This window comes from Chiloscyllium punctatum, chromosome 45, assembly GCF_047496795.1.
Source record: "Chiloscyllium punctatum isolate Juve2018m chromosome 45, sChiPun1.3, whole genome shotgun sequence".
Taxonomy (NCBI): domain Eukaryota; kingdom Metazoa; phylum Chordata; class Chondrichthyes; order Orectolobiformes; family Hemiscylliidae; genus Chiloscyllium; species Chiloscyllium punctatum.
The window spans coordinates 49,164,193-49,236,281 of record NC_092783.1 but is presented as its reverse complement, the minus strand read 5'-3'; the positions used below and the strand labels follow the sequence as shown (position 1 = coordinate 49,236,281).

Below are 72,089 nucleotides of genomic sequence, written 5' to 3'. Positions count from 1 at the left end.
TCCACGCATTTTCTCCTGACCACTGGAAATGGGATTATTTTTATCCTCGTTCAGGGAGCATGCTGTTTCCACTCACACAGACAGCAGAAAATCCGCTCTGATGTAATTAATAGTCAAAGTTTGGGGGAAATTAACCTTTTTTTCCGAAGATGTTTGATGGCTATTAGCTGAATCTGGAGAGGCTCCAAGCAGCTTGGTATCGTTTAGCTTATATAAAACTTGCTGCATTCACAGAACTGAAAGGGAACACATTAAACAGTGGAAGCAGCTGGATTGAATTCAGCACTCAGAAATAGTTAAGAGTAGGAGTGGGATGAAAAATAAATGTTGTCTTTTAAAAGGCCATCTGTCATTGTCTGTTGGACATTACTTTTGAGAATCAAATGTCATCCAAACCATATGACAGCCTAATCATTAACATCATAAAATACATATGGGGGAATATTGATGCCATTGCAAAACGGCAATTCAGAGTAAAATCATCCTCTGCCAGGAAAGCTGAGTCTCAGATTCTTAGGATGAGGCATTAACACCTAAAATCAGGCCCTACCATGGAACACAAATTATAGTCAGGAACCACATGGTTAAGATTTTGAAATAGAACTTGATTTACTCTCTCCCCATGATAACCCAACATCATAATTTATCTTTTTCCATATCATTTCATTACAGCAAACTGGTGTTTAACTTAATTGGCAAAAGAAGGGAGTGATGAAGGGAACCTTTTTGAAACACGGGTGAATTATTATATTCTGGAATGTGCTCTCTGACAAAGGCAGTGGAGGCAGATTCCACAGTAACTTTCAAGGGGAATTGATTATATATTTGAAAAGGAAAATAATTGCAGGGGTCTTGGCAAAGAGTATGGGAGTGGGACTGAATGAATAGTTTTTTCAAAGGGCTGGCACAGTGTGATGGACTCAACGTCCTCGTTCTGAGCTGTGAAGTGTAATGGTTGTGTAAGTACTGCAAGCAGAAAGAACAAGGGATGGATGGCTGAAACACTGGTTTATGAGGAAAGTAGCATTGTAGACGCGTTCTAATGCGGAGAGATCTCATAGAAGCCTATAAAATTCTATCAGCACCAGACAGGGCAAACGCAGGAAGCATGTTCCTGTTGATCAGGGAGTCAAAAAAAGGGTCACCACCTAAGGATATGGGATAGGATTCAAATGAGAAATTTTTGAAACCAGAGAAAGGTGAGCCTGTGGAATTCTCTATCACTGAAAGCAGTTGAGGACAAAACATTGAATGTTTTCGAGAAGGAGGTAAATATAGTTCTTAGGGCTAAAGAATCAAAGATTACAGTATGAAATGGGAACAGGGTCTTACTGGAATGATCAGCCATGATCACAATGAATGGCAGAACAGGCTTGAAGGGTTGAATGGCCTGTTCCTATTTTCTATGTTGCTATATGTGAAAGCGTCTGTGTGGTAATTACCAACATGTGGTACTGGGTTAGGAGTCATTGAGGTACACTCCTGTTACCAAACCTCCTTCATCTACACTGGGTCTTGGGTTTGTCTAATTTTGAGTGGAAGGACGGATCGCTGGTGAGTCTAAGTGGAAGTGCTGCTTGTTACACTTGGCAAGATGGTTTACTGCATGATATCCATATGAACAGTTTACATTGTGGGAGAGATAAAATGACAAAGGGCTCTTATGTGGCAGAACTCAAACATCTCCAGGTAAAGACAATGTGATATTGTCAGATTGGGTGGAGCTAAATGTAACATGAACATTAATTCCTTCAGAATCATTATAGGGTATGGCAATGTACTTATGCTTTCCATAGATATTGTGCTCCTATCTCAGTCATGGGAATGTATGGAAAATACATGGGGGAAGCTGCAAATGCTCAGATCAGAGGAGAAACAGAAGTCAAATCGGTTATTTATGGTCCAGAGACCACCCCCTTTAATAAATTTCTGAAATGCCATAAGAATTTGGTAGTGGATGATTCAGAAGCAATTGAAAGGATATGTTTCCGAGTATTTGAATGTGACAAATACATGTACTTGTAAGGTATTTCACAGAGAAGTTCATTTTTGTGGAAAGAACACAAATGGGAAACAAAGCTAATCCTGTGCAGAATCTCTGAGACCATGGCATAGAAATGATCTGGTTTTAAATGCTAATGTGATTATCTGAAGTTCTTCTCTTCTGCTATTTTTTCAGAATTTAACCTCAATGAGTTATCGTCTCCTCTAAAATAACACGCAAGTACATCATCATGCACGTTGATAACTGAGGTTTAATTTCAGGGTTCATGCAAATATAAACCATCAGCATTTGGAAAAGCATGTTGAATTCTAAACTCTGTCACAGTGTCAGCTTATTTTAGAGCATAAGGATGCGTCCTTTGTGTGTATTGCATTGTGATACAACCTGGACAGGATCCAATAGATCCACTGACGTGAAATGTATTGTGAATTTTACTGCGGGTTTTGAGACTCTGATGTGGGGTGAAAGGTGAGATCTGAGCCCATGCTTGTTGCCTCTGCTGTTTTGCTGCAAGCAACCTCCGAACTGGCCAATTCTGGGCCTGTTGTTCAGTTAAGACCATTGGGTCACCACCTACTCAGTCAGACGACTGGCAACTGCGACATCTCAGCAGTGTCACCAGGAGAGGTGGTCACTCCTGAGGCTGAAAAGTGACCTCACTGTTCAAAAAAGAAAATTCAATGGGCCAAAGGTCAGAGGCTAACCATCCTGAGAAGCTCCTAGGGTTGACTTCACTGCCTGTGGTCCTCCTGTTTAAGCCATCCAAGCTCATACTGAGGCATGCCATGATGAAACAGTGTGGAGACTGATTTATGTACTGTATGTGCACGTCACTATCTGGAAAACTATATTTTATTGCCTTTGGGGATCAAGATGATTCAAAAGCACTTCAATAGCCTACCAGCCATCGTGGAATATTTACACTCAATTTATCTTCTTGATATATAATTATAACTTGTAATTTAGATTGTCACTTATTGTAGTCCCCTGATGTATATTCTAGTTGGCTTTGAATCCAGAAATATATGGGTACATAGGATCATTACACGCAGAGTAATCTATGGAGGAAAAACAAAATTCAAAAGCAAGTCTTGGAAATAGTAATGTTTTGAGAATTAATAGAATAACCACAGAGCTGTTAAAGTTAACAGTTCATTTAACATTAAGAACATCGTCTAAAGCTGCCAAGAAAATAGAATCCTGTGCTTGCTCCATCATTCCTAGGTTGTGCTCATCATTAATAAAGCCAAATAAAAATTGAAACAACTGTGGATGCTGGAAATCGGTAAGACCAACATTTTGTTGCCCCATCTTGTGGTTCCCTTGACACTGAATGGTTTGGTCAGCCATTTTAGAGGGATGTTATGAGTTAACCATATTGCTATAGGCCTGGAGTCACATGTCCAGGCCTATAGCATCACAAGGTGATAGCAGATTTCTTTTTTGAAAGGACGTAAGTGAACTAGGTGGATTTTATAATAATTGATTATGTTGACCAGGACTGAAATTAGCTCTGTACTTCAGGATCATTAACTGACCTAAATTCCATCAGCTGCCATTGTGAATAAAAAGACAAAAGAACTGTGAATGCAGGAAATCAGAAACAAAAACAGGAAATCTCAGCAGATAAGTTCTGAAGAAGGGTCACTTGGCCCAAAACACTGATTTCTCTCCACAGTTATAATGATGAGATTGGAACTCATTACCAAAACAACACTATGTGCTATTGACACTTCAACTCCTTTATCCATCTCATATCAACTGCGTTATTAGTCAACAGAAATGTTATACTATAATAGTAACTTTGCTGCAGTGTTGATCATTATTTACATAAAAATTGGAGATTATCAACATGTGTCATGAGCTTTGATCCCTGACCTCCATATTCAAAATAATTCACTATTTCAATAAATAATTCTCACTCTAAATTATCAAAACATTCTGCTGGCTAAAGCACAATTTGAAACTTAAAATCAGCACAACAATGTGAATATGTTTCTTCATTTAGTATTAGGTACTTGGATAGTATCCTGCAGAAATAGTCCTATTTTAACCAGTGATCAAAATTGTGTTGATTTATGACAGATATTCAACACTATCAGTGGTGTTTGTGGTTAGCATAAAACTGTTTCTATTGACAAAAGGTTCACTAACTGAAGACAGGTTTATGTTAATTGGCAAGAAAGAAAAACAAAGGGGAACTGGGTGACATGTGTATTACTTAGCAGATTTTTATAATCTAGAATGCACTCCCTGAAGGTGGGGGTAGATTCTACAGTAACTTTCAAAAGGGAATTGGATATACTTAAAAAGGGAAAACATTTGCAGAGTTGTAGGAAAAGGACAAGAGATATTACTACTTGCTTCTGCGGTAATACAATTCAGGGGGTGTTCTGGTACATGCGCATGCCTTTATTGCGTCCCCACCAAGTGACTGTCATTCTGGGGAGAGGGGTATGTATATGTGTGGAGTAGAGAATCTGCAAGGCTGGATTCAGATCAGGAGCATCCACAAAGGACGACTGAGAGCCAAAATGGACTACTTAAAGGACCATTTCATTCTCTACTTTGTTTGAGAGTCATACAGCATGGAAACTGATGCTTCATCCAGCTAGTCCACGCCAACCATGTTCCCAAACTAAACTGGCCCTACTTGCCTGCATTTGACTCATATCCATCCAAACCTTTCCTATTCATCTACTTAGCCAAATATCCTTTAAATGTTGTAATTGTAACTGTGCATCCACCACTTCTTCTAGCAGTTCATTCTACATTCGAACCACCCTCTGTGTAAAAAAGTTGCCACTCATATCCTTTTTAAACCTTTTTCCTCTCACATTAAAATTATGCCCCTTAGTTTTGAATTTTCCCATCCTAGGGGAAAGACCCTTGCTATTCACTTTATCTCTTCCCCTCATGATTTTATGCACCTCTATAAGGTCATGCCTCAACCGACTGTGCTCCAGTGAAAAAAGTCCCTGCCTATCCAGCTTATTCTTATAAGTCAAACTCTCCATTCCTGGCATCATCCTTGTAAATCCTTTCTGAACTCTCTCAAACTTAATAATATCCTTCCTATAGCAGAGTGACCAGAACTGCACATATTACTCCAGAAGAGTCCTCACCAATGTCTTGTAGAATCTCAACGTGATGTCCCGCCTCCTATTCTCAAAGATCTGAGCAATGAAGGCAAACATGCTAAACACCCTCTTATCCACCCTGTCTACCTGAGACATAGATTTCAAAAAATTATGTACCTCTAAGTCTGTCTGTTTTACATCACAACCCAGGGTCCTACCATTAATTGTATAAGTCCTGCCCTTGTTTGTTTTACCAAAATGATATACCTTGCATTTATCCAAATTAAACTCCAACTGCCACTCATCAGCCTATTGACCCAATTGATCAAGATCTCTTTGTAATCTTAGATAACCTTATTCACTGTCCAGTATGCCACCAATTTTGGTGTCATCCGCAAGTTTACTAACCATGCCTCCTATATTCGCATCATTTATATTATGATGAGAAAAATTTAAGAATGAGACCTTCCAGCCATCACCCATAAACCCCATCATCCCATGACCCACTCCCATGGCTATTTAATCCAACCCACCCAACACTATTAACAACCTCCGTGCCAACTTATGTGGTTTTTGCCTACGCAGACCTTAGAAAAATCTTTAGATGAAACAAAATAAAGGTCTAAATAGTTGTTATTGCCTTGACTATAGTGAAGTATAATTCCTATTTATGGAAGCCCACTTCAAACTTATAAATCTTCAAGTTTTTAAACACATAAATTCAAACAGTCCATTCTCATAACCATATAATATTACATCATGCAATAAGTCTTGAGCTGTCAAGTAAACTTTAAATGTTGAATGCCTAGGTGACCTAATTATAAATTTTGGAAAGCGATCAAGCATTAATAATGACATAATGGAGAAATGTCAACAAGCAGCTATTGAAATAGCTTTTTTTTAAACCCTCGCTGATACAGGCAGTCTTTTCTAAATTTTTAGGCGTTGGTGATCTTAATAATTCCACAGGCTGAGCTTGATTACCTCTCACTGACATAGATAAGTGGTTTCTTCTTTCCTTTTAATGAGCAGGGTATTTAATTAGCTTCACAACTTGACAGCTTTACAGACATTATCAAGCCTTTACAAGAATGTAAGACTATTCCACAAAATCTCAATGTCATTGCTGCAGGTGAAAGCCCTTGAAACAACCAAACTATACTCAGCTTTGAGTTCACATTGGGTTCGGGTTTCCTTCTTGTGTGACTGAGGCATCACTCTTTCCTCTACTGGGGAGAATGGGACCTGTCAGAAATGGGATAGGAGTCCTGAGTCCAAAACCCACCTGCCATTTTAAAAGTTTAGTGATATCTTGCTGACTCCAAATATGAGCTATGGAGTCATTAAATAGCTCTTTCAGAAAGTTGATATAGACACATGGAGCTGATGGACTTGTTTTAAGGTGTATCATTGAAAGTAGATGGAACCAATTTTAGAAACACTCCATTACATCTTGAAATAGCTGTTTTTATTTATATTTTGTGAGAGCACTTAACTGTTGTTTTTGATTCATTGAGGCATCTTTCAGCAAGTAGCAAAACTTATGACATTCTCTTGAAAATCAGTGATCTATGTACTTCAAATATTTTCAATCAATTAAGTGACTGATGCGGCAGAAATACTACTTTAGAGAATGGTGGGTTGAAGCAATGTATAAACAGCAACAAAACTAGGTATAGTCAAGGAGAACTATTTTCAGAAATGTGCAAATTCTCACAAATGGAAGAGGAATCTGTGGCATGTTGATTATGCAGTCATTATGGGCAGACAACTGTCCTGTAAGTTTACTGAACTAATTCAACTTGGCAATCCACTCTCGCGTTTTGATTCATGTCTTGAAAATATTTTTTAAAAAGCATCAACATACCAGATACACAAAATCATTTACAGTATTGTTTCACTACAGTATTTCTTTTTTGTAATGGTGGCAAGAAGGACTTGCTGCAAAGTGGAAATCTTACAAACCAGATCCCAAAACACAGGAAAAAAACATCATCTCAAGCTGTTTAAATGGCAGAGCAGGCCTCACTCTTGTGTTTACACTGGCACAGCAAACAGTTTACTCGGCATTCAGAGCTACTGAATTGGTAAATGTTGAAAATGTCACTGAACTGTTTGCCCAGTTACCACGGTTACTCCAGAGGGCCAGATGCACAGCACATTTCATTTCTCATCTTTAATCTTCTTCCGCTTTGACTTCTGTAGTGAACCAAATCCCTATTCCTTCCACTGGCTTCTCTAAGCCTCTCTGATCGATATTTATCCAACGATTTAATGTTCATGTTTTAAATGGTAATTTAGAGATTTAGAGACCTGTCTGGAAAATCTATTTTAAATAAGAGGTGTGACTGGAATTAAAAATTACAGCTCTTGCAAAGCTGAAATGAAACAAAAACTGTTTTTAAATCTAAGGGAAACTTCACTGGGAGAAAATTGAAGTGCAAAACAAGAACATGAATTAGTGATGGGAGTAGATAATTTGGCCCTTGAATCTTCTCTGTCATTTCATAGGGTTGTGGCTGATCTGATTTTGACCTTAATGCCCCCTGTTGCCTTTGACTTAGTTTTTGATCAAAAATCTATCCAACCTATCCCTGAATACATTCACTGATTTAGCTTCCACTGTCCTCTAGGGAGGAGAATCTCAGAGACAAAGGATTTCTGGGAGACAATAAGAAAAGTTCCCATCTCAGTCTTAAAAGAGAATTTTTTTAAAACTATATTTTCTGGTTCCAGACTCCCACGCAAGATAAAACAACCACTCAACGTCCCCACAGCAAAGTCCGCTTGGAATATTGTACATTTCAGTGAGATCATCGCTCAAGTCCAAATGGGCATGTGGATCCAAATTCTTTAACTATTCCTCATAAATTAACCCCATTCATCCCCTCATTAAAAAGGAGAGCATGCTTTGCTGCAATTATGCAGCTTTAGAGGTAGTTCAGAGAGGTTTCACTCAACTGGAGTTAAGAGGTTTTCTTATGAGGAAACGTTTGGGCCTGTAGCCAATGAGAGTTGTTTAGAATGAGAGATGATCATATTGAAACACAAAAGATCCTGAGGGGAGTTGACAGGATGGATGTTAATTGGACTGAATAGAACTCAGTGATACAATTTAAAATACGGGGCCTTGTATTTAAGACAGAGATGAGGAGACATTTTTTTCTCTCAGAGGTTGTTACTCTGTGAAATTTTCTTTTCAAAGAACAGAGAGGGCAAATTAATTGAATACTTAAAAGGTGGAGTTAATTGGATTTTTGATTGCAAAGGGGAGTCAAACAGCTTGTTTTATTCATTCATTCATGGGATATGGGTTTCGCTTGCTGGCAAGCAGTTATTGATTGATCCTAATTGTCCTTGAGAAGGTGGTAGTGAGCTGCTTTCTTGAAATGCTGCAGTCCATGTGCTGTAGGTAGACTGATAATTCCATTTGGAGGGAATTCCAGATTTTGACCCAGCGACAATGAAGGGACGGTGACATATTTCCAAGTCAGGATGGTGGTGGTGGTGTTCCCATGTATCTGCTGTCATTGTCTTTCTAGGTGGAAGTGATTTGTGGATTGGAAAGGACTACGTAAGATGTTTTGATGAATTTGTGCAGTGAATCTTATGCACGATGGTGAAGGGAGCGATGTTTTTTAGATGTGGTGCCAATCAAATGGCCTGCTTTGTTCTGGATAGTGTCAAGCTTCTTGAGTGTTTTGGAGCTGCACCCATCCAGGCAAGTGGGGAGTATACCATCACACTCTTGACCTGTGCCTTCATGGACAGGCTTTGGGAAGTCAGGAGGTGAATTACCTCACTGAAGTATTCCTAGCCCCCGACCTGCTCTTGTAGCCACCGTATTTATGTGGTGAGTCACATTGAGTTCTGGTTCATAGTAATCCCCAGGATGTTGATAATGGGAGATTCAGTAATGGTAATGCAATTGAATGTCAAGGGCAATGTTAGATCGTCTTTTACTGGAGATGGTCATTGTCTGTTATTTGTGTAGCATGAGTGCTACTTACAGTGTTTCAAACCAAGTCTGGATATTATCTGGTTTTTGTTGCAGTTGGGAATGGACTGCTTCACTCTATGAGAAGTTGTGAATGGTGCTGAACATCTGCAATCATCAGTGAACATCCCCAATTCTGACATTATGGTGGATGAAAGGTCATTGACGAAGCAGCTGAATAAGATTGGGTGAAGGACACTGCCCTGAAGACCTCTTGGAGCTAAGATGACTGACTGACCTCCAACATACACAAGCATCTTCTGATGTGCCAGGTATGACTGTAACCTGTGGAGAGTTTGCCCCTGATTCCCATTGATTCCAATTTTGTTAGAGCTCCTTAATACAACACTTGGTCAAGTAAGGAGTAGATATGGAAGTATCAAGCTGGGCATGCTATATCAGCTGACCAATATTGTAAAATTGTGGATGCTGGAAAACTGAAATAAAAACAGAAATTTCTGGAGAAACTCAACAATTCTGGCCACATCGAAGGAGAGAAGTTCTGAAGAAGAGTTGCTGGACTTGAAATGTTAACTCTGCATTCTCTCCATAGAGGCCACAAGACCTGCTGGGTTTCTCCAACAGTTTCTGTTTTGGTTTCACTGGACAGATGGTTGGGTCCCTTTGACGGGTCACTGTCAGTAAAGAAATTATAAAAATAAAACATTAACAAACAATCTGAGGTTCAATCAAACAGAAAATGTTAATATTTTATTTTTATAATTTCTTTACTGACAGTGACCCGTCAAAGGGACCCAACCATCTGTCCAGTGAAACCAAAACAGAAACTGTTGGAGAAACCCAGCAGGTCTTGTGGCCTCTATGGAGAGAATGCAGAGTTAACATTTCAAGTCCAGCAACTCTTCTTCAGAACTTCTCTCCTTCGATGTGGCCAGAATTGTTGAGTTTCTCCAGAAATTTCTGTTTTTATTTCAGTTTTCCAGCATCCACAATTTTACAATATTGGTCAGCTGATATAGCATGCCCAGCTTGATACTTCCATATCTACTCCTTACTTGACCAAGTGTTGTATTAAGGAGCTCTAACAAAATTGGAATCAATGGGAATCAGGGGCAAACTCTCCACAGGTTACAGTCATACCTGGCACATCTTGTGTATGTTGGAGGTCAGTCAGTCATCTTAGCTCCAGGAGGTCTTCAGGGCAGTATCCTTCACCCAATCTTATTCAGCTGCTTCATCAATGACCTTTCATACACCATAATGTCAGAATTAGGGATGTTCACTGATGATTGCAGATGTTCAGCACCATTCACAACTTCTCATAGAGTGAAGCAGTCCATTCCCAACTGCAACAAAAAACAGATAATATCCAGACTTGGTTTGAAACACTAAGTAATATTTGTGCCACACAAATGAAAGATAATGATCATCTCCAGTAAAAGACAATCTAACATTGCCCTTGACATTCAATTGCATTACCATCACTGAATCTCCCATTATCAACATCCTGGGGATTACTATTAACCAGAACTCAATTTGACTTGCCACATAAACACAGTGGTTACAAGAGCAGGTCAGGGGCTAGGAATACTTCAGTGAGGTAATTTTATTTTTATGGTCAATTGTATGTATAATAACTCACCATCCTGACTTGGAAATATATAACCATTCCTCCTCTGTCACTGGGTCAAAATACTGGAGCTCCCTCCCTAAGGGTTTGTCAGTCTACCTACAGTAAATGGACAGCACCAGTTCAGGAGGGCAGCTAATTGCCACCTTCCCAAAAGGATGGAAAGGAATAAATGCTAGTTCAGCCAGTGAAGCCCAAATCCTCTGAATAAATAAATCAAAAGCAGTTCAACCGAAATTTATCATTAGTCTAGCAGCTCCCAGCTTTTCCTTCATTGGAAAAGTTGTTATATTTTCGACTTGTAATTTATTTTTTTAGAAGAGACATATATTAATTAATGTTAAAGAGAAAACAATTGTGTCAGTATTGAAATGTTAAGAATTCCCCAAGCAGTGAAGAATGCATTCAATTGGTCTTCTAGAATGGTGCCAGACATGATTTAAATTTCCAATATTTGCAAGCCAATTGGAACCAATCGTTCTTTGTGTTGCATTTATTTTTTCGACAGCTAAGTACACGTCCACATTGCAGGAACCTCAATCACTGGCAAGATGACAAAGCTGTAACTCTTCCACCTCAAACAGAACACAGCTGATCTGACTTGGTCATGTAGTATGACAAAGCAGTATTAAAATAATGGTATGGTGTACATTTCAATCATTTAAGATTCAATACCAGCATATCTTGTTCTGACATTTTGACATCATTTTTGCATTTGAACGCATAGGGTTTGTTGCTTCACTTATAACCTGCAAATTGTACATGCCTTAGAGATTATCCCAGAATTGTTATGACGCAGAAGGAGACCATTCAATCCACCATGCCTGCACCAGTTATATTAGCAGGTGACGTGGTGGCCCAGTGGTTAGCACTGCTGCCTTGCAATGCCAGGGACCTGGATTCAATTCCTGTATGACTCTGTGTGGAGTTTGCACATATCCCCTGTGTCTGTATGGGTTTCCTTGGGTGCTCCAGTTCTCTTCCATGATCCAAAGATGTGTAGGTTAGATGAATTGGCCATGCAAAATTGCCCATAGTGTTCAAGGATGTGTAGGTTAGTTACATTGTTCAAGGGGAAACACAGGGTCTGGGTGGTTTACTCCTCAGAAGGGTCAGTGGACTTGTTGGGCTGAAGAGCCTGTTTCCACAAAGCAGGGATTCTACTCTATTGCCTTTCTCCTGCTTTTTCCCAACATCCCTGCATAACATTTCAATCTAAATCATTGCCTGATGCTCCCTTAAATGGTTATGATATTGATCTTTCCAAAAATCTCTTTTTTTAAAAAAAAATCCCTATGCATTTAGTAACATGTTAATGTATGAAATCCAGTTACAAGAAAAACTGTGGAGTCAACTTTAGCAAGTCCACCTCCACATTAATTATTTCATGAAATTAAAACCTGCCATAATTAATTAGGGGATTTTCAGTTGGAGTTTTTCAGTCCAGACATTGCATCTCCCTGTAATCATTCATGCTGTTTGTTACGATATGATTTAAAGTCTCGTGTATACTTAAAGCACAGTAAGTATAAACCAGAATTATCAATCATCTTGGTTAAATACACACTTCTTGTCTTCTCAACACCTTTACAATATAGCAGTTTTGTTTGATCTAATGTTTATACACTTTTCGGGTCTTAATTTATATTCTCATGCAGTACTATTAATGATTATTAACTTCAAATGAAAATTCCTGGAAGCAGTGTGGGATTTTTACTATTCTTACAGGAAATGTTATCAAAAACTGTGTTCAATTTTTGAAGGATTTTGATGGATAAAGTAGAAACTAGCGACCAAAGGACACATTTAAAGGACCCAAGGGAGCTTAGGAGAACATTTGGTTTATATCATGATCTCAAATGCACTAGTGGAAAGCATAGTGGAAGCAGATTTAATAGTAATCTTTGAAACAGTTGAGATGAATACTTGAAATTCTTTTAGAAGAAGCAAGGAAATGGGACTAATAAGGAGGAGGAAAGGGCGTTCCTTCTGTGCTGTATCTTTTTACTGGTATATCGGTTTTACAAAACACACAGAGTCATAGGAGTGTACAGCATGGAAACAGACCCTTCAGTCCAACTCATCCATTCTGACCAAATATCCCAAGCTAATTGAGTCCCACTTGCCAGCACCTGGCCCATATCCCTCCAAATCTTCCTACTCATATACCCATCCAGATGTCTCTTAAATGTTGCAATTGTACCAGCCTCCACCACTTCCTCTGGCAGCTCATTCCATACACACACGACCCTCTATGTGAAAAATTTGCCCCTTAGGTCTCTTTTATAACTTTCCCCTCTCACTCTAAACCTATGCCCTCTAGTTTTGGACTCCCCCGTCCCAGGGAAAAGACCTTGTCTATTTACTCTATCCATGCCCTTCATGGTTTTATAAACCTCTGTAAGGTCACCCCTCAGCCTCCGACGCTCCAGGGAAAACAGCCCCAGCCTGTTCAGCCTCTCCCTATAGCTCAAGTCCTCCAACTCTGGCAACATCCTTGTAAGTCTTTTCTGAACCCTTTCAAGTTTCACAACACCCTTCTGATTGGAAGGAGACCAGAATTGCATGCAATATTCCAAAAGTGGCCTAACCAAGGTCCTGTACAGCTGCAACATGACCTCCCAACTCCTATACTCAATACTCTGACCAATAAAGGAAAGCATACCAAATGCCTTCCTTGCTATCCTATCTACCTGTGACTCTACATTCAAGGAGCTATGAACCTGCACTCCAAGGTCTCTTTGTTCAGCAACACTCACTAGGACCTTACCATTAAGTGTATAAGCCCTGCTAAGATTTTCTTTTCCAAAATGCAACACCTCGTATTTATCTGAATTAAACTCCATCTACCATTCCTCAGCCCATTGGCCCATCTGATCAAGATCCCGATGTAATCTGGGGTGACCTTCTTCGCTGTCCACTATGAATTTAGCAGTGTGAGTGATAGGTGTAAAGAGTCTGTAAATAGTTTAATGAAAAAGCAACCATTCTAGTTGTGTGCATTCAACTCAACTCATCTATTTGTGTTAATATTGTACAATGACATTAGTAATGTCATAGGCAAAAGTGAGGATTGCAGTTGTTGGAGGTTAGAGTCGAGAGTCTGGTGCTAGAAAAGCACTGCAGGTCAGGCAACATCTGAGGAGTTTTTTTAGCTCGTTGTAAAAAAGTACAAGCTCTTTTTTACTACAGAGCTAGTAAAAAATTAGCTTTTTTACTAATACAAAAAGCCATTAGTAATGAAATGCAAGACGATAATCTTATTGCAAGCTCAGAGTTTCCAAATCTAGTTTTAAACTGTTTTCACATCATTCAGATAGAATTTTTTATTTTGTAACGGTACCCACATTTTTCATACATATGTGGACTGGGGTTTTTTTAACTTTCCTTCAAAGAGTGGGGTGCGGGTGCTATGATGCCCAGGACCAGTCGGACATTGAAGTGGTCACCTAGCAGGCATTTTGTTGCATTACGTCTGACTATGATGCCTCACCCCTCCTCAAGCTGCTGGCCAATAACAGACTGGAAACCAATTGGCATCAGGGGGTCAAGACTGTTGGCTTCACTGTGATACCAAAGACCTGGGACAGCAGATGAGGGTTCAGCGATTTCTTAGCGTGTTGGTTGGCATCATGGGCTGGGCAATATGGTGAGATTAATGTTGGACAGTCGGAGGCAAAAACAAGGGGAGTTGGTTTCAGCAACCCCTTACCCGCCTCGATCTGAGCTCACAATCATCCCCAGATTGGGGCAGATCGAGGACGCTGCCAACCTGGGAGCCAGGACACCATTTTCCATTTACTGAAAATCAGCAGAGGTTCAAATAAAATACAAGCAACACCCAGACCTGGTGCGCAAGAGCATAAGAAATAGGATCAGGAGTTGACCAACTGGCCACTTCAGTATCCTCCATCTTTCTTTTTTTTAAAATTCACTCATAGGAGACGGGCATCACTGGCTGGTTAGAACATAGAACATAGAACATAGAACAATACAGCACAGAACAGGCCCTTCGGCCCACGATGTTGTGCCGAACTTCTATCCTAGATTAAGCACCCATCCATGTACCTATCCAAATGCCGCTTAAAGGTCGCCAATGATTCTGACTCTACCACTCCCACAGGCAGCGCATTCCATGCCCCCACCACTCTCTGGGTAAAGAACCCACCCCTGACATCTCCCCTATACCTTCCACCCTTCACCTTAAATTTATGTCCCCTTGTAACACTCTGGTTAGCATTTGTTGCCTATCCCTAGTTGCCCTTGAGAAGGTGGTGGTAATAGCTCTTCCAACCACTGCAGTCCACATGCTGCAGATACACCCACAATGCCATTGGGAGGGAATTCCAGGGTTTTGACCCCATGATAATGAAGAAACAGCAATATATTTTCAAGTCAGGGTGGTGAGTGGCTTGAGGGGAACTTGCAGGTGGTGGTGTTCCCATGTATCTGCTGCCCTTGTCCTTCTAGGTGGAAGTGATCAAGAGCTGAAAAACACTGTCTCCAGATCTCTGATGAAATAGATCGTACATATTGCTACTGTTGAATATCAGTGGAGCAGGGAGTGTATGCTTGTGGATGTGGTGCTAATCAAGCGGCTTGCTTGTTCTGGATGGTATCAAGCTTCTTGAGTGTTGTTTGATCTGCTCACATCCAGGTAAGTGGGGAGTATTCCATCACACTCCAGATTTATAGATGGTGGATAGGCTATAAGGGGCTCAGAGCTGAGTTGCTCAGTGCGGTATTCCTAGCCTCTGGGAATGCTGCACTGAGTACCTCAATACATAATTGGATCTTAGCTGATCTTCTGCCTCAACTCCACTTTCTCCAGATCAACTCTCTCTTTCTTGTCCTTCCAATTGAGGAAAGATGAAAGGCTCCATTCTTTTTAACCTACTTAACCAGGCATAACAAAGATTTTTAATTCTGTTAAGCATACAGCTATATTGCATTTCACTTAAACTGCAGAACTAGAGTAAGTGAAAGAATCCAGCTATAAGGTTTTCTTGAGAGGAAGAAAAATGAATTTTATTACTTATTAACACTGAGTGAAATAATAAAGCAATATATTAAACACACATATACAAACACTGGTATAAAGTTTAAAAGGAAAAGGCATCTGAATAAAAAAAAATGTCAAGAATAGTTTTGGAGAGTCCTGGGCTAAAATAAGATGCCGAAAGTTGAATATTGATCATCCATGTTTCCCTCCATCACACTTTTACAGAATTGCTTTACTTTGAAATTTAGATTCAAATAATTTATGACCTTATGGAAATTGTTCATGAGCTTACCCATGTTCTTGGACTCACAAATAATCTCACTGTTTACACATTATAAAATAATGGAGAATCCTCAACTCTGCTCTCCTTTGGGATTTATATTGATTAAGAACAGAATTAGATCAAAACATAATGAGAAGGTTTATATTCCTTTCAAACAAAAGCAAAAGCAAAGTTTGCTTTGTTAGCTCATATTCTACAAACCAGTATTTTTTCATTGTATTCTAATTCTAGAGATATGTGGACTTTGTGCTCACAAATGAACTAGATTCAGAGAGATGGAGGCTAAGCATGTTGTTAGGTGAGAAATAAAAATACAAACAACATGAATTTGATGTTGAAAAATGTTCTACTCAGATTCAAATAATTGATGGCTTTATAGAAAGTGTTCATGAGTTTACCCACAATAATCTTGCTGTTTGTATATTATAAAATAATGGAGAATTCTCAAATTTACTCTCCTTTAGGAATTTATATTGATTAACTAAGAGATAAATGGAATACCTAGTTATCTTACTGTCACGTTTCCCTGATGAAATCCTATAGAATAATAGAACATTAGGAAGACTCAGCTAAAAATATCTTAGTGGCACAGTGGTTAGCACTACTGCCTCACGGTGCCAGGGGCCCAGGTCTGATTCCCACCCCAGGCGACTGTGTGTGGAGTTTGCATATTCTCCCTGTGTCTGCATGAGTTTCCTCCAGGTGCTCCAGTTTCCTCCCACAATCACAAAGATGTGCAGGTTAGGTGAATTGGCCATACTAAATTGCCCATAGTGTTTGGTGCATTAGTCAGGGGTAAATATAGGGTAGGGAAATGGGTCTGGGTGAGTTACTCTTCAGAGGGTCGGTGTGGATTTGTTGGGCCAAATGGCCTGTTCCCATACTGTAGGGAATCTAATCTAATCTGATAACATTCATAATCCATTAGTGAACTATTCAGTGGCCCTTGGAACTTCACCCTATCCCCATTTCTCCTATTCCAAAGTCGCTCTTTCCTTGTGCCTATCGACAGATCAAATTGCAAGACAAATCTCAAACAGTGCGATTAAATAACAATTACCGATTTATAAGAAAGAATACTTTGAGGCAAAGAGGGATCGCAGCTGGCCCTAAGGAGTGGTTACTATCTCCTTAGCCCTAATCACATTCTGTTTGTTTTTTCAACTGTGCTATTTACAGAAATATTCATTTGTCTTGTGATGTCTCTATATCCTGAACAGAAATCTTTTTTCAGCAAAAAAGACTATCAGTTGCTTCTGAATTTATTTATTTTCTGTCAATTAAAGAGATTTGAATTACAAAATGATTGAAATAAATATCCTTAAATTGTTCCACGATTGAACTATGTGCAATCCAAGTAATACTCAGAATAAATTGGCTGAGTTAAAAGGAATCCTGAATGAACAAAGAACAGAACTGAGCAGCCTTCCTACACGTTGGCAATGCATTTGAAATATAACACTAGAGGACTGGGGCTACCTTATCCACTAATGGAGCAGGTGAAAGATCCTGATCCTAGAAGCAATAAGCTTATAAAATAGCCACAGTCAGTGAAACTTCAGAAAAAAGGTATAGAGGAAAACTATTTAGACTGTCCTTTTCTCATCCATCCAGATCGCTCCATGATATTTGAATTCTTCCCAAGTTTGCCTCTGCAATCCCAAGTCAAATGCACACGTCAACCAATTTTTGTACTGAGAAAAACTTGACATCAATTGCAAACTGATCTTCTGTCAATTTGAACTTCTGGTCCCTATCACCACGCTTTAGCTTGAAGTACTCTTTCAGATTTTGTTCTGCATCATGTACTAACTTATATGCATCCTTGTGTTCTTTACAAGTCATCATGATGCATCAAATCAAAAGATAATCTTGAGTTGCTTACATTATGAAAATTTTGTGATCTCTGTAAATGTTAAAACATAAATGATAAAAAAAACACAAGTGGGATCTGTAAAATACTACTGAGAGGATTAATGATTTAATGATTCTCTCTAGAGATAATAGGAATGGTTTACTCTGCGTGGGTAAGATAAACAGTATTTGGAAGTTTAATTCTGAATGTACAGCCCTGTCATAAAGAAGCCTCAAAGTGGATGAGATAAATGCTGCAACTAGCTGTTATATTCATGCATGAGTGAATTTAGGAGATTTTCGACTTTTAAGGCAACCATGGTAATAAAAGTTCAAAAGGGATGTAAAAAGAGAATTTAGGATAAGGAATTGCAAATCTGTCCATGCTATAAACACCTTAATTATAACACAAATGTTGAAACAAAGGTTCTTTGACTCTGCTGTTGGTTTGCTTTGCTTTGGAAACCAGGGATTGATTTTAATGACGACTCTGAGAGTGGGAGAAATGGTAGGCGGAGTGAGTGACAGATTTCTGAACTGGTCTGCTCTCACAATCTGTCATAGACGCAGTGATTTCTTTTTATATTCAGCAGGGCATTTGTACCCAATGAGATAATAATTACATTAGCTCCTGTAACATAAGAATGAGATACTGGGTAACATTGTACTAAGAGTTTTAAGAGGTTTATTATAGTTCATAGTATCTACATATATTACACTCACAGGCACTGACATGTCTGTGCTAGTATTGAGAAAATGAGTTATGAACTATTGCATGCTCCATGATGTTATCTCCCCTTTGTTCTCCCTTCCTGGTCTCCAAACTCCCTATCCCCAGCCATCCTCTTCCCCCAGGTGCCTCATCCCTCCTCACACAAAAGGTTCTGTTTTGCTTTTCTCTGTAAGATCCATACTTTCTTTCTCATGGGCATTTGTTGCAGATCAAGCAATGGCCACTATTCTTTCCTGGGGCTGCTAGGAAAGCAATTAGCCAATCACAGGCCAGGACAACTTTCCAATGGTGCTAGAAGAGGAGGTTCACTCGTCAGTGTGTTAAGGCCACCCACAGCATGATGTGGAGCACCCTTGACCCTAAAGTCAGTTCAATCATGACTGACTTCTCTTCAGGATGTTTTGAGAGCAGGGAGGTGAGCAATATTCACGCCAACTCCTTCAGTGAAATTCATGCTTTGGAATTTGTATGGGCCATTGGCAAATAAGAGGAAGTAAATGTGTTTTGCTTCACAGGTGTTGAGTGGAAGAACTGGAACCTTTCTTGCTGTATTCAGATATGCATTCACTGTTGGAGGCTTATGTTCTGCAGAAACAGTAGGCAGACAATGCGACTTCTTTGCAAGGAATGAATAAAACATTAACTGGAATCTGGTGCACAGGGTTCCCTGTATTATGTTTAGTTTAGAATGGTATTAGGATGTTTAAGCACATTTTAAAAATGCTCTTATTCCTATATAATGCATATTTCTGTCCTGAGAGCATAGAAAATATTTGATTCCTTATCAATTCAGTTTTGATTCAGTTGCCTGGATGTTAGTTATATACAAAAACAGATATGCAGGGAGTGGGTCTTACACAGAATACATCTATTAGTGATGTTCTAAGCTATATACAATATTCAGATGCCTAGAATCATATAAATTTGCACTGTGACACGAGTGTTACTGACTGGCCAGCATTTATTGCCCATCGCTAGTTGACCTTGAGAAAGTGGTGGTGAGCTGCCTTCTTGAACCACTGCTGTAGATTGACTCACAATGCTCACTAGGAGTTCCTAGATTTTGATTCAAGTGGAGGAATGGTGATATATTTCCAAGTCAGGATGATGAGTGGCTTGGAGGGGAACTTGCCCAACCTCATCTGATTGGAGGAGCCAATAAGGCTCAGGCCTGGTTTGTATTTGGATGGGAGACCACATGAGAAAATCAAGTGAAGTAGGCTTAACAGTCATGTGACAGAATGGTTGTGCTCTTGTTTCTGGGCTAATAGGCTTGGGTCTGATTCCCACCTACTCCAGAGATGTGTCATAACATTGCTAAGCAGTTTGACGATAAATATCTACAGGTTGTCCTGTGGTACAAAATCCTTAGGGTTCTTGTGGTGTCGTGGTAGTCTCTATACTCCTGACCCAGATGTCTGGGTTCAAGTCTAACTTTCCCAGAGATGTCTAAATAAGTTGATTAACAATATTTACAACATTCCAATAGCCTGCTTGTTATCATAAATAAAATGTTTCTCCAGCACCCTACACAATACTGATTGACTTCATACTTGTTTGTAATAGTTTAGAACAGTTAAGAAATAGGGGTAAGATCTTAGTGTTAAAGTTACATCCCAGATGTGTTTAGTTAGACACCCTGAAGCTAAGAAAGTCTAAGCTCAGTTGGTTGACTATTCAGGGAAGAGGCTACCAAACTTTCAAAACAGGGAATTGAATGAAACATTAAACTTGTAGGTGTGATTGAGAAACAAACTCTCTGTCCTGTTTGTTTATTGCGTGACTATGTTCAGATAGACAGGATTGTATCTTACTGTCTGTTTTGAGCTCTTCTAACTTGCATTATATGTAAAGGGCATATATTCCATTTTATCTTTTGCATAACAAACTTCAGTGTTATTTTTAAAATCAAATCTGCAGTATTGTGTGCTTGTGTTTCAGTGAAAGACCCCTTTGTTAATCTTTAAAAAAATCTTCTAGCTAAATTTCAGTCAGGGATTTAACTGTTCCAGTCATAATATTAGCTAGGATCAGAACAAAATAAAGAAAAATTATGTTAGATTCTAAGAGTTCATTGCAGTAAGTTTAGAGCTGTGTAGAAACTGCAGGAGTGAAGTTTAAAAAGCAAAGATGAAAAAAGATTGATTGGCAAAATTAAGAAAGATTAAAATAAGTTTTGTAAATAGATAGAGGGAGGAAAACTAAGGAGGAAGGAGAGTCAGTTAAAGACCAAAAAGATCACTTATGGTAGAGACGGTAGATATGACATTTTTCTTAATGAATAATTCATAGTTGTTTTCACAAAAATGAGGGGTGAAGCAGATGCTATGGTAAGAAGAAGGATTGTGAAGTATTGGGAAGGATAAACAAATTGAATGATGAATTGTTAAAACTCACCTGATGCAGATGAAATGTATCCCAGCCTGATAAGAGAAGCAAAGGGAGAAAAATCATAAGCTCGGAAAATCATTTTCGAATTATCTCTGGTTAAAATGGTGTGTGATGATGAGAGGGATACTAATGTTGTTCTATTGTTCAAAAAAATAGGAAGAAATAGTCCAAATAGTTGCAGACTGGTCAGCCTCAGTGGTGACGAAATTATTGGAAAAAATTGGAGAGTCAGTCTAAACTGTGTTAAAGAGGCAAGGATTGACCAAGGACAGTCAGCATGGCTACGAATGTGTTCGAATGTTTTTGAGAAAGTAGGAGGAAGTTTTGATGAGTGAATTGTGTTTCATATGGATGTCGATGAGGATGTTGGCAAGGATGTTGGCATAAAACTTTCTCTGTGTCAGTTGGTAAGTTGGTAAGTGTTTTCTTTTGTGTTTCATTTTTTCAGTGGTCTATCTGGGAATTTAGAATAGTGGGAATGGAGGTTAGGACAGTTGAATGTTCGTCCTGCAGTATGTGGGAGGTAAGGGTCACCTTTCGTGTCCCTCCTGACTTCATTTGTGGGAAGTGCACACAACTCCAGTTTATCGAGAACTGTGTTAGGGAACTGGAGCTGGGGCTAGATGTACTTCGGATCATTCGAGAGGTGGAGCGGGTTATTGAGAAGAGTTACAGGGAGGTAGCTACTCCACAGCCATGTGAAGAAGGTAGGTGGGTTACTGTCAGTGTTGGGAAAGAGAACCAGCAGGCAGGGCAGAGATCCTGTGTGGTGGTTCCCCTCAACAACAAGCATACCACCTCGGATACTGTTAGCGGGAAGGTGGTGGGGTTGACCTACCAGGGGGAAGCAATGGGGCACAGGTCTCTGGTGCAGAGTCTGTCCCTGCTGTTCAGAAAGGAAGGGAGAAGGGGAGCAGAGCTTTAGTCATTGGGGACTCCATAGATAGGGGGACAGATAGGAGGTTTTATGGGAACGAGAGAGACCCACGATTGGTGTGTTGCCTCCCAGGTGCCAGGGTTCGTAATGTCTCGGATTGTGTTTTGGGATCCTTGTGGGGGAGGGAGAGCAGCACCAAGCTGTGGTCCACATAGGCACCAATGACATAGGTAGGAAGAAAGGTGGGGAACTAAGGCAGAAATTCAGGGAGCTAGGGTGGAAGCTTAGAGCTAGAACAAACAGAATTGTTATCTCTGGTTTGTTGCCCGTGCCATGTGCTAGTGAAGCGAGGAACAGGGAGACTGCGGAGCTGAGCATGTGGCTGCAGGAATGGTGCAGGAGGGAGGGTTTTGGATTCTTGGATAAATGGAACTCTTTCTGGGGAAGACTGGACCTCCAAAACAGGATGGTCTTCACCTGAGCCAGAGGGGTACCAATATCCTGGGGGGGGGGAATTTGCTAATGCTCTTCGGGGGAGTTTAAACTAATGCAGCAGGGGGATGGGAACCTGAATTGTAGTTCCAGTGAACAGGAGGTTGAGGGTAGTGAGGTCAGGGATAGGTTTACAAGGTCGCGAGGGGGCACTGGCAACCAGAATGTTGGTTTGAAATGTGTTCACTCCAATGCCAGCAGCATCTGGAATAAGGTGGGTGAACTTGCAGCATGGGTTGGTATCTGGGATTTCAATGTTGTGGCCATTTCAGAGATATGACTTGAGGAGGGACAGGAATGGTTGTTGCAGATTGCAGGATTTAGATGTTTCAGCAAGAACAGAGTTGATGGTAAAAGTTGGTGGGGGGGGCGAGGATGGCATTGTTCATCAAGGGTAGTATTACAGCAGCTGAGAGAAGGGTTGAGGACTCATCCACTGAGATAGTTTGGGCTGAGGTTACAAAGAGGAAAGGAGAGGTCAACCTGTTGGGAGTTTTCTATCGGCCTCTAAATTGATATTGGGATATAGAGGAAAAGATAGCAAAGATGATTTTTGTTAAGAGCGAGAGTAACAGTGTAGTTGTTATGGGGAACTTTAACTTCCCCAATATTGACTGGGAATACTATAGTTCAAGTAGTTTAGATGGGTCAGTTTTTATTCAACGTGTACAGGAGGGTTTTCTGACACAGCATGTAGACATGCCAACAAGGGGCGATGCCATATTGGATTTGGTACTGGGAAATAAACCCGGCCAAATGTTAGATTTGGAGGTAAGTGAGCACTTTGTCAATAGTGACCATAATTTGGTTAAGTTTACAACAGCAATGAGCAGAGATAGGCATATACCACAGGGAAAGAGGTATAACTGGGGGAAAGGCATTTATGATGTGATTAGGCAAGATTTAGGATGCTTAGGATAGGGAAGGAAACTGCAGGGCTGGACACTCTTGAAATGTCCCTTCAAGGCTCATTCAAGGAACAGATACTGCGGGTCCTTGATAAGTATATACCTATCAGGCAGGAAGGTAATTGTTGAGAGAAGGAGCCAAGCTCTTGTCAAGAAGAAGGAGGAGGCTTATGTGAGGATGAGGTGTGAAGGGTCAGTTAGGGGGCTTGAGTGTTATAAGTTAGCCAGAAAAGATCTAAAGAGAGAGCTAAGAAGAGCCAGGAGGGGACATGAGAAGTTGTTGGTGGATAGGATCAAGGAAAACTCTTCGGCCTTCTAAGCCAGTGTTATTGTCTGGTTCTGTAGATTGTGAAGGAGCAAAAATGGCCATTAGTACAGTGATATGTACTTCTTGTCAGATGTGGTAGTTTAAAGAGAGTTTAAGGGTTACTGCAGATTATATCTGCCATAATTGTTGTTGGATGCGAATTTTATTAGATCGAATGAATCAGTTGGAGAGACAGTTAGAAGCGATGAGGAATTTGCAACAGCTACAGTTTGTGATGTATGGCAGTTATAGGAAGGGGGAAGTCTCAGATACAGTCACATAGACGGGTTAACTCTAGGAAAGGTAAGAGAGGTAGGCACCTAGGGCAGGAGTCTTTTGTGGATATACCCATTTCAAACAGGTAACTGGTTTGGAAAATCTAGGGGGTGATGGATTCTCAGGAAAACGTAGCACGAACAGCCAAGTTTCTGGTATTGAGACTGGCTCGAATGCAACAAGGGGTATGTCGGCTTCCAAGAGATCAGTTGTGTTAGGGGATTTTGTAGTCTGAGGTACAGATAGACGTTTCTGTGGCCAGCAGTAAAAAAGCAGAATGGTGTGTTGTTTCCCTGGTGCCAGGACCAAAGATGTCTCAGAGAGGTGCAAAATGTTCTCACGGGGAGAGGGGCCAGCAAGAGATCATTGTCCACATTGGAACCACAGGAAGGGAAAAAGTTGAGATTCTGAAGGGAGATTACAGAGAGTTAGGCAGAAATTTAAAAAGGAGATCCTCAAAGGTAGTAATACCTGGATTACTCCCGGTGCTATGAGCTAGTGAGGGCAGGAATAGGAGGATAGAGCAGATGAATGCATGGCTGAGGAGCTGGTGCATGTGAGAAGGATTCACATTTTTGGATCATTGGAATCTCTTTTGGGGTAGAAGTGACCTGTACAAGAAGGACGGATTGCACTTAAATTGGAAGAGGAGTAATATACTGGCAGGGAAATTTGCTAGAACTGCTCGGGAGGATTTAAACTAGTAAGGTGGGGGGGGTGGGACCCAGGGAGATAGTGAGGAAAGAGATCAATCTGAGACTGGTACAGTTGAGAACAGAAGTGAGTCAAACAGTTAGGGCAGGCAGGGACAAGGTAGGACTAATAAATTAAACTACATTTATTTCAATGCAAGGGGCATGGGACTGGGACTGGGACATCATAGCAATTACAGAAACATGGCTCAGGGATGGGCAGGACTGGCAGCTTAATGTTCCAGGATACAAATGCTACAGGAAGGAGAGAAAGGGAGGCAAGAGAGGAGGGGGAGTAGCATTTTTGATAAGGGATAGCATTACAGCTGTGCTGAGGGAGGATATTCCCGGAAATACATCCAGGGAAGTTATTTGGGCGGAAGTGAGAAATAAGAAGGGGATGATCGCCTTATTGAGATTGTATTATAGACCTCCTAATAGTCAGAGGGAAATTGAGAAACAAACTTGTAAGGAAATCTCAGCTTTCTGTAAGAATAATAGGATGGTTCTGGTAGGGGATTTTAACTTTCCAAACATAGACTGGGACTGCCATAGTGTTAAAGGTTTAGATGGAGAGGAATTTATTAAGTGTTTACAAGACAATTTTCTGATTCAGCATATGGATGTACTTACTAGAGAAGGTGCAAAACTTGACCTACTCTTGGGAAATAAGGCAGGGCAGGTGACTGAGGTATCAGTGGGGGAGCACTTTGGGGCCAGCGACCATAATTCTATTCGTTTTAAAATAGTGATGGAAAAGGATAGACCAGATCTAAAAGTTGAAGTTCTAAATTGGAGAATGGCCAATTTGACGGTATTAGGCAAGAACTTTCGAAAGCTGATTGGAGGCAGATGTTTGCAGGTAAAGGATGGCTGGAAAATGGGAAGCCTTCAGAAATGAGATAACAAGAATCCAGAGAAAGTATATTCCTGTCAGGGTGAAAGGAAAGGCTGGTAGGTATAGGGAATGCTGGATGACTAAAGAAATTGAGAGTTTGGATAAGAAAAAAAGAGGGAAGCGTATGTCAGGTATAGACAGGATAGATCGAGTGAATCCTTAGAAGAGTATAAAGGAAGTAGGAGTATACTTAAGAGAGAAATCAGGAGGGCAAAAAGGGGACATGAGATAGTTTTGGCAAATAGAGTTAAGGAGAATCCAAAGGGTTTTTACAAATACATTAAGGACAAAAGGGTAACTAGGGAGAGAATAGGTCCCCTCAAAGATCAGTAAGGCAGCCTTTGGGTGGAGCCACAGAAAATGGGGGAGATACTAAATGAGTATTTTGCATCAGTATTTACTTTGGAAAAGGATATGGAAGATATAGACTGTCAGGGAAATAGATGGTGACAGCTTGCAAAATGTCCAGATTATAGAGGAGGAAGTGCTGGATGTCTTGAAACGGGTAAAGGTGGATAAATGCCCAGGATCCGCCTGATCAGGTATACCCGAGAACTCTGTGGGAAGCTAGAGAAGTGATTGCTGAGCCTCTTGCTGAGATACTTGTATCATCAATAATCACAGGTGAGGTGCCAGAAGACCGGAGGTTGGCAAACGTGGTGCCACTGTTTAAGAAGGGTGGTAAGGACAAGCCGGGGAACTATAGATCGGTGAGTCTGACCTCGGTGGTGGGCAAGTTGTTGGAGGGAATCCTGAGGGACAGGATGTACATGTATTTGGAAAGGCAAGGACTGATTAGGGATAGTCAACATGGCTTTGTGCATGGAAAATTGTGTCTCACAAACTTGATTGAGTTTTTTGAAGAAGTAACAAAGAGGATTGATGAGGGCAGAGCAGTAGATATGACCTATATGGACTTCAGTAAGGCGTTCGACAAGGTTCCCCAGGGGAGACTGATTAGCATGGTTAGATCTCATGGAATACAGGGAGAACTAACCATTTGGATACAGGACTGGCTCAAAGGTAAAAGACAGAGAGGGTGGTAGTGGAGTGTTGTTTTTCAGACTGGAGGCCTGTGACCAGTGGAATGCCATAAGGATCGGTGCTGGGTCCTCTACTTTTTGTCATTTACATAAATGATTTGGATGCAAACATAAGAGTTACAATTAGTAAGTTTGCAGATGACACCAAAATTGGAGGTGTATTGGACAGCGAAGAGGGTTACCTCAGATTACAACAGAATCTTGACCAGATGGGCCAATGGGCAGAGAAGTGGCAGATGGAGTTTAATTCAGATAAATGCGAGGTGCTGCATTTTGTGAAAGCAAATCTTAGCAGGACTTATACACTTAATGGTAAGGTCCTAGGGAGTGTTGCTGAACAAAGAGATCTTGGAGTACAGGTCCATAGCTCCTTGAAAGTGGAGTCGCAGGTAGATAGGATAGTGAAGAAGGCGTTTGGTATGCTTTCCTTTGTTGGTCAGAGTATTGAGTACAGGAGTTGGGAGGTCATGTTGCAGCTGTACAGGACATTGGTTAGACCACTGTTAGAATATTGTATGCAATTCTGGTCTCCTTCCTATCAGAAAGATGTTGTGAAACTTGAAAGGGTTCAGAAAAGATTTACAAGGATGTTGTCAGGGTTGGAGGATTTGAGCTATAGGGAGAGGCTGAATAGGCTGGGGCTGTTTTCCCTGGAGCGTCGGAGGTTGAGTGGTGACCTTATATAGGTTTACAAAATTATGAGGGGCATGGATAGGGTAAATAGACAAGGTCTTTTCCCTGGGGGTGAAAGGGGAAAGATATAAAAGAGATCTAAGGGGCAACATTTTCACAGAGAGTGGTACGTGTATAGAATGAGCTGCCAGAGGATGTGGTGGAGGCTGGTACAATTGCAACATTTAAGAGGCATTTGGATGGGTATATGAATAGGAAGGGTTTGGAGGGATATGGGCTGGGTGCTGGCAGGTGGGACTAGATTGGGTTGGGATATCTGGTCGGCGTGGTTGGGTTGGACTGAAGGGTCTGTTTCCGTGTTGTGCACCTCCATGACTCTATGATTTATATCAGGAATAAAAGAACGACTAGAGTAACATTAGGGCCAATCAAAGGTAGTAGTGGAAAGTTGTGTGGAATCTAACGACATAGGGGAAGTGCTTATTGAAATCTTTTTGTCAGTATTCACATTGGAAAAGGGCAATGTTGCTGAGAATACAGAGATACAGGCTACAAGATTAGATGAGATTGAGCTTAACAAAGAGGGGGTTTTAGCAATTTTGGAAGATCTGAAAATAGATAAGACCCTGGGCCGGATGGGATTTATCCTCAGATTCTCTGGGAAGCCAGGGAGGAGATTGCAGAGCATTTGGCTTTGATCTTTATGTCATTATTGTCGATAGGTGTAGTGCTAGAAGACTGGAGGATAGCAAATGTTGTTCCCTTGTTTAAGAAGGGGAGCTGGGACAACCCAGGTAATTATAGGCCAGTGAGCCTTACTTCAGTTGTGGGTAAGGTGTTGAAAAATGTAATAAGAGATAGGACTTATATCCTCTGGAAAGGAGTAATTTGATTAGGGATAGTCAACACAGTTTTGTGAAGGGTAGGTTACCTTATTGAGTTCTTCGAGAAGGTGACAAAACATGTGGATGAAGGTAAAGCGGTTGTATATGGACTTCAGTAAGGCATTTGATAAGGTTCCACATGGTAGGCTGTTGCACAAAGTACGGAGTTTCAGGACTGAAGGTGATTTAGCAGTTTGGATCAGAAATTGGCTATCTGAAAGAAGACAGAGGATGGTGGTTGATGGAAAATGCTCATCCTGAAGCTCAGTTACCAGTGGTGTGCCACAAGGATCTGTTTTGGGGCCACTGCTGTTTGGCATGTTTCCAAATGATCGGGATGTGGGCGTAGAAGGATGGGTCAGTAAGTTTGCAGATGACACTAATGTAGGTAGAGTTGTGGGTAGTGCTGAAGGATGTTGTGGGTTACAAAGGAACATAGATAAGATGCAGAGCTGGGCTGAGAAGTAGAAAATGGGGTTTAATGTGGAAAAGTGTGAGGTAGTTCACTTCAGAAGAAATAACAGGAATACAGAGTACTAAGCTAATGATAAAATTTTCGGCAGTGTAGATGAAATTTGCCACCCAGGTTGATAGAATTGTTAAGAAGGCATATGGTGTGTTGTTGTTTCTTGGTAGGGGGATTGAGCTTCGGAGCCATGAGGTCATGCTACAGCTGTATACGATACTAGTAAGGGCACACCTGGAGTATTGTGTGCAGTTCTGGTCACCGCATTATGTGGAAGCTTTGAAAAGGGTTCAGAGGAGATTAACTAGGATGTTGCCTGGTACGCAAGGGACGTTTTACAAGGAAAAGCTGAGGGAACTGAGGCTGATTTTGTTGGAGACAAGAAGCTTGAGAGGTGACTTAATCGAGACGTGTAAGATAATCAAATGGTTAGACAGGGTGGACAGTGAGAGCCTTTTTCCTCAGACGGTGAAGGGTAACACAAGGGGACATTGTTTTAAATTGAGGGGTGATAGATTTAGGACAGATATCGGGGGTGGTTTCTTCACTCAGAGTAGTGGGGGTTGGAAATACCTGCCTGCACCAGTAGTAGACCTGCCGACGTTAAGGGCATTTAAGTGGGCATTGGGCGTACACATGGATAATAATGGAACGGTGTAGGTTAGATGGACATCAGATTATTTTCACAAGTTGGTGCAACATCGAGGGCCAAAAGGCCTGTACTGCGCTGTAAAGTTCTAAGTTCTATGTTCTGTGAGTTTGACAAGGTCCCAATATGGCAGGCTGGTTAGAAAATGCACAATCCACAGAATCCAAGAGCAAATGGCAAGTCAAAATGGATTTAGTGGCAAGAAGGAAAGTGTCAGAATTGACTAAAGTTTATAATTTAATCCTAAATTTATGATCAAGATGTCTTGTATGACATGGACATTGACTAATTGGTAGATCGTGAGAAGGAAGCTATAGACAGCAAAAAAGATATTTAATATTGCCTAGAAAGTAATAAATCCAGAGAAGTGTGATGTAAGGGTGAGGAGACAAACCAGGGGAGGAAAAGCATAAGAACTGGCAGGATTGCGAGATGCTTAGAGAGGGACCCTCTGTTGTTGCATAATCACAGATTCCTGAATTGCAGCAGCTCAGAATCAGTGTTAGGAAATGGAAAATTTTAGATGTTAGGAAAAGGTTGGATCAGCCTGATTTCTTCTCTTTGCAAATGAGGACACTGAGGAGGTTTGGCTGAAGTGTATAAGGTTGTAAGCTGCTTTTATAATTTGGTGAGGAAAGGAGTGTTTCTATTAAGAGAGAGTTAAAAAAATCTGAAACATTGATTAAAAGTAATCGATGGAAGGAGTAAGGGGGAGGGAAGTTATTTTGTTGAGAGGATGAAGAATTCTGGAACTCATTGTCTGAAGGATGATACAGGTAGAAACCCTCCTTCCATCGGAAAAAGAACTTAGACATGCACTTGAGATGCCAACTACAGAGCTACAGATCAAAGACTGGTAAATGGTTTAAGATTGAAAACTTTTTCTCATGATTTAGAGTAGATGGGCCAAAATTACTGTATGTGTGTACAATATGAGACATTTATCCATCAACATGTACAGTGAAGAACAACAACCTGTAACAAATGCTAAAAAAATTTCAAGCATCTGTCATTAATTCAGCATTTCTGTAAGCACTGAGTTCCTGCACCAAGACTTGCTTCAGGATACTTTTGCAAACACAGATTGCACTACATAACTACTACAATTAAATACCTTGTGAGAGCCTAAAGCTGTCTCCTGTAAAACAGAAAGTCTTTCAAAGTCAAACATGCTGATATTAGCCCATTAACTATTATCCATTACTCGATGGGGAAATGTTATTGCTGATGTAGTAACTTATAAAACGTGGAGACAATCAAAAACATACAGACTAGTGTGGCTGTCATAAGACTAACAAGTAACAAAATGAGACTGGAGTAAAGACATTTTTTGTCAATATTTAGAAAACATAATTAGACAAATAAATCCAAATCTGCTGAATATTTTGAACAGTTTTGATTATGCTTAGCTAACAATACTCCCTCCAACTAAAGAAGTTTAATGTATTCTTCAGGATTCCTAACTCCCAAATACACAAACTGTTAAGTAGACTAACTAGATGAATGACAAATTGTGTGCTCTAACTCTTTATTATGAACAGATGCTGTTAGTGAGAAGGTGGGAAGACAAGGTCCCTGCTACTCAGCCAAGTAGCACCACTAATTAACAGGGAGTCATTTTTGCATTCCCCTTTTTGAGTCGCCCACCTGAAGGTCGACACAATGAACTTATTATCCATAACAAACTTACTCTCGGCCAAAAGAGAGCTAACACTAACCAAATAGAAAAAACTGTTACAAGATCAGGTTTGCATTCAGGTGAGTGAGCATTACTTGGCTTCACAGAACAAGAGGTGGTATGCCAAGACATCTGTAGAAGCCCACAGACTTAGGCACTAGCTGCAAACAATCTGGCATCACAATGACATAGCTCCGGACACACATGATCAGAAATTTATGGTGGATCTTCTTCGCCACAGAAACCTATGCTGTTATTGAAGGATAGAGTCAAAACTCTCACATAAAATTTGTTGCTATTGAAATCATCTCAGTGGGATTGAAAGAAACAGATTGGTCCATTAGAAATCTCTCCTTTCAAATCTTCACAATAACCCAAAGTAAAAGTACTTTCTAAATGTATTTACTGTTGTATAAATAAAAAAAAAGGACCCACCAATTTGCATCCCAAGAGTAATACAATAAGCCAAATAAATAGGATGAATAATAACACTATTGAAATGGCAAAAGAAAACAATTCAGATTTCTTTGGGGTAGACCAATGACTGGAAAGGTAGCAAAAGAGAAAATGCTGGAAAATCTCAGCAGGTCTGCTCTTATCGGCTAGAAAGATAGACCTAACATAAATTTTAAATGGTATTTTTCACTTCTTTCTTTTCATTTCCTCGATTTTCACCACTCATCTATACTGCAATTTCCTCTTTCAAACGCCCTGTCTCCTGTGAAAGACCTACTGGATAGACACTTACATTAATTTGATAATGACAATATGGAACTCAGCCAGACAAAACCCTAAAGCCGCCAGGGTAATAGTCCCTGGAAGGTTGATGTTAAATCTTTGAACCTAATAGTGTTGAATGCATGGATGACTTGCATGAAACGTTCGTTGTCTGAACTTTATGAAGAATATAAAGAACTACATACTCACATTGGAGTAGCATTCAAACTCTCACTGCTTCATCCAGATCTAAAACATCTCAATCACATTTTTTGTTGTGCCTTTTAAAGAGCCCAGAATAAGCTTCCCACAGCTTATTTGCACTATCATGAATACAATCACTTTCCCCTCTGCAAAATCGCTTGATTCAGCTACCTCAGTTCATGTGTTGCTGAAATTTTCATCCGTGCCTGTAGATTCCACTAGTTAATGTACTCCTGGCTTGTACCTCACATCCTACCTTCTGTAAACTTCAAGTCATCCCCAACTCTGCTGAACATAGAACATTACAGCAAAGTACAGGCTATTGGACCCTCAATGTGTGCCAGCCTGTTATCCTACTCAAAGCTCAGACTAACCTACATACCAGGTAAAAGCCCTGATGAAGGGCTTTTGCCCAAAACGTTGATTTTACTGATCCTCGGATGCTGCCTGAACTGCTGTGCTCTTCCAGCACTACTAATCCATGAACTACATACCCTCCATTGTAGTATCTTCCATGTGCCTTTCCAAGAGTTGCTTAAATGTCCCTAATGTAGCTCATCTTTATTCACAGCAAGTCCCATTCCTCTGTCATCCTTGTGTTTGCTGACCTATATTCATTCCTATTCAAGCAAAATTTTGATTTTAAAATTCTCATCCACGTTTGCAAAACCCTCCATGGCCTCACCTCTCTATAATCTCCTCAAAACCCTCCTGGATATCTGCGCTCCTCCATTTCTGGCCCCTTATTATCTCCAGTTTAATCACTCCAATTTTGTTGGCCATACCTTCAGTTGTCTTGGCTCTAAGCTTTAGAAATACCAAAGTTTGGAAGAAGATTTGTAGCTCGGGTGCTCATTGTTGTGGTTCTGTTCGCCGAGCTGGGAATTTGTGTTGCAGATGTTTCGTCCCCTGTCTGGGTGACATCCTCAGTGCTTGGGAGCCTCCTGTGAAGCTCTTCCGTGATGTTTCCTCCAGCATTTATAGTGATTTGTATCTTCCGATTGTCAGTCCCAGTTGTCCGCTGTAGTGGCCGGTATATTGGGTCCAGGTCGATGTGCTTATTGATTGAATCTGTGGATGAATGCCATGCCTCTAGGAATTCCCTGGCTGTTCTCTGTTTGGCTTGTCCTATAATAGTAGTGTTGTCTCAGTCGAACTCATGTTGCTTGTCATCTGAGTGTGTGTAGTGTACAAAATCCCATGCAAGGACTGCACAAAACACTACATAGGACAAACAGGAAGCCAGCTAACGATCTGCATCCATGAACACCAACTAGCCACGAAACGACATGACCAGCTATCTTTAGTAGTCACACACTCAGATGACAAGCAACATGAGTTCAACTGGGACAACACTACTATTATAGGACAAGCCAAACAGAGAACAGCCAGGGAATTTCTAGAGGCATGGCACTCATCCACAGATTCAATCAATAAGCACATCGACCTGGACCCAATATACCGGCCACTGCAGCGGACAACTGGGACTGACAATCGGAAGATACAAATCACTATAAATGCTGGAGGAAACATCACAGAAGCACTTAATAGGAGGCACCCAAGCACTGAGGATGTCACTTAGACAGGGGATGAAACGTCTGCAACACAAATTCCCAGCTAGGCGAACAGAACCACAACATCTAGAAATACCTTCTCACCACTCTCCACCTCATTATCCTCCTTTAGTTCTTTCTGTTTTGACCAAGGTGTTGATGATCAGATCTAAAATCTCATTATGAGAGTTTGGGTCATACTAAGTGTAGGTTAATGGATACATTCATTAGGCTAATGAAACTTATATATCATTTGCAATGCCTGTAGATGTGAGGGACACACATGGAACTAGGACAGTGTTCTCGTGCTTCTCTCCCTTATCCACATGTGTATATGGTGGAAATAGTTCATGCAGTTTCCTGTTCACCACAATATGGATAGATACACTTGTCTCTACACCTTCTTTGTTATTTACAACATGGTGGCAATGGACTCCTTGTTTGATAAAACTTCCCAGCCATGATTGATGGTGGGAATATTTGAAACAGTCAACAGCACAAGATGATCCCTCAGGGAAGGCCTGAGTCAGAGGCTGTGAAACAATCTCGGCCTTCGTCTAAGCTTGGGTAGAGACATGCTCGAAAGTTAATCAGCCAGACAATCTGCACCCTTAGAATTCCTACAGTGCAGAAGAAGGCCTTTCAGCCCAAAGGGTCCACTCTGACCCTCTGAAGGAAATCCCACTCAGACCCACCCTATTCTCCTAACCCTGCATTTCCCACGGCTAATCCATCTAAACTGCATTCCTTTGGACTGTGGGAGAAAACCCACACAAAGCATGTGCAAATTCCACACAGACATTCACCTGAGGGTGGAATTGAACTCAAGTCCCGGGCGCTGTGAGGCAGTGGTGCTAACCACTGAGCCACTACCCTGGCCCAGGCCAGGCCTTTCAGTGGATAAACTTCTGCTAATTGTTTACCATATGCCACATTACTTCAGGCCTCGTTTTCGTATCTGATATAGACTAGGGTAGTGTACTTCTATATGCTCATCAGGAACTTTGTTGATGCTGTTCTTGCCCAACTCAAGATAGAGGAAGAAATGGCAAAATACAAAGATTTCATGAAGCCTATTGACACCTATTTTGCTGTAAGGTGTGACATAGTTATTGACTATGTTAGATTTTCTTAAAAATCCAGAAAACATAACAAAGTATAGGTTTTCATATGTAATTTTGTTAATGCCATGACAACCCATCTTAAATTAGATATCGGGCATAGTGTACAATGGCTCAAAACTCACCTTCTTTAACCCTCTTACATCTGACTGTAAAGCACAGGAGGTATTTCAATGAAATTCAAGAGTATCTGCATGCCATGCTTTGCTGTAATGGATGCAAGTTTCGGTTAATTTTTTACGGAACTACCATTCCCTTTTCAGGACAGGCTATATGCAACTGCACAGGAAAGTGACCAGTTGCAGGATGAGACCAGCACCTGCTCCTTGATACAGAGAATGTGAGAAGGAAGAAGCCACCATTTCTGATGATTTGATAGAGAGGGAGGTCTGATATTTAACCAACCTCTTTCAACACATTACACAGATCGACAGCCGGCATATTGTCTCTTTTGACCAGCATCAGCCCTTTGCTGACTACACTGCCTTTTCTTCACAATCCCAATGAACGCGAGATGTCCCACACAGCCAGAGCAACATATGTCAAAGCAACCCTCTCTGATAATGCAGAATACTCAGGTTTGATGCCCCACCCAACACTCTTGCCTACTAGGTGCCTGAGTACAGAACTGAGTCCTCTGAGTCACCCACTATATGCATGAGTCAGTGTACTTCAGCATATTCCAAGCATATTTGATTGAAATAATTAATTTTACAAGTCAGTACTGCAGCAACAGGTTTCCTTTAAGCAAGCCTTCCTTTTAGCTTGAAACCTTCTTCACCTTCAAGCCTGTTAACAGATGTATCTGTTATAGAATCTCTTTATGCTGAAGTGATACTCTATTGTTGCATTGACTCTTATGAGTTCTTTGATCAGCTTCTTAAAGTCCTCCACTTCAACTTTCTTCGGTCTCCTTTGACTGCAAGCAAGGCTACGTCTCAAGACACTGCAGAGGGGCTTCATATTCATGCTCCATACTCTTAATACATCGATGTCACTATTATAACTCACAAAAATACCTTATTCTGATCATATTCCTGCTGAGTTCACCTTCTTTAGATTTTGTTGATAGTATCTCAAGGCAGTGAATTACTGAGGTCATAGATGTGGGTGCTGCCCCTGGCCCAGGCCCCACTCTTTCCACTGTGCACAGTGTTACACCCCCAGGTGAAGCCCAGCCAGTCCCCATCCCCAACCCAAGAAAGGCTCCCCCAATCCCATTCTGGCCCCCTTGAACTGAGATCAGAGCTCCCGACATGAGGAGGGCTTCGTAACTCAACCAGAGAGTAGTGGCATCATCTCCTTGCTTGTGGCCTCTTCCCTCTCTTGCCACAAGCCTCAGTTATTGGGCCCCACTGTAACCTCAGTCTGGGGCCCATGTCCAGGGTCCTGATCCATCTTAATAGTCCATGCACAGCTCAAGCGATTTTTGGCTTGACCACCATCCTTCCTTTTATTTCCCAGAGGTGGAGTTTGTTTTGGGGGTTCTGTAAGAGATAGGTGTGAAACATCAACTTCCTGAATCTGTTCTTGATATTTCTCCATGGGGCATGGAGTACAAAAAGGACTCAAACGACTGCCACCTTCTTTCCCCTTGTTATCTTTTCTTCCACCAGGTGCTGACAGTTTGCCTCCTGAGACAACACTTTGTTCACACCCTTCACTTAGAGAGCAGTGTAAGTGTCACGCAGTAGTTATAATGGGGAACATCAGTTACCTAATGTAGTCTGGGATAGTGTTAGTGTAAAAGGCTGTGGGGGGAAAGTGTCGCTAGATTGTGTTCCAGGGAATTTATCACACAAGAAGACCGGATTAGACCAGATTCTTGGAATGATATGGGACAAGATGATAAATGATAGTGTGGGAACATTTGGAGGATAGTGATCATTGTATCCTAAGGTTTCAGGTGATGATGGAAAATGATATCTAGAGTAAGAACAATCAACTGGTCAAAAGCTGACTTTAATGAGGCAAGAGCAGAACTGGGTTGGATAGACTGAAATTAGTGGGATAAACAGAAACAAAATAAAGGCTGCTCTAATGAAGAAATGGTTCAGGCACAGTCTGGGCATATTCTCTCAAAAGAGAATGGTAACCCATCAAATTCAGGACTCCCTGGATGGCAGTCAAGAAGACAATTAAGTTAAAACAAAGAAAAGATGGATTATCCAATCCTGGCAACATCCTTGTAAATCTTTTCTGAGCCCTTTCAAGTTTGACAACATCTTTCCTATAGAAGGGAGACTAGGTTTGAATGCTGAAGCCTTCTTCATAAAATGCAATGTCCCCAATGAATTGTAGGTTTCTCCAGACAGTAATCACCCAAAATTGTAGTCTGTGCCCATGTGCCCATTGTTTTCAGTATCTCCATCAGGCCTAGGTGAGTTCAGGTGCAAACAGAAATTGTGTAAAATGCTGAGCATCCCACCCACTTGCCTGTTTGAACAAACACCACTTGTCCCACCTGCGGCTGTGATTGTGGGCAACATTGAGCATGTGTCAAAGTTGGGAGGTCATGTTGCAGCCACACAGGACACTGGTGGGACCACTTTTAGAATACCAGGTTAACGGCCCCAATCAGGGAACTCATATTGTATGAAGTCCACCTGGCTGACCTCATTACAATCACTACAGGAGACATGGTAAAATATTATTCCATGGGGAAAGAATCACTCAACCGTAGTAAAATAACAAAGGAAAGAGTCTCAAGGGGCTAGGCAGCATGTTACAATGGGCCACGTGATTTGCTTTCCACAATCCTGTTACCTGTTGAAATGTTAACTTGCTGTTTTAGGGAGGCAAGTGAGATATTCATCAGAAGGCAATGGCTCTGTCTTTTTTAATCAAGCTCTGTTATATAAACAGGACATCACTGCACTTCTATTCAAAGGTCTATGTACCATTCGTAGATCTGAGCTAGAAGAGACCCACACTCACTGTAAATTTTTTTTTGTCTTTGCTTTTTTTGTGGGCCAAGAGAAATACAAAGTTTGTAAGGATCTAAAATCCAGGCTTATGGATTCAGATAACTAACAGTCTATAGAGGATAGATCATCATATGGAGTATCTACAGAAGAAGCATTGTTCATAGACAGCAATATGGTTTATTACACAGCAACAATAAATAGAATTACATTTAGCAAGGCATAACCAATATAATCTTCAACAGCCAGTACTGAGCCTTCCAAAATTTAGAGTACGGTTCCTTGTTGCTATCCACAGACTGTGTATGACATTAGTATTTTGGGTGGAACTGGGAGGTGAGAGGGCTTTTGGGTCAAGTGAGATGGGGGCATGGGTGAGGGGGGTGGGGAGGTCTGTGTTGGGCTGGGTCTGATGGCTGGTGGTCAGGTCAGACAGGTCTTTCTGAGAGGTTGTTATTCAAGGTCTGGAGGGTGATCTGGGGAAGGTGTAGTTGGTAGTGTGTTACCCCCAAAACTCTCTAAATTAAATGGAGACTTGCACACTGAAAAATTCAATTTACTGGGTAGTTCCTGCTACAATGGGGATCCACAGGGTTCCCATGTGCAACAACCACCCACACTGGAATAATTACTGGACATTGACAATCTGAACCAGTTGATCAGACAAATCAGATGGGCAAGAGTAATGTGGAAGATGAATTTGTCAAGTGAACCAGGGATTGTTTCTTACAGCAGGACATTGCATAACCTATCAAGAACAGGTTATTTATGGATCTAGTAATGTGTGATGAGTTAGGATTAATAAGACATCACATAGTTAAGAAAGGTGGTCAAGGAGAATATCCAATCAACAATTATGCATATAAAGCCATAAGAATTAGTATCAAAAATAGAATTTGGGATTGGGAATTTTTAAGGACCCAGCAGCAGTTGACTAAAAGATAAAAAAAGGGAGAAAATTGATAATGAAAGAAATGTAATAATAAACACCAAGAGCTTCTGCAGCTACATAAAAGAAATATCAAGTGTAGAACCCTTGGAGCATGTGACAAGGGAATTAAGATTTTAAGATTTCTGGCCACCACACCACTGACTGAGTCCAGGCTCTACCACTGACAATGCCAAAATGTCCCAGGTGTATTCCTTTCAATAACATTTCCTGCAGGCATGCTGGAATAACTAGTCTTTTCACGAATGTCAATATGTCAAGCATGATTATGAAATGTAGTTGGTGCTCAAAATATATGTTCTCAGCCAAATTGGTGGACTCTTGGTCTGGCCATCCTTCAACACAGTGCTGGCAAGTGGTAGCACAGTGCTGGTCACTCTTTTGTTCCAGTCTAATTTGGTTGAGTTTTTTTGCCTGGTTGGCCAATGTTTCGTCTCGACCATATGAAAGGTTCCTTTTATGCCATTATTGGTGATCTTAGTAGATACTTTCTTCTTTTTGATTCAGTCATGGGTTTAAGAAGCTCAACAAAATCTTCAACTGGTGGCCTCTTGACTGATTTGCTGATAAAGGTTTGCTTTCAGACCAATGGCTTGGCAATTGCTTATTCCTCTTGGAACTATTGGAACTTTTATAAAAGTTGAAATCTTGGACCTCCATGTCACAAACACGAGAAATGTTGATTGTGAACTATGTACGTACTTCTATCGGCTTTATGCTCCTTGTGTTGCAGTATCACTATTGCATTTCTATGCTCCTGACAGCCTCTCCCCAATTCACATGCCCTCATCATTGTAGGCTGAAGTTTCTTCCTCTTTAGCCACAGTCACAGCCACAATCTGATAGGATGGTGACCTCAGCACTGGCAGCAATGGAATATCCATTGACAAAAATGGGTTCTGTGAATCCCAAATCATTTGAATTGCTAATTTCCCCTCAAAATGTCCTGTTTGTCTTTTCTAAAGGAGATTTCCGGGCTATAATGAGTTCTATGTGCATCAATTCCTCCTTCAGCTCTGTAACCATGTCATACTTTTGCATTTCGTATTGATTTTGAGGTCAGGCTATGTCTTAAGAGCTGGCATCTCTATCATGTCAATTCTTGCATTTTGTATAGTCCACTTCTGAGTTTGAATCTATAAAATGGTTTCAAATCTTTATCCATTTATTCTCAAAATATTGATAAACCTTATTATGATAAAGCTTTAACAAATTTATCGTTGCAATATTGCTTGTAATCTGCTGTCCCTTAAGTTTGTATTTGTATATTCAGTAATGTTTCTACAGATTGAATTACTTTAGACTTTACTAGACTATATTGAATTTCTCTTTATTTACCAGGCATTTTAATTCTGTGTTACTGCATGACCATTAAATTCTTTACTAAAACTTTAAAATTTACAGACTGCTGTTCTGTGGTGGCTTACTGCTTTGAAGCTTTTAAAAGTCTGTTCATTTGGAATACTATATCTCTGTAAGTCACAAAATTAAAATATATTGCTCCACTTTCTGCCATTTGATAAGAAAAATGCTTGTTTGCACGAAGCAGACTTGTTTTCCTGTTATTGATAAAACCTGGTGTGAATTGCTTTTATCCTGAATAGCAATCAATCAATCAGGGAAATTTACCATCTTGGTTGTTTCATTCGGCAGGTACACATTTGTCATAGAGATAATTTATAGAATAGTGAGGCTCGATTATCAGTGACCTCGCCCCTCATTGGGTTGCGACATTATTTACACTATGTACAAGGCCTTCTTACAATAGGCATTAATGCCTCATCTGCTCCAGGTATGACATTTTAATAGCGCATGATTCCTGATGCTGGACTAACCTCATTGGACACCTGACAGCTTATTTGTGTATTCATTAAACACACCCTGTACGTCTTCTAATTTCCTTTGATTGTGCGAATTGTTTAAATATTCTTTGTGCACGAGCATGCACACAGTAATTTAAAGAGGTAAAACTTATGCATGACCTGCGTGGGAACTTTTAGGTTACTGCTTGGCTAGGCAGCTTAGTGTGAACATCAGTATGGGGAAAATGCAGGGAAATGGAATCACATGGATAGCTTTTTCAAACAGACGCAGAAATGGTTAGCTGAGTGACCTTTTATCGAGTGTATAATTCTATCCCTCAATGAAAAAACCCGTGGTCTTGAAAATTACTTCTAATTTTTGTTATCAGCCTTGTGATCCAACTGGATACAGACCAAGGCTAATGGCCGAAGATGTTTGAGCTTAAAGTCATTAAAAGGTAGGAACAAAAAACACTCCTTGAATGAAACTGAATGTAGATTGTATTTTTTTTAACGTGCAATTATTTTTTAAATAATGTGATTGATTATATTGGATTGCATAACGCTTTAGTTCTGTTTTCTACATCATTGTTCGGCCCACGATAAGTTTAATTGAAAATAAAGCACTCACAGTGATAACGACCTAACTCTGACGCAGCCCACCCACTACTTCTACAGGCATGTACATATCACATCTACACCCACACAGGGTTAGAGCAATTGAAATGCTGAACCGGAGAACACAGGAGTCTGGGGGAGGAGAGAATTGTGGGAGAAGGAGGGGGAGGAGGAGAAGGAAATATTAAGGAGAGAGTCATATGAAGAAAAACAGCTGTCTTGAAATTAACGGTCAAATGCTGCATTAGAATCTCCTGGTTACACGAATTAAAACGCCATAAATAACCCTTTATAATTTTTATATTTTTCCTCTGAATTGTTTCTCCAGCAATTTGAAGCTACTCTTTTATAAATCCCTGGATTAACACATGCATTTTCTTCAGTAAAAGGTCATTAAAGATACTTATTAATACTTACCAAGCCAATTAAAGAGGAATTCTATCTCGCGGCTGTAACGAAAGCTGCTACTGAAGCTCTAGGAGAAAGGCAGCACTGCTACAAAGATCTTCCATTCTTCAAAATACATGGCAGTCGAGCATTGGGTGCTTGTTATTCGTTCATGGGATGTGGGCATCAATTATTGCCTGTCCAAAGTTGCCCTACATGAAGCAATGGTGCCTTCTTGAGTTGCTGCAGTCCATTTGCTGCAGGTGTACCCATAATGCTGTTAGGGAAGTAATTCCAGTATTTTAATCCAGTGACGCCAAAGGTATGGCAAAACATTTTAAGATGTCAAGTGTCTTGGTGGGGAATTTGGTGGTGCCCTTAACTCTGCCCAGTCAATGGTGGAGGGAATGGATACTTGTGAATGTGGTGTCAATCAAGCAGACTGCTTTGTGCTAATCCATGTCAAGTTCTTGAGTGTTGTTGGAACTGCACCCATCCAGGAAAGAGGGGAGTATTCCATCACTCTCTTGACCTGTGTCTTATTAGCTTTGAGAAGACAGGAAGTGAGTTACTCACTGCGGATTCCCAGTCTCTAACTTTGTTCTTGTACTGACAGTATAATATGACTACTCCACTTCGGTGATGATAATGCCATTAAATGTCAAGGGGTTATGGTTAAATTCTCTTTTGTTGGAGAATCTGTGGCCCACTTGTCAGCCCTCACCTGAATATTTTCCAGACCTTGCTGTATCCATTTGAGTATGGACTGCTTCAGTATTTGAGAAATTGTAAATGGTACTGACCATTGTGTAAGCATTAATGAACACCTCCTTATATTGGAAGGCCACTAATTGATGAAGTGGTTGAAGATGGCTGGGCCAAGGTCACTACCCTGAGAAACTTCTTCAGAACTGTCATGGAGCTGAGATGACCGACCTCCAAAACCCATAATCATGACAAGACCTTCATATTTTTATACTTAATTCCCTTTGAAATGAAGGCCAATAGTATATTTGCCTTCTTTATTACCTTTTGAACTTTCATGCTAGCTTTCAAGCATTCATGACTCAGGACTCACTAATCCCCCTATATTGCAGTTTTGTTTAGTTTGCTTACATTTAAATAATATTCAACTCTTCTACTTTTTCTGTCAAAGTGCTTATCCTCACATTTTCCCTCATTATACTCCATCTGCCAAAATTTTTACCCACTTACTTAACTCTGCTGTAAGATTCTGTAGACTCTTTGTATCATCTTCATTACTTGTCTTCCTACTTATTTTTGCTGCATCCACAAACTTGGTGATAATTCATCCACTTCTGTCATCCAAGTCACTAATAATAATTATTCTGCCAGCAATGGTCTCTATAGCAATGGTACTTGCTACATGTTTTAGTCCAATGTCTTGTTGTGGAGTGCATAACTCATGGAATGCTGGACATTGTCTTTGTAGGTGAGACAAACTATGGCTCATTCAAGATTTGGATGATGGACTTGATGGCCGCAACAGTTGCAGAGTCAATTACTTGTAGATGCTGATGGCCTGCTACAATTGCTTTGTACTTGCTCCCTTTTATTAGTACACTGTGATGGTATGCACAGAAAAGTTGTTCTGTATGATTTGATAATTGTAGTGGCAATATCAAATTCCAAAAGCCTTTCAATTCAATTTCTGGAGGTGAGACCACATTTTGAGCCTTTGTATTGACACCTGCCTATGAATTGGTAATATCACATTGCTGTTTGTGAGTTTTGTTGTGTATGAATTTATATCCTGCATACTGATAGCTTCACTTCAAAAGCACTTCATCGGCTGTAAGGCTTAATGTGAGGTCCTGGGGTCATGATGAGTGCTCTATAAGTGCAAATCTTTTCTCCTGTGCCAATTTTCCCACATGGCAAGCAAATTGGATGCAATTTCTTGAAGCAAATTAAAGAAAACCACAATAAACATGAGGTTATTGAATGGAAATATATGTGCATACACTTTTATTTTTCCTTGCTGATTAGAGTGAATGATAACAGGGTGTTTCACATTGCCTGATGGGAAATGCAGCAAGTATTCCACTAACCTGTGAATGAAAACAATGTTATCCAAGCTGCCTGAGAAACGGATGATTGGGGAAGAAGGATTGGAGTTTACAACCACTCAAAAGCTGCAGACAACAAGAATTTCATTACAGTGAAGTTATATCAAGAGCAGGGTTAACTTGCCAGCAGAGCTTTCTTTCCATACAGGAGTAGGTAGAAGGTAGAATAAGGAGACTTTGTTTTAAAATTAGGGTTTGCCGTTTTTGGACAGAGGTGAAGGGAATTTTGTTTTGGCTCAGTGGGATTGTGCAACTTTGAAACTTCCTGTCTCAGAAGGTAGTTGAGGCAAGGTCGTCGAATATATTTAAGAATGAGGTAGACAAATTTTTGTCAGGCAAAGGAATCAAAGATTGTTGGGAGTAAATGGGAAGATAAAATTCAAAATACAAACAGATCAGCCGTAATCTTGTTGGATGGTGGAGCGGGATTAAAATAATTTGTTACTTTTTTGTACATACATAGTATGTTCTTAAAGTCATTCATAGCTCAAGAAATGGAATCAAATTTTCAGCTGAGTTCAGGAAAACCTGTTCTGCACACTTTCGCTGCTAATGAAATGCTTTTCCAATCCATTTGAAATTTTTATGAAGGATCTTTGTCCTTTTCATAAAATTTGGGTTTGTTGTGCATCTTGTGAGCTGTTCATTTCTGAATACAGCACCAAGACAGAAGGCAGCAGGTTTAAAACGAGTGCAGAGTGGGGAGTTATTTCTTTCTGAACACAGTGCAGAGAGAGGAGGCACAAAGTTGAAAGAATATGGTGAGTGGGGAGTCGTTGCATGTGAAAAAGTCCAAACCTGTAAATTGGGAAATCTGTCATTTTATTGGTTAGTGAGAAATTGCTGTCATTGACAGATCTTAATGGCTTAAAAGTAAAGAAAAGCTACTATTTACTTAAAAAAAGTCATGGTTACCTGGCTTTTAGGAAGGAACACTAACTCGTAAGAAAGGGGGCAAAATTAAATCAAGACAGAATAAAATGAGAAAGAAAAATTGAAGGAAAACAAAGTTAACTTAAGTGAAGTAAAGGGTAAAAGATAGTTTTCAGAGTTATGGGATAGCAACATGGCAGGGATAAGTGGAGTCTGTGTGAAGTCATGGGCACACCATGTATCTCAGGCAAACACATCTGCAGGAAGCATCACTAGCTGCACAAGCTGGAGCTCTAAGTTCTGGAAGCTGTGCAGAGGTTGCAGTTACTGTTGTGTATTCATGAGGCAGCAGACTACTTAGATAGCACATATAGGGAAACGCTGACACCACAGATTAGAAGCACACAGGCAGAGGTGGAATAGGTGACTACTAGGCAATCTAATAAAACCAGCAAGGTAGCGTAGAAGTCTATTCTGCTTGCCAATTGGTATTCCATTTCGGAAAGTACTTTCCTTGGGTAAGTGCCAACTGAGACAAGTCAAATCGTACCAGGAGCATCTCATTTGTACAGGAGAAAGAAGGATGTATGGAAGGACAATAGTGAATTCCATAGTCAGTGTATCAGACAGATGTTTCTGCAGCGTGCAGTTGGTGATGGGACATAGAAAAACCCTGAGGGACAGGAGAAGCAAAGCTGAGCATTGAGTATGTGGAATAATATCAAAATGATAAAGATGATGTGGAGGTGCCAGTGTTGAACTGGGGTGGACAAAATTAAAAATCACACCACACCAGATTATAGTCCAATAGGTGTATTTGGAACTAGCTTGCGGAGCGCTACTCCCTCATCAGGTAGTTAATGGAGCATGCTCAAAAGACACAGAATTTATAGCAAAAGATCATAGCGTCATACAACTGATATGATATATTGAACAAACCCAGATCGCTGTTACGCCTTTCAACTTTTAGAATGGGTTGTAGGTTTCGATTCATTAATATGTATATGCAAAAACTTCTGTCAAGTCACCTTCCCAAGATAACTTAAGTTTTATTAAAAGAAGGTGAAATCTCAGCTCAGACAATGCGTTAAAGGTGTGAGGTTAGTCTGTTTTTATTCCAATCTTGAGTCAGGCTGGTTTTATTTCCAAAGTAGGAATTATAAAATGTTACATGGATTGACTGAATGCATTGACTGCCTGCAGATTGTGTGCTTTTTGAGCAAAATAGAATGTATCCTCAAATACAGCTCTGCAAATACAAATTCACTCCACAGACTTACATGTGGGTCTGCATGCATATGGGGGTGGGAGGTGGAAAGAAGAGAGAGTGTGTATGTGTATGCACGGAGTGAGAGTGTGACTGTGCACGTGTGTGCATGTGAGTGTGTGTGTGTAATTCATTCTGAAGCAACAGTGTTCACTTTGAATTATGAAGGGATGAGAAGGCATAAATTGGGTGAGGTGGATTAGCAAAATACATTAAAATGTCAAGACTGTACATAGGTGAAGTAAAAATATGTATAACTTGAAAACAAAAGATTTTTAAAACGGTCAGAAATACTAATAAATCTGAGGATTGGGAAGTTTTTAAAATGCAGCAAAGGAGGACAAAGAATCCAATAAGGAAAGGAAGAGAAGAATACCAATGCAAACAAATTTAAAAAAACATACAAATACACTGTAAAAGCTTTGACAGGTACATGAGAAAGGAAATGTTTGGCTAGACAAATGGACTCCATTAAAACAGAGTCTGCAGAATTTCTAATGAGAGTGGAGAAATGGCAGAGAAGCGAAATGATTACTTTGGGACATGTTTCACCAAGGAAGCTTAAGGACTCTCCCAAAAATAGAGATCTAGGTGACTAGGGAAAATGGGGATTTAAAAAAAATGTATTAATAAGAAAGTTGCATTGGAGACATTAATGAGGTTGAAGGTTCATTGGTTCCTGAGACATAAGTCCCCATTCCAGAGTTTTGAAGGAGATTGTTGTTGAGAGAATTGATACCTTACTAATCATCTCTCAAAATTCCATAGATTTTGGAATGATTCCTGCAGATTGGAAGTTTGCAAATGTCATGCCACTATTTAAGAAAGGAATAAGGGACAAAGAATACAGGGAACAATGGCCCATCAGCCTTACAACAGAAATAGAGAAAATGCCAGAATCAACCACAAAGGACATAATAGATGGACACTTGAGTAAAAATGATTTAATTATGTATAGATTGAGCATGGATTTGCAAATAGAAAACCATGTTTGACAAACTGCTTGGAATGTTTTGAGGATAATATGAACAACATTTACAAAGGAGAGTCAATGGATGTAGAATATTTAGGTTTGCAGAAGGAATTTGATTAGGTCCCTCTGGGAGATTGGTTAGCAAAATTAAACACATGGGATGTAAGGTAATTTTGTTAAGGATTGGCTAACAGACAGAAAATAGAGAGTAGGAATAAATGGGTAAATCTCATGTTTGCAGACTGTGACTAGGGGGATACTGCAAGGATCAAAATTTGGACTCCAGCTGTTCATGATATATACAAAGATTTGGATGTGGGGACCAAATGTAATATTCTCAAATTTGCAGATAATCCCAGACAAAGCAAGAATGTGCTTTGCGAGGAACATGCAAAATGATTTCAAGAGGGCCTAATAACTGGGCGAGAACATGGCACATGAAACATAATCTGGAAAGATGTGAGGTTATTCAGATGGTAGGATGAACTGCTGTGCAGAATATTTCTTACAAGGTAAATGGTTAGAAAGTGTAGATGTGCAAAGACATCTGGGTGTCCTTGTCAATAAGGTTAATGTTTAGGTACAGCAAATTATTAGGAAGGCTAATGGAATGCATTTGATAATAGGAGCAGTGAAGTCTTACTTCAGTTGTATAGGACATTGGTTAGACTATACCTGGAGTACTGTGTATAGTTTTGGTCTCGTCATCTCAGGAAAGATATTATTGCCACAGAGGGAGAGCAATGAGAGTTCACCAGACTTATTCCTGGGATGGCAGGATTGTCCAATGAAGAGAAGTTCTGCACACTGGGCAAGTATTCTCTAGAAGATTGAAGACTGAGAGTTGATCTCAGTAAAACCTACAACATAAGTAAAGGAATAGACAGGGTAGATGCAGGTAAGATATTTCCCCTACTAAGGGAATCTAGAAACTGAAGGCGCAATTTAAAAATAGAGGAGATACCAATTAATGCTGAGCTGAGGAGACATTGTTTTACACAGAGGGTGGTGAATCTTTGAAATTCTCTATCCGAGGGGGCTGTGGAGGCTCAGTCTGAGTATAAATAGAGATTAGGAAATTACAGGTTATGAGGATATTGTGGGTAGGTAGTATGGGTAAAAGGCATTGAAGTATTTGATCAATCATGATTGTATTAAATAACAGAATGTGTTTGATGGGCTGATTACTCCTGTTTCAATGTTCTAGGGAGTGCTAAAAGAACGCTTCACTATGCCTCTTTCCCCATGCCTCAAAGGGTTAAACTGTGCATGTAGGTTAGCTCACTGAGTTGGAAGGTTTGTTTTCAGACGTTTTGTCACCATACTAGGTAACATCTTCAGTGAGCCTCCACATAAAGCACTGGTGGTGTAGCCCGCTTTCTATTTGTATATTTGGATTTCCTTGGGTGGTGATGTCATTTCCTGTGGTGCCATCATTTCCTGTGGTGATGCCATTTCCTGTTCTTTTTCTTGGGGGGGGGGGGGAGGTAAATGGGATCTAAGTCAGTGTTTGTTGATAGAGTTCCGGTATTATTGATGGTCTTGAAGGTTTCCTCTAATTTGTTTTGTTTAGTGATGAGAAAGGTGTCATTCACACAGCGGACCCAAAGTTTTGGGTTGAATGGATGGCAGAGCTGTTTGTTTGAAATCAAGTAGACTACATTGAGAAAGGCCATCAATAATACCCTTACTGGCATAAAATTCACTAAAGAGGAGGAAAAGAACAACAAACTGCCATTCCTAGATGTCGCAGTAGAGCGAACAGCCAATGGGGAACTTCAAACTGGTGTCTATAGGAAAACAACACATACAGACCAAATATTGAACTACAGAAGCAATCATCCCAACATCCACAAATGAAGCTGCATTTGAACATTATTCCAATGAGCCATCACACACTGCAGCACAGAGGAACTACACAGAGCTGAAGAAAATTACTTATACCGTGTATTCAAAAAGAATGGCTACGTAATGAACACAGTCTGCTGATTTCTAGCAACAAACCCAACAATCAGACAAAACATGTCCCGAAACCCTAGCCACTCTACCCTACATCAAAGACTGTCCTACATCTCAGAAATGACTGCCAGACTATTCAGACCCCTTGGCACAAACCCAACAACTAAAGCAGCAGCTAATGAACATGAAAGACCCAATACAGACAACAAGCAAAACTAACGTCACTTACAAAATACACTGCAAGAACTGTGACAAACACTACATTGGACAAACAGGCAGAAAACTACCTATCAGGATACATGAACCTCAACTAATCACAAAAAGACATGACCCACTCTTACTATATCCTTACATATGAATGAGAAAGGACATGTGTTTGACTGGGACAACATATCCATCCTAGGACAAGCCAAACAGAGACATACACGAGAATTCCTAAAAGCATACACGAGAATTCCAAACGGAACTCTATCAACAAACACACTGACTTGGATCCCATTTATGAACCCCTGAGAAAAAGAACAGGAAATGACATCACTACAGGCAATGATGTCGCCATAGAAAATGACATTACCAACCCAAGGAAATCCAAACATATAAATAAAGTGGGCCATACCACCAATGTTTCATTCAGAGGCTCACTGAAGATGTTACCTAGTATGGTGACAAAACATCTGAAAATGAACCTTCCAGCTCAGCGAGCAAACCTACATCCAGAACCTCAACCTGAGCTCCAAATCTTCTCAAAAAAAGGGCTAACTGTATTATATTAATTAGTATCCATCTTCCAACAGCATTTAAAGGTTTCCTACAAGTCACTCATCAGGCTCAACCTCCACCCAACTTTATGCCATTCCAAACCCCCCGACCTTCTCATGTCACCTCACATTCTCACGTTTCACCATAACACCACCGTGCCCCCCACCTTCTCCCATGAATCCTCCACAGCCAGAATCACGATGTACAATTTTCAAGAGCCATAGCAGTGGGAAATCTGTTAAAATTATTTAATTGCTAACAATCTAAGAAAGCTCTGCCTCTTCCGTGTATCAGTCTCTTACAAGTTCAAACCCAGCAGTAGTTTACACAGAATTGCATTGCATGATTTCTCAATATCCTTGTCTATTATATGTTGTAAAAGAAATTTTTCACATTCTCTCAGTTATTGTTGTAGCTAAGATGGTTGTTCCAGCCATTAACTCTTTGATGATCCGTCCTTCATGTTGATCATAAAATGAATGGCTCAGTTCATACATCTGGGAGGTCATTATGTCTTCAAAGTGTCTGACTCTATCCCAAGGATGTGTTTGTTATCTGGCTATTACAAAATGTTGGCATCTAGTTTCAACAATCTTAGGTTTCAGTTAATGTTCTTTGATGATTTAGTTGGAAAGTGCTTTTCTTAAAAGAGCTGCCCATGTGGAAAGTTGATGAAATTCATACTTTGCATGGCACAGTTTTGGAACAGACAGCTAATATCTGTTGAGTGACTCCCTGTTGAAATCCAACAAAACTGAACAGAGGCTGGGTAAATACTCAAGCTTCAGGACTTTGCTGTAGGTTAGCCTGACAAGCTCGTTTTTCTTTGAAGCCTTACTTTTCATTCTTCCTGTTCAACTCCAAAAGCCTTCTGAAACATGTTTGAGAGTCATAACTAATGAGGCAAGCAAACCAAAATAGGCCAGAAGCTTCTGGAGGTCAACAAATCATGATGTCTCCTTTTAATTATTCAACTGATGCTTAAGTCTTCATCTCAATTAGGCTTCAGGCCTAGTTATTCAGGCACTGGTATAATCTCTTAATCTAATTCAGGAAGAAATCTAATTTTTAGCTCTGGTTGAGCATGGTGAATCAGTTATCCTTGAGACTTTAAAATCTAATAAAATCCTTAAGTTAGCTCCATGTGGCACTAATTTGGTCATCTGACTCAAAAAGGGCCTAAGGATAGACATTTTCTGAAACATTAAGAAAGATCATATTGTTTTCATTTAACATTATGATTGGGAGACATTCAGAAGGATTTCCAGAATAAATTGCAGACTGTTCAAAAAGCTTATATTTTTCTGATCTCTGCAAATGATCTTGGGGATGGGGGGAAGAAGACATTCTTAAGGCTTCTGTGCCTGTCTCTATTAAGAAGTCAGAGCAACACCACATGCACAAATGCTGCTCCTTTTCAAAGCACTGCACAGAAATCTGCAAGATATTTCTGTGACGGCAGTTGTTATGTTCTCTTTATAATTGCACATCATCAAACTAATGGTTTTTTTGGCAAAATAAATCCACAGCAGAATTTACATCTTCCCACTGGAGACTTTGCTCACGCAGACAGCTATTGACCAATCTAATTGCCGGAGACTCTATTGTGCCAGCAGTGGCCAGGACGATGAATACAAGCAACCCGCAGTATTTAAGTCCTGGAGTCCATGACCATATTCATGGTGTCTTACATGGGGAGGGAAAATGCAACTTGAGTTGGTTAAGAGGATACTTCGGGGATGGCACCGTGGTGGCATAGTGTATTGTGGAATGCAGTATTAGATGGTGAGTGTGGTTGGAATGGCATTAAGGTTGGATGGAGATAGAGGGGGATAAGGAGCGAGTTTTAAGGAACCTTCAAATGCTATTGGAAGCTATACACCATATTGATGTAGAAGCTATGGGGAGTGCAGAAACTCAGTGGTCAGAACTTTAGGGGCTGTACCTGATGCAGGATAGCATCCCTTGAGGGAGCTACACCCTCCATCCATCACATCCAAGGTGACCTGCTAGTATCACTCGCTGCCTTAAACTTCTCCTGCTAGTTTCAAAATTGAGTCTGGGCAGGAATGGTCCTTAACTGGTCAATTATAATGGTCTCAATTTGGGCTTGAGAAGGTCATGCTAGGCCTTACCTACTTCAATATAAAACCTAGCCGACCCAAGGTTAATTTGTACGTGGGTTAAGGTGACTGGCAGAAAGATGGGAAGGCCACCAGGAGAATTTACAGGTAGCAGCAGCCTCATACCTTTCATCCCACAATCCCTCTTCCTTCCCAGTGAATCTACAGGTGGAGGATTGTGAAATTCTGCTCCTGGAGCAAGATTCTGTGATTAAGAATCTCTGAACTCTTTGCAGTTCCAGTTCTAACTACTGCTGCCATTCACATTACTTGGACTATACAGCCGCCAGATAATCAGATTGACTGCCAGTTCTCTGAGGCAGCTCTCCGAGTGAAGGGCAAAGATTTTGTCTCCAGCCAGGATGTACTCTCCTGGATTGTTAAATACCTTGGAGCTGTGTGATTGGCAGGGGCATCTACCCTCTGCTTTTTGTTAGTGGGAGGCCTCACCATCCAAAATATTGCCCAACATCACACTGTACATTGCACTGAGTTTTGCTTTATTTTTGTTCCTCTCTTTCTATTTCCTACCGAACTGCAGAAACCATCGTCAGTCAGAGAGTGGAAATGTGAAGTGGCAGTGAGGTTCTATCACTGCTTCAGAAAACTATTTCTAGCAATAAGTGTAACTTCTTCATATCACAAAGGCTGAAAAAGTTGTCTGAAAGGTAGTTTGTTCTCAGCATCTGATATGACTGACATTTATTACGCATTCCCTAGGTGCTTTGGAGAAGATCTTGCTAATCCTTCTTCTCGTCCCACTGCACTGTGGGTGGTGAAGGTGCTCCAAGCAATTTAAATGCTTTTTGGGTTTTGACTCACCAATCAATGAAGGCTATTGCAACAAAGGGAAACACAACAGACACATCTGGACGCACACTTTCTAGGACATTGCCCTGAGGCTCCAAACATCTGTGAAGCTACGCTGCGAGATTCAGTTTAACTTTAAAGAGCATTTTATTGATTTATGTCATGTTTAGCTATGTACAATGCTCTGGCATGCCTTTTGTGTTCTCTTTATTCCTGTTTTTATTTCCATTTCTCTTGAAGATTAACCCTATGCTGCACAACATATTTCTCTGCTTCCTGTGGCCCATCAAACTGAAGACCTGCATTCACACATGGTAAGCAAAAATAAATTCTAGGATAATAGAAGTAAATTGGAGTATTGCAATCATTATTTTCAATGTCATTTGGCTGCATTCCAGTTTACTGCAAAATTAATTTCCTTAAAATACTGACTTAATTTATTAAAATCAAATGGCTTTCCATTTTGATATTATGATAGCATTACCAGTTTCTATCATGCTGTTTGTTCCTACTCATCATCAAGGAAGAATTAACTGCCTAAGCCTTTGCCTCACAGTGAGGCCGATCAGGATGTTAATTTTCCAAAGTGCAACCTAGAAACGTCGACATTGTAAATTTGCATTTATATAACACAATGATAAATCTGCCCACCTGCTAAGACTGGGACATAGAGAAGGTCCTTATCCCCAACCATCTGGGTTTTGACTTCAGTTATAGGTAGAAATGGGACAGTGCTCTGCCAAAGTCAGGAGATTGTCTCTGTGATCAGTCGGCCAAACAGACAAAATTTCCACTTCTGGAGAATGGGCCCCATGCTTTAAGAGACAAACAGCTGCACGTAATGAAACCTGAAAATTTTGATTTACAAAATTAAAAATATCAATTACATTCTATTCATTTTCTGCAACAGACCATTTCCTTTTTGTCTCTGTCGTTCTGCTATTACAGGATTCATTCTGCACGCACAGTCACAGCTCTGGAAACCCAGTCTGACTGGCCGCTATCATAAATTGCACCTGTATGTGTGTGCCTGGAATTACAATAGTCTCAATGGATATCTGATTAAAGCAATATGCAGGGTTATGAAAGCAATGTAAAATCCTTCATGAACCCACCACATCTGCCTTCATCTCCTGCCAGATTGCAAAGCACAGTAATCCGGTTTATCCCAATAGATTGACAGAAAACAGATCAATAAAGCCATAATTAAATCATTTCACTTCAACAGAAATGGTCATGAAAATCAAAATGCATTCAACGGCACTGTCAATTATTCAATATACAGGAGCTGCACTGTGAAAATGATGAGTCATTGACTGGATCACATGGAGGTGAAAATTGTTCAGCAATCCCCATGGTTGGAAATAAATTACACAGCAGCTGCGTATGCATCGTTATCCATAATTTTATCAGCTTGTGTGTATTATGGGTACAAACAACACAACTAATTCTAACAGGAAAGGTTGAACAGAATTCAGAATCCTTAGAGGTTTAGTCATTTGAGATTACTTTTCATGATTTAAAATGATGTGCAAATGAGGCAAGGGCGATTTGAGGAAAATGTATTATTTGTGCAGTGTGTTGTTTGGATGTGGAATACACTGCCTGGAAATGTGGTGGAGGCAGGTTCAATTGAGGCATTCATGATTGCTTTTGCATAGTAATGGTGTACATGGATATTTGGGAAAAGGCAGAAGATTGGTATTGGGTAATGGAGCCCATGCAGACACAATAGTCTAAATGTACTGAAGTGATCCCGTGAAGACATGGATTAGTAACCTGCAAACCTAAGTTCAGTATATTATTTGTTTGGCTCTCAACCTGCCATTTTGGATTTCCCAGGTATAGTAATGTTATCTCTTAAACACAACCAGTTGTCGACTTTAACTGTATGAAGTATACAGTCTACTCCTCACTTGTGTTACTTAAAGGTATCACTATGGAATGTTTGGATGAAGTTCATATTTTTCTTTTGAAACTATAGAGTTAGTGGAAGTACTGTATGCTGTGTTGTTAGAGGAGCTCATCCACAAGTTGTGTGACTCAGAATGGAATGGTTCTGGAGCTTTGAGTTTCGTTGAGTGATCTTACCCAAATGAAGCCAATTATTTTGCTGTACACAGCGAAATAGTGCTGGCCATGCCTGCAATCCCCAATACTGCCCAGACAGAGATAGCAATCCCCAAAGTAGAGCACAAACAGGTCAGTGCAGCGGTGCACATTACTGTTGCTGGCAAGCTAATGATTATTGCAATTAATTTCCAAGGTAATGTTTTTTTTTAGCAAGAAGTAATGGATCATTAAGATGGCAGATGCAGTGTTAATTTCGCTTTTATCACTGTGTTGTAAATCAGTGAGCCTGAATGACTAAATAATCTCCCCTAAAGTTTGTAGTTAATCCTCATTAGTGTTGTCTTTGAATTTTTTTATGTGTGGCATACTCAGTACTGGTTTTATGTACAGGTAGAACTGGTAGCTGGTATTAAAATACTACAGGGAGTAAAATGAATAATGCATGTGACCAAAGGACAAGTTCATTATACATCAAGCCATTGGCTATTGGAATCTTGGTGCCCGACAAACTGAAGGGGAACCAATTTTATTGGAGGTGACCTAGAGGATGCAATTGTTCTCAGCAGGTGCTTAGCTTGGAGGCCTCCTGGCACTGGTTTGGAACTCCTTGATGGATTTCATGCTTACCTTTGTCCTCTTTCTTCACAGCATAATTCACCAAACACTTCCAGACTGAGGAAGAAATGTGCATGAAAGAACTTGAAAAAATTCATAATATCCAAGAAAATCAAGACCACAATGAACGGCAAAAATGCCATGAATCGTGCAATGTGGAAGTTTAAATTACACTTAAGTCATTTATTTTCAATAGCTGCGTCCATTTAACTTGTTCGCAGTTTAACTGTGTTTATTTATTCATCTTGTGGTTGGTTTCTGCCTGTACTTCAGCTGCATTGAAGTGCTTTGATTGTGACATTTTCCATATTTAATTCATTTTGGTTGAGATATTTAACTGCATTTTGTTTATTTAATTGCAGAAGTAGCACCATGGAGAAAATTAGGAGGCAGATCATCCTCTCTGTAATGTATGTAATGTACAGTTTGTATTGTGAGAGCTGTATTTAACATTTCGCCTGTATGGCCATGTTTACTTTTTGGTTTCCAGACTGTGTTTATTTGCCTTTTGCTTTGTGTATTTTTTGTGTTTAAATGCCTGAAAATAAAATTGGAAACTTACAGAACAGTCCATTCATGACTGATCCTCAGCATTCACAGACATAGCGTATTTTTCTTTTATTTATTATGTGAATGAAGTGGGTGATTTAATTTTCTAGATGTCCCCTTTTCAAGTGTTCAATATGCATTTGCATGGTAACTTTGCCTGTATTTTAAGGGATTATCCCTTGATTTGTCCAGTAAAAGGCAAAGTACCATAGAATACCTACGGTGTGGAAGCAGGCCATTCAGCCCATTGAGTCCACTCTACCCCTGTAAACCTGCATTTCCCACACTTAATCCACATAATCTACACATCCCTGGACACTATGGGCAATTTAGCATGGCCAATCCACTTAACCTATCTTTTATCCCATATTTTCCTATATTTATAAAAATTGATTCTGGTAGTCTCCAGGGTTTGAGTCATTCAAGTGGGGCTGTGAGAAAGTGAGCCAGCCAACAGAGAAATGATAATATTGTGACTCAGCAAGATAAGCTGTAAGTTTTAGTTGAAAACTTTAGCCCCCGCTTTATGGTCTTAAGAATCCTCCTACTTTCTAAACTCCGACCACTGCTCTCATTGTCACTGAAACCCCCTCTACACCCCAACACCAACCAGATCCCAAAGTTGAATCCCACCTTGTGAAGTTTTTTAAGAGTTGGTCATCATGGATACAGAACTGGCTAAAGTTAGAAGACAGAGGGTGGTGGTGGAGGGTTGTTTTTCAGACTGGAGGCATGTGACTAATAGAGTGCCACAAGGATCGGGTCCACTACTTTTCGTCATTTATATAAATGATTTGAATACGAGTATAAGAGGTACAGTTAGTAAGTTTGCAGATGACACCAAAATTGGAGGTGTGGTGGATAGCAAAGAAGGTTACCTCAGATTACAACAGGATCTTGATCAGATGGGCCAATGGGCTGAGAAGTGGCAGATGGAGTTTAATTCCGATAAATACGAGGTACGATGTATTGGGAAAGCAAATCTTAATAGCACTTATGCATTTAATGGTAAGGTCTTAGGGAGTGTTGCTGAACAAAGAGACCTTGGAGTGTAGGTTTATAGCTCCTTGAAAGTAGAGTTGCAGGTAGATAGGATAGTGAAGAAGGTGCTTGGTATGCATTCCTTTATTGGTCAGAGTATTGAGTACAAGGGTTAGGAGGTCATGTTGCGGCTGTACAGGCCACTGTTGGAATATTGTGTCCAATTCTGGTCTCCTTCCTGTCGGAAAGATGTTCTGAAACTTGAAAGGGTTCAGAAAAGATTTACAAGGATGTTGCCAGGGTTGGAGGATTTGAGCTATTGGGAGAGGCTGAACAGGCTGGGGCTGTTTTCCCTGGAGAGTCGGAGGTTGAGGGGTGACCTTATAGAGGTTTACAAAATTAGGAGGGGCATGGATAGGGTAAATAGACAAGATATTTTCTCTGGGGTTAGGGAGTCCAGAACTAGAGGGCATAGGTTTAGGGTGAGAGGGGAAGATATAAAAGAGACCTAAGGGACAACGTTTTCACACAGAGGATGGTACGTGTATGGAATGAACTGCCAGAGGAAGTGGTGGAGGCTGGTACAAATGCAACATCTAAAAGGTATTTGGATGGGTATATGAATAGGAAGGGTTTGGAGGGGTATGGGCCGGGTACTGGCAGGTGGAACTAGATTGGGTTGGAATATCTGGTCGGCATGGACGGGTTGGACCGAAGGGTCTGTTTCCATGCTGTACATCTCTATGAATATGACTCTGTGTAGTTGATCTTGAATGGAATGAGTTGGGCCAGTCAATTTAACTGAAGGTAAACTGGTCACAATTTGAAAATTCTCAACCAGAAACCAATTTAACTGCCCAGCCAGAAGCTATTTAACTGGTCAAGTGGAACCAGTTCCACTGAATCCCTTACTTCAGTTCCATTAAGAACTTGTTGCAGTTCACCTGTTGAGAACAGGTTTAGATTCTTTTGAAATCCTTGAACTGGTTTTGTTCATGGGTCTGTAATTGCAGTCTCTTTTTTTAAGGCTACAGCAAAATGGGAGATGAAGTACAGGAATCAGAGGAGAAACTGGAAGCTGTGTGCAGATAAAGGAGGAGGGAGAGGTCTTTTAACACCGGGTCATATTCATCTTGGATATTCATCACCTTCTTCACAGCTTGAATCAATACCTGAGATGGCTAAGTTTTACCAGCATTGGCAGCACTGATGTATGAAGAGAACCTGGATTGGTTAGGCCTATAATTCACTGAAATATAGGAGACTAAAGGGGGATCACATAGAAATCTATAAAATTCTAACAAGACTATGCAGGGTAAACACACCCTAAACGATGTTCCTAATGGCTGGGAAGTTCAGAACCAAGGGTCACAGTTTAAGAATATGGGGTAGGCTAGTTAGGACTGAGATGAGGAGAAATTTCTTCACCTAGAGAGTGGTGAGTCTATGGAATTCACTGCCATAGAAAGCTGTGAGGGACATAATATTGAAAGTTTTCAAGAAGGAAGTAGATATAATTCTTTTGGGTAAAGGGATCAAAGGGACAAAACAGGAGTAGGATACTGAATTGAATGATCAGTCATGACTATATGGAATGGTGGAAAAGGCCCACATGATCCATTGACCTACTCCTGGTCCTATTTGCTATAGTTCCTGGGGAGCTGGCCATTGAATTGCACCACAGCAACCAATGGGATTTTTGGAGAAGGATAAGGACGGCTCTGCCACAGTGACCGTGGATGTCACCTTCTAAACATCAGCATGCACTGGACTACAGCCTGTGTCATTTTTGACAAGAAAGCTATCCTACTCACCCTGACCAGGCTGTAGCCTGTTGGATTCACTGCACTGGAATTTGCCAGGTATACGTGAGGATGTGTTGGGGTAGGCGTGGAACTCTGTAAAGTGATGAGCAAGGTGTCCGGAGCAGATAAGTGTGCCCACAGCTTTCCCTCCACAATATCATCAGTGATGAGGAAAGTGGCAGATGACCCTCCACCCAGAGCTCAATTGAACCACCAAAGTGGCTTTCTAAGTGTTTCTGACTATTTCCATGAAGACTGAGCCAATGGCGAGGTGTTGGTTGGTGGAGCAGAGCTCTCCAACACTCAGTGATAAATGTAAAGTCCAGCAAGTAATGGTTTACACTCGCATGCTTATCAAACCATAAAAGATTGTCTTGGTGGTGATGAGCATTCCTACTGCAGCAGTGATACTTGCCTGAAAAGTTATTTCCGAAAATTTCCCACTTTTTCAGAATCGAAATTCCTCACCATGAGTGGCAGCATCTTCTTTAGCCTTTCTAAGGCTTTCCTGAAGTGTGTTACCCAGAGCTGTCCACATTATTCCAGCTGCTGCCATAGAGTCATAGAATGACACAGCACAGAAACAGACCCTTTGGTCCAATTTGTCCACGCTGACCAGCCATCCAAATCTGACGTAGTCCCATTTGCCAGCACCCTGCCCATATCTCTCTTAACCCTTCCTATTCATATACCCATCTAAAAAGAATTATAAATTTTGTAATTGTACCAGCCTCCACTACTCCCTCTGGCAGCTCATACCATACACACACCACCCTCTGCATGAAAACATTGCCCCTTAGGTCCCTTTTAGATGTTTCCCCTCTCACCCTAAACTTATGCCCTCTAGTTCTGGACTCACCCACCCTAGGGAAAAGACTATATCTATTCATCCTATCCATACCTCTCATGCTTTTATAAACCTCTTTAAGGTCATCCCTCAGCCTTCGAGACTCCAAGGGAAAAAAACCCAGCCTATTCAGCCTGTCCCCATAGCTCAAAGCCTCCAAACCTGGCAATATCCTTGTATATATTTTCTGCACATTTTCAAGTTTAACAACAAACTCAATGCAATATTCCAAAAGTGGCCTCACCAATGTTCTGTACAGCCGCAACATGACCTCCCAACTCCTACACTAAATGTTCTGACCAATGAAAGCAAATCCAATCAGTGCTTTAGAAATTTCTAGCTTTGAGTGCTTTGTGTAACATCACAGTCATGCAGTCAGCAATTACGAAGTTTGGATACTTTGTTAATATAAACAGGTGTGGCAGATAATGTATATTTTTATGTGATGACTGTAAGGATGAATTTAATGATGAATACTCGAACCCTAGTCGAACTTTAAATATAGCACATCAGTCTGGTAGCATCAGTCTTAACATAGTGCAAGTGAGGCATCTGCCTTTCTGGCACAGGAAGTTCCATCTATCAGAGCTGTCAGTCAATCAGATTGGAGGAAATAATGGCCAATGGTGGAACTACAGATAGTCTTGAGAAGAAGGAAGACAACTCTTAGATCTAAGGTGTTCCTAGGGAGTCTGGTTAGGGGATTTAGGACTGCTAGGGAGAAGAATTGGGTGTGGGGTAGGGTGAGAGAGGATGTTAGAGGCTGGAGAGTGGAGGCAGACAGACCAGTGTCAACTTGGTTAGGCAGGGTTGGCCATGATGTGCACAGGGCTTCCCCCTGTAACGAACCCCCCAATACCCACCCACCTTGCTTCCCAGCTTTGAGGCCAAGCTGTCAAAGTTATGAGCTGGCCACTTTTTAACCATTTTCCCTTACATCCAGTGTTGTTGTGGAGGAGGTGAAATTAGGCCCTTAAGTGGACATAAGTGAGGTCTGTCTAAAACCCGGTCACTGTGGTTTGATGAGAGTTGTGATCCAGTTGTGGTAAGGAGAGAGAGTACTGTAAACAGTAAAGATTTGGAACATGCTGCCAGCACCAAAACCAAATGGCAAATTCCTGCTCCCGTAACATGGGGGACAGTGCAAGGAGTGGGCTGAAGGGTGATGGGCTAGGCACCTGCTTTATTTTTATGATCCCCCTTCCCCCCCATCATCATAGATGGCAGAAAAAAAATCACCCCTTTATATGTTTCCTGGTGTGAAGTATCTGAAAGAATTAGTGCATTGTAAGGCCAAAGTTAGACAACTAGAATATACAGCATAGGCTTGTCTCCTGTACACAAACTGATGGAGAGTTATATTTTAATTTGCTTGTATTCATAATTGGCTGTTGAGATAAATAGTCACAAGAGCATTCTGAATTCAATTGAAGGGATTTAGGATTGAATGACTTCCCATGAGTTTAATAGTGTTCCTGGCTTATTGCTGAAGCCACAGAGCATATTTTCTCTTTTTTTTTGTGAATTATGGTTCATTTCCCCCATTTCATGAGTTTTATGTGAACCAAAAATCCAAATGGCAGGAATGCCAACTTTTGATGCAGATGAACTCAGTCAATACAAGTTGTTCAGTGGTAATGAAAGTAAATTGGCCAGACACAGGACACCCTGCCTGAAGCAATGTTTTCATTTCTCAACCAGCAATATTGCTATTTAATCAGTATCAATGACAAGTGCCTCATCCATTCAAGGTGGAGTTTAAACTTTTTATTCATAGTGACGGGATAAAAATTGAGAAAATCCTGATTCACCCATTGGATTTGATCCTGCCAGTGAGTGTGTTCCGAATCTGTAATGTTTATGTAATGTCTCTCCTTGACTGTATCACAACTCCTATCAAATCACAAAGATAAGCACTGCATATCTCAAATGGAAAAAAAGGAGCTGTCAGAATTCTTCAGTATTCAGGTGTTAAAAAGTACAATAAAACCTTATTCATAGGTTTATGCCTGTTTTATTTATATTACTGATGTAAAAATATTGAAAATATTGGTTTACAGTGACATTAAGTTTCAAAGAAAAACAACATTAAAGTGTTGATCTACTGTCAAACAGTGACCCAGATTTTGTGATTATAATAATGGAGAAGACATGAGTACCAATGAGAAATGACCTAACTTTCAACAAGCAGTGGACATTTGTTGGTGGAGTTGCATGGATATGGAAGAATATTACTTTACCAACTAGACAAAGTAAGAGGAAGCAGTGCTTGACTATGTAATTCTCTAGGCAGATCCTAAAGGAGGGCTGATTTTGTCAGTTCCACTTTAATTGGGGCATGGATTACCCATGATTTTCCCGAATTTCTGAAAAGCACACCTACCGAGTGGGTGTGTCTCCCTGCTGAGAGCATAAATTAGTAAAATCACACTTTCAAACACGGGATATGGTGTCACTGAGACACAAGAGAGATGTTCAAACCCCTGGTGACAATGCAGCCAACAACTACAAGAATGTTTGCCCGACCACCCCCAAGGCTTAATACTGGAAAAATGAACATTAATGGACAATGTGAGAGATTTGGACTTGTCTACTCGAAGAAGGAATGCTCAACAGCTGACCTGTGGTTATAGGTAGCAGTTTGAACAAACAAAGCAAATTCAATCCAGCAGAACAATATGACAGCAAAAGAAAAAAGGCACGGCTCAGGTGACTGTGCAGCATTCTAATTCAAACTGACACATGAAAATAAATGTTCAAGGATATCGTTAAAAAGTTTGAGATTAAGATATCTAGCTAGCCACATTGCAATACAGATAATGAAAGTGTGAGATATCGATGAGGTTGAAGACATTGTTTACTTTTCACATTGTCATTTTGAGGTCACAGTTCTGAATTGAGGCATTCACAAAATAATATCAGTACGATATTATAATCTAGTGTTAAGATTGTAATCTTATACATGACCTCTACCAATGCAGTGCCAGTATGGGTTAGTGGTAGATTCTTATTTCAGAGTCACTTATGATTGGAGGACTAAGTTCAGCACATACTCTAAGCTGACACTTCAGTACATTTCCAAAGGAGTGCTGCAATATAGGTGACTCATTCTTTCAGTCCATGCACTGTCCAGGCCACTATTTGAAGGACACAATTTTCCTAAAATACATACCTCAACCAATTCACCAAAACTGTACCTTAGAATTATTCATCTCATTGTTGCTGCATATGTCCCCAAAGCAACAGTAACTACAGTTCAAGAGTACCTCACAGAACATCATTGTTTTTCGGAATGTCCCAAACTTGTGAAAAATTACTTATAAATGCAATAAGGTGTCGGGAAATGGTAAAATAATGGTAATATCTGCTGACAAGAAACCACAAGCCTAGGCTAATATTCAGACAATTTTGATTCAAATCCCACCAGGGCAACTAGTAGAATCTATAGCTCATCTCAGTGTTAGTGGTGGTAGTTGGTTTACTCGTATCCTTTAGGGATGAAATGCAGCATCCTTACTTGATCTGGCCTACTGCAACCCAGTACAATGTGCTTGATTCTGAAATGACCTCGTAAGCTATTTGCTGAGGATGGGCAACAAAACCTGGCCTTGTGAGTGACCTCCAATGAAACAATAAGATAAAAAAACTCTTGCTTTGCACCCTTGCCCCCAGGTGATAGTGACACTTGTGGCCAGGTGCATTGTTTCAATAAAATTCCCTCCTTTTACTTGTTACATCCTTTAACTATTTTCTCATTAGAATTTAGTCATAGTCGTTTCTATGGAAGAATTGAAAAGCTCATTGTTATCATAAAGTCACACAGCATGGAAACAGACCCTTCTGTCCAACTCATCCATGCTGACCAGATATGTTTAGTGATCTAGTCTCGTTTTCCAGCATTTAGCCCATATCCCTCTAAACCATTCCTATTCATATACCCATCTAGATGCCTTTTAAATATTGTAACTGTACCTATATCCTCTGATAGCTTATTCCATATACACCACCCTGTGTGTGAAAAAAGTCACCCTTCAGGTCATTTTTAAATCTTTCCCCTCTCACCTTAAGCCTATGCTCTCTACTTTTGGACTCTCCTACCTCTTGGAAAAGACCTTGGCTATTCACCATATCCATGCCCCTCATGACTTTAAAAACTTCTAGAAACCTCAGCCTCCAATGGTCTAGATGGAAACGGTCATGCTCATGTGTTAAAATGCAACCTGAAAGCAATTCTTAAATAAGTTGAAATGAATTCTGGCCCATTGGTGAACAGTGTAACGCATCACGATTTCTGGTTGGGCAAAGCAGTTGGAATGATAGGATAATTACTATTTCCATAGAGGTATCCGAAAGACACAAGCAAATTCTGAGCTGTTTTAATCATCCTTATATAACTTGTTGAACTGGTAAACATTCAGACTCATAAAATACCCAGTAATTTATATCAGGAAAAAAATGTCAAAGAATGTTGTAAGTTTTACCACAGTTTACGGTCAAGGAAATAGCTGTTTTGAAGTGGCTATGTCAATGAGCTCTTTAAATGAGAAAAAAAAGTAAAATTATGTTAAAAGGGAAGGTAATGCTTGGTGTTACACAATCGTTCACACCCAGTTAATTAATAATAATTAACAAATCTTAGGAATAATCCCAATGATTCTTAGTTTGTGCTCATTTGGATGATGAGGTAATGGTTGACTACTACACTCGGCTCCCAGGCTCTTAAACTAGGCATTTGAGGGCAGACTGTGGGGATTGGACAGAGTTTGTTTGGGGAGATCAATTCTTTCTCCAAGAGTTGTGCTGAGTGACTCCTTCCTCTGTGGTTGTTGGGCAAGAATTTGATTTGGCTGCAAGATGACTGAGTTCGAAGATAAGAAAGCAAAATTTTTGGCTTTTCAGCCCTGGAAAGTAGCAATTGAGAAACAGCTACATAATATGGAACTAAGAGAAAGATAATTTGGCAGAGGACAAGTCTTGGATGAATGCTAAGACACTTGCCTTCAGACAAGATGTTATCAATAAGTAAAATGCTAGAGAGAAACAGAATTAAGCAGACAACTCTTTTAGAGAGTTGGTGCAGTGAGCTAAACAGTCCTCTCCGAAACTGTGCAATGCATCAAAATGGATTTTCATGTAGTGAATGGAAAACAAACTCCCAGCTGTCTATTTGAGGAAGATTGGATTTCATTACAGTGTAAGCTGCAAGTTCTTTCGGTGTTTGAATTTAGATGGATCAAATGGCCTTCATCGCCTATGTTGATCTTGTAACGTCTGCCATAGACAAAGCATCTACTGAGATTGCGCAGCGTCACATGGCTGTTTCTCGAAAATACCAGAAAATAAAGTTGCCTGAGGAACAGATCTGGCCCCATTCCTAACTTCCCCTTTTTTGGGGAATGAGGTATGGAGGATAAAACAAAAAGGGATACCAACTATAACCGTGGTTACAGATCTACTCTGGATAAAGCTGCATTTGTTTGCTGGGTCAGAGGAGCTCAGGCAGATTCAAGACAAGAATTCTATACAATGAGCTTAATCAGCATTGTAGGTATCAGTGTGAGACATTTATTGTCTAGGTTCTATTCAAAGTATTGCTTTAGTAAATAGTTAGGAGAGAATTAATCTGCAAAGCAATTTATGACTGGTATGCAAACAGATCAATCATACAGATAACAGTGACACAGAGCCTAATCAAACTGCCTCATATTCACCTCATTCATTACCTGACAATATACATCAATATAAACCTAAGAGAAACCTATGGCAAAATAGTAAAGTCACCATTTTACGGGTTTGTCTGTCTTATTGCTTTGGGATCAGATCCCCCTTGTATTAGCCACCATTGAATAAGTGGGAAGCACTGCAGCATCCTAGTCCAGTGCTGAGACGAATAAGGAGTTCATCTGAGTTTCTTACTGCAGTAGTTTGTAGAGACCCTCACCTCTTTTATTTTTACCCCGTTTCTTTTTGGTGGAACTGTAAGTTGAGCTTAGGGTTAGTTAACTTTTCAAAGAGAAGAAAACAAACACAAAGGGTTGCAGTCAGTGTCTGGCTTGGAAGGTAATGCAATTTAATGACTAAACTAAGGAGCACTGCGGTGGATGATTCAATACTGTGTGGTGCCTTGCCCAAGGGTTGGCAGCTAGTTGGATGTTGTATTGGTCAATCAAGGGAGGACTGATGAGAACCAGCCAACCTCGGAGAATATTGGTTTAAAAAAAATATGAAAAACAGTTCTGACTGGTGGATTTTTGGAAGAGTCGGGATTGGTTGTTATTACTTTCTTTAGACTTCTGTCCAGTTGAAGAATTATTGCATGAAAGCTTTGCATTCATTGTTTGAAATCTGTTCATTGAACTGGCAAATTACAATTCTTACATTTTCTTTTAAATTTATATCTGAGCTGTGTCTGTTAGTTTGTATCTGAGTATAAGTAGAGTTATAATCAAAACGTTTGGGTTTAAATCATAGATATCACTTTGATTACATTATTGTTTAGCTTTGTTCTGAAGTTAAAATAGGGTGTTGGTATTGTGATGGAACAAAGAAACCGAATGGTTCAGGTATATAATTCTTTGAAGTTTGTGTCACATGTAGGCAGGGTGATCAAGAAGGCGTTTAACATGCTTGCCTTCATTGTCCAGACCTTTGAGTATAGGAGTCGGGACGGTATGTTGATGTTGTTCAGGATGTTGGTGAGGCCTCTTCTAGCATACTGTGTCCAGTTTTAGTTACCCTGTTACAGGAAGGTTATTATTATGTTGGTTTTGAAAATATTTACCAGGATGATGCTGGGAATCAAGGGTTTGAATTATAAGGAAAGGCTGGATAAGATGAGACTTTTCTTACTGCAGCATAGGAGGTTGAGGGGGTGACCTTATAGAGTTTTATAAGAACATGAGGGGTATGGATAGGCTGAATGGCAGATGTCTTTTCCCTTGGGTGGGGGATTTCCAGAGAAGAAGGCATGTTTTTAAGGTAAGAGGAGAATAATTTAGAAAAGATATGAGAGGCAACTTTTTTTACACAGAGAGTGATTCATGTGTGGAATGAACATCGAAAGGAAAAGATAGATGCAGGTACAGTTGAAATGTTTAGATGACACTTGGGTAATTACATGAATAAGAAATGTTTAAAGGGATATGGGCCACGCACAGGGCAGGTGGGACTAATTGAGTTTGGGATTGTTGTCCACATGGACTGATTTGGCCAAAGGATTTGTTTCCATGCTGTATGACTTTATGACTGCATTAAGTTGTTAATTTTTTTCAAGTTGTAAACTTGATCTATTATTCATAGACTCTGTTGAAGAACAACTGGGGAAATTCTGAGAGTCATTGAATATTTTAATTTCTCTGAGTTGCAAATCCAGTGATAGTAAGGCAGATTTGATTTGCCTTGCTATCCCTGTGTCATAACAGATTCAGGGAAGCCAGAGCAATGTGTTGTTCCTCGAATATTTAATTGAACTGCCAGAAGATAAAGATGTCAAGATAACCATAGGGGAGTGATGGAGGGGTCTCTATTTTCTTGAAAGTAATATGATTATTATAATTTGGTCTCGCTATCGGCATATTTTCAGGTTTAGTGATGTCATATGCTTTCTTAATCTGTCCGGTATCTGATTTTTATCAGGGTTGACACACATTACCCTGAAATTACCTATATGATAGAATGACCCGAGGGTGTATCTACAGCAGTTTTTCCTATCAGGAACAAAATCTTATATTGTGGTTCTCTTTTGTAGGTGAAATGAATTAACACAAGATAAGGTTCAGTTAGAATTGAAATAATTAAACTGCATTAATTCACAGAGAGGTTGAGCTATTGAACAAAATGTACACTACAATCCCTCAATTAATTTATTATAACTTTCTTATCTTAAGAATATAAATTAAAGAGCATTCCAGATTTTGGACTGTAGTACATTATCCTAATTTCAGCAAGAGTTCTCCCAAATGTCTGCCAGCGTTTCAAAATTATTTGCCTTAGCTAAGCCCCCTCATACATTTGCCTCCAACAATACTCACTGTCCTTGAAGCCGGTGTCATTTGCCTCAAAGCCTGTCTCCCGTTGTGTTTTTTGAGAGGCTTAATGCTGAAGCTAGCCTTTAGTCATCATCCTAATCTGTCATTGTTGAGGAAATATGATTATTACAGCAGCAAAGTGTGCGAATGATCAGTGAAATGGCAAATGATCTTTCATGGTCTGCAGGATACTGGTCTCGTCAGTGCACCTGAAAATCCGCATTTATCTGCCAGCTCTACTTGCTTGTAATTTAACCTTTTGAGTACCAGTTTAATTACATTTTGCCCATCTTCAAAGACTCTCAACATGTATGGAAATATTAGAAATCCTAAAATGTGATGACTACCATTACAATGGTGAACACCCCTCTTAATATTTGTGATATGCAATGAGATTGCAATCCTTTGAGAATCTGCAAATCATGGATGTGGATCCCAATCGTTATTCCTTTTGCTCCACAAATTGACTTAATAGTGGTTCTTTATAACAACAGATGTGACAAAGTGTTGGCTGTCAATCATTCGATATACAAGTAACCTTATCAAGACTCGCTATACTGTCTCCTGTACTGATCAAACCAAAACTTTACTCACGGCCTCAAAAAGCCTGGACTTGTTTCCTAGCTTAACCTTCATATTGCAACCTTTTGAAGCTGTATACTATACTTGTATCATCTGAGAATTACTTCCTAAATTATTCTCTATGCCTGCTACTTTTTAACAACTCTGGTGATGTTTTGTGTTACCAGCCACAGTGCTTCACCCAAATTTCCCTGTAGCAGTAAAGAAAATGCTATTCTTAACCATCTCGGTTGCTAGTCCTTTGAAAACCAATTAATTCAAAGGTTCAGTGGGTTTTATGTTTCATGTCACTGCATGTGTTACGGTATCAATTACAGCCCTGTTACTTCCTTAGTTAAATTATAACTATGTTCTATAAATGAACCCTTTGAAGACAACAGGATTGTTTTCATCCTCGAAACTGAAAATATAACATGATTACATGCTTTCCTTTCACTCCAAGGGTAAACTAAACTTTCCATTTGGTACAATTCTCTAGTGATAGAATAAAGTACAGAAAATCATTTCTTGATGTTAGATTAAAGCAAAGGAAGTTTAATGTAAACTGAACAGATCTTTGAGTCACCACTAAAGAAGGACTGAGAAAACACTGGAAAATTCCACCTCCCAGCATGACTGTACATTAAAACTAAGATCAATGCTCAAAAAATAATACAAGCTCTCCTTGGTATTATTACTTTTAATTGCATTGAGACAAGAGCAGATTACAAGGACAAAGCTTCTCATGTGATATGTTACAGTGAATTTCATTATTTACATTTACTGCTCATTCAACCATTGTTGCATTATCCACACTGGAATGATTCCAGTCAGGTCATTCCTTGAATGCAATAAAATGCTTCAACACGTTCACAAGGAGCATTATGAAATGGTAGCCACCAAGCCACATGAGGAGATAATAGATCATGTGACTGAAAGCTTGTTCAAAGAGGTAATTTCAAAGATCATCTTAAATGACAAATCAGAGACAGAGAGCAAAGGAGATCTGGGGAGGGGAATCTAGAGTTTAAAATCTATGAGATTGAAGGCATGACCAACAATAGTAGAGGAATTGAAATCAGCAATTTTCAAGAGGCCAGACTTTGATGAGCGCAGTTATCTTGGAGAGTATTAGAGCTGGAAGAGACTAAAAGATTTACAGTAAGTGAAAAAATATAAATGGAATGGAGTTTAAATCTTGTAATGATGTTTCTCTCCACTTGATCTCAATACTTAACCTGGGCTGGCTGAAATATATATTTGTGAATTCTTTTTGTATCAAAGACAACACAGTAAATACAATAATTGGAAAATTTAGTGTGTGAATGATTGCAAATACAATTTTAAAATTAACAATATGCTCTCTTATAGTTGTATATTGGTATTTCCTCAGTATCAGTACACTGCCAGTTGTTGTAGACAGTTCACATTTCCTTTGGTTTTCAGTGCCCTTGTTTTGATCTGGATCCAAGATAACTGCTTATAATGGAGCCTTCTCAGTACACTGGCTACTAGTATGGATCAGGTGTTGTACTTGAATTCTATTTTCTTTATCTAAGAGAGCACTAAAGCGTCACTTTAAGACACAGCCTTTGAAGCAATAAATAGTTCTATCTACATAAGATACATCAGCAAGCAATCCATTGTTTGATAGAATGAAACGTACTACCTGAAACATGTGTCCTTAAACAGAAGATAATAATACATAATAGAGCCTTGGAAAAGCTCACCAAGGGTGTTGTTATTTCAAACACTGACTTCTCTCAGTCTGCCTATTGAGCTGCTACACAATTGTTGATCAGTCACTCTACCATGGAAGTTTATTGTTTGGACTGGAACAGAGGGTGCTATCTTTTGACCAGCTACTGTATGTTATGTTTGCCAGGTTAGATAGCCATATTAAACTATTCCATAACACTTCTGGAGAACTGTTGTTGACAATAGCACCAAAAAACTGGGATATATCTAAAATCCTTCATCCAGTTACACCTCAGCTGCTGAATGATTGACCAGTTAAGTATTGGCAATTCTGATCTAATTCACTGCAGTTTCAAAAGTAATCTATTGTAATTACACTCTTAACGATTTGTATTCAGATGCTACAGCAATGAATGTAGCAAAGTACTAAATTACATTGCATAGAATGTACAGATAATTAGCTGAACTTGGCCTGTACTTTACTGTAGGTACTGATGCCACAAAGTCCCAGAGAAAATCACGTCCTGAGGCCACACTTAGTGGTAGCAAGACTGGCAGCTTTCTAATAGGCCGTTGTAATTGTCCAGTACCAGGTGGCAGGCATGGAGCTGACAATTCCGGCTCCATCAAAGGTCTGGAAGCTCTGGGGGAGGTGGTCACTAATGAGAGAGGCAAGAACTCTTGATCTTCTAGCAGGTAAGTTTAGAAAAATCATGAACAACTCTCAGCACTAAGTGTTTAGCATGGAATCCCATTTAAGGAAGATTACTGGAGACACGTGGATCTGCCACTGGCTCTGATGATCTCCTTGGCTTCTGCGAAGCTGTGGCTTACCTCCATTGAGCTGATGGCTTATCCATGCAACAGGGCAGCTGCTTCATTATTGGCAAAATGGCAGAAACTCCATACTTTTAATTGGGTATTTCATTATTTTATTTGGCTGCCTACTGCCTTGGAATCATAGATCACTGCTGGAAAAAGCTCCAAGTGGCAGGATTACATTAAGGAGCCAACATGACTCCCCATGCTCACCCAATCCCAACAACCCACTTCCCAGGGGCCTATAAAATTCTGGTTACTGCTTCTGTTGAATAGGGATGATAACATTTTCCCCACAATTGTTATGCACTTTCAAGTTGGAATCTTTCATTTGCTAGACCTGTGTTTTGGTTAACAATTTCCTTTGTTTAGATATTCCTGTTAGTAAGCGCATTGTCAGATATCTGTTGATATCTGATATCTGACAATTAGCAATTAGAACATAGAATATTACAGCGCAGTACAAGCCCTACGGCCCTCATGTTGTGCCAACCTATGAAACCAATCTGAAGCCTATCTATCCTACACTATTCCATTTTCATCCATATGTTTGTGCAATGACCATTTAGATGTCCTTAAAGTTGGAGAGTCTACAACTGTTAATGGCAGGGCATTCTATGCCTCTACTATTCTCTGAGTAAAGAAACTAATTCTGACATCTGTCCTATATCTATTACCCCTCAACATAAAGCTATGTCCCTTCATGCAAGGCATCACCATCCGAATTAAAGGACTCTCGCTGTCCACCCTATGTAACCCTCTGATTGTTTTATATGTCTCAATTAAGTCACCTTTGATCAGGTGACTTAACTGAGATGCCCCAACTGAGCCTTCATGTCTCATCCTGGCATAAGTCTTCTTATACCTCTTGACAAGAGATTTCAGCTTCCTTAGTAAACCATGCTCCTTCACTAACCACTTCCTTCCTGCCTGAAAGGTACATACTTATCAAGGACACACAGTAGCTGTTCCTTGAATAAGCTCCACATTTCAATTGTGCCCATCCTCTGAAGTTTTCTTCCCCAACAATTTATTAATTGTTTCCCGATTAATTCCCCAACTACTAAGAACTTTGGTCATTGAAACTTACTGACTTTTGTGGACTGGTATCCACATCTTTGTGGGAAGATTGACATTATTGAACAAACTGGCATTGGGAAGACTGGAACACTTCAAAAGAAGCCTTATTTAACCACCTTTATTGACAACACTGTCTATGTTTCTGGTCTGAGCACTTCCAAAAATCCCAAACTTTGTCCTTAACACAAAATAAAATGAGTAATGGGGGAAATCAATTTTCTAAATCTTTAGTTGGAGAATTACATCAACAATAAAGCTGTAGCATTTATTGGTACATTGCTGTGATATTGCAGAAGATGCTGCCTTGCAACATTGATTGAAATAAGAAACCCATTCAATCTGGCAGGCAGTAATAATCTGCATTAGGAGGGAGGATTATAGTGAGTTGTGTTCTGCTAATGGAATCAGTTAAACCACACTGCAGTGCTGATTTCACACCAGTTCATCAGTTGGAAGCTCACTAATCTCATATTTATTCACTCCATTAAATTTCATTGTCTTTGAAAGTGAAGCTGTCACTGGGAAGGAGTATCCATGATGCCAACTATAAATTGTGGTAAAAATATTCCAATCCGATTAATTGTTACAACAGTTTTGTGAAGTAGCACAGACCACTTAAAGCAACATCATCAATTTATGACTGCATGAAGGACACGAGGTCAAACCCATTGAGTGAAGGACACAAGCCCATGTTAACTCTTTAAGAATTGCAATTTCTGAGCATTGACTAAAAGCATAGGAATAATGTCCAATGTCAATACATTGGAGTAAATTTTCTCATAAAAAGAGACTGGCAATAGAGCCACTGAGGCTGTGAAAGTTTCCAGTGCCGCATTGGCACAGAAATGGCCTGGGAATCGGATTGATTGCCTGCTCAACATAGCAAGTAGCCAATTACACTTTGTTATTACTAATGCCCATTTTTTACGATCAGATCCTGTGTAAGGCTCCCCAAGTTTTTACAAATCCAATTCAGTAAGTCCAGAGTGAGGAGAGTGAAATTGATGCCCTTCTTCATTCATCTGTTCTCTCAGTAGATCGTAACAAGATTGATTTAGAAAGGGTCCCTTCCAAATTGATTTATGTTTTAAAAGGAGTCAACTTAAGCAGGCTTTCTTGAGTTGACAAAAGAGTGGGTCTATTCGCTAATAAACATGAAAATAATT

At 40.1% G+C, this 72,089-nt stretch overlaps 1 long non-coding RNA gene across 2 annotated transcripts; it reads left to right on the top strand.

Annotated features, from left to right (window-relative positions):
• Window positions 1-40,259: 40,259 nt before the first annotated feature.
• LOC140467106 (uncharacterized) lies at window positions 40,260-55,127 on the top strand. Of its 2 annotated transcripts, XR_011955346.1 has the most exons (3): window positions 40,260-40,467; window positions 52,109-52,182; window positions 54,590-55,127. It is a non-coding gene; the product is annotated as an uncharacterized lncRNA (long non-coding RNA). The 2 variants fall into 2 exon arrangements; XR_011955345.1 differs by lacking the exon at window positions 40,260-40,467 and having other exon boundaries at window positions 51,936-52,182.
• Window positions 55,128-72,089: the final 16,962 nt, after the last annotated feature.